The sequence below is a fragment of the Thamnophis elegans genome, chromosome 6 (assembly GCF_009769535.1).
Source record: "Thamnophis elegans isolate rThaEle1 chromosome 6, rThaEle1.pri, whole genome shotgun sequence".
In the NCBI taxonomy this organism is placed as follows: domain Eukaryota; kingdom Metazoa; phylum Chordata; class Lepidosauria; order Squamata; family Colubridae; genus Thamnophis; species Thamnophis elegans.
This window is the reverse complement of record NC_045546.1, coordinates 51,952,073-52,024,161: the sequence shown is the minus strand read 5'-3', so window position 1 is coordinate 52,024,161 and position 72,089 is coordinate 51,952,073. Positions and strand designations below refer to the sequence as shown.

The following is a 72,089-nucleotide window of genomic DNA, read 5'->3' as shown; positions in this document are numbered from 1 at the left end:
AAATGTTTCATATATGATTTATAACTTTGTGCAGAATGGCAAAAATAAAAAAACCTCATATAATAATAAATGTTGGAAATGTTGCAACATAGAAGGAATATTTTATCACATCTAGTGGTCATATAAAAATATTCAAAGCACCAAAATTATATATCATTATTCAAAAATATTAAAAACAAACCTTAAACTGAAATCTCAGGAATTTTTACTAGAAATCTTTCCAGAAAAAATATATACAATCTATTAACATATATATGCTGGCAGTCACAAAACCACATTTGTCTGTCATTGGAAAAGAGATACTTTGCCAACAATATCAGACTGGGAAGCCAAACTTGGGAAATGCGTAGAGATGGCAAAACTAAGAAAATACATCCAAAATAAAAGTTTGATGGAGTTTAAGTTTTTTAAAAAATAGCTTTATACACAACAAGGCAAACTTATTACAATTTTAAAGGGAAAATATTTTATGAAAGAACAATAACCAGAAGCAATTTAAATTTCTATAAATAATTTGACATAATCACCAGTTGGTTACTAATGGAATTCTGATGGCTGTGGGTGGGGCAAATGTCAAAGATTGTGTTTCATCCTGTCATGTTTCTCACTGAACCAAGATTATCTGAGCCACCGTACTTCAACCTTCTGCCCTAGGACAGCATTATTATGGGACTCCTTTAATAGTTGGGTTTGCCTCCAAGTGAACCTACAGTCAGAATATTCACTATCCTTCCCTGTACCCAGAAAAAGTTATTTACACATTAGTTGCCCTCACTGGTAAGGGGGCTAGGATTCTTTATTTTAAAGGAGGAATGACTATACAATGGATGTACGATTTTATTCTTGAAAATTTCATTGTAATCCTGTTCTTAATATGAAATTTCTAAAGAAAGTTTTCCTTCATTAGATTTTATATTTTTAATGTTATTCAGAACAAAGTTAAAATTCAAAATAAAAGATTTCAAAAAAAAAAAGAAAAAAACACACAAAGCAGTCAGAAAGTTAAAAAAAAAACCTAGTGGTCTAGTGATTCTAGCATCAGGTTAGAATCCAGGGAGCTGTGAGATCTAATCCTGCCTTAGCCTTAAAAGCCAGCAGGATGACTTTGGGCCAATCACTGTCTCTCAGCCCAACTCACCACACGTGGTTTTTTTTGTGGGTAAAATAGGAGGTGAAAGGAATGTTAGGTATGTTCAGGGCCTCGAGTTATTTATAAAAACAATAAAGGCAGGATAAAAAACCTAAAACAAAATTTAAAAAACTAAATTATAAACTCCAGTATACAAGAAGCCTACCACTTCTGTATCTGCTTTGAGTTTTATATTTTGAATTTTGTTGAATTTTAGTCTATTCTGGCTACTTCCAATGAAGAACTAAAGAGCAAGGGCAAAGAACGATCGTGCCAAAGGCAGGGAATATATTTTGCCTTTTGCAGGAGTAAAATATTATGTGTGTTACTAATTCATTTAAAAAGTAGCTTGTTTTTCAAACATGCACTTTAAAATAGTTTTTAAAAGAATCCCACAGTAGATATATTTAGCACATCAAAACAAATAAAACTGGAATTTGCAGCTATGAAATTCAGATCTGCATGGGAGGAACAGGAATGGATGGATGGATTTAAAATCAAGAATGTGGTTGATGTATATTCATATTTAGAAAAGGAATTTGCCAAATATTTAGGCATCAATATGTATAATCGCTTCATTTAAGATTTGTTAAGCTTCTTGATACCACCATGCTCTTCTCTAGTGTCTCTTATATTAAGTCCTAGCATCTTAGTTTACAAGTACTTTTAACTGATATCAAAAATTGTTGCTTATGTTAATAGATTTAAATTAGTATTCTGGCTCAGCTCCAACTAAATGTAATTAAAGAGAAAATGGTCATGTTCCTTTTCTCTCATCCAATTGTTTTCCAAAATTTGTAATCAAATATGAAGGGATTTGTGAACTATTTATTTTACTGTTTGGGTCTTCTGTTTCTTTAGCTGGTAGGTAGGTAGAAATCTTTTCTGAGATTCAGGGACATTCCAAAATTAGGACTATGGTCCTTTATTACAGAAATTAGAAATCTTTTTCTTTCAGATGGATAAGGTTGCTTTATGATGAACCTAAAAATTAAGATCTGGGATTTCCCCCATCCCCGCCTTCTTTTCTCTCACCTGGACATTAAAACTCTTCTCCACAGAAGAAATGTTCTGGCAGATGGGTGGAAGGACATAACTATGAAAGGAAAGGAAAATTCAAAGATGCTAGATAATTTTCATTCTGTACTCTGTTTCCCAAATATTCATTTTCTTTTCATGATGACATTCACATTTCCTTTAGCCAATTCTTTAGAGGATAACAGTATTCCATATGCATTCAATCTGTTTATCCAAATTTCAAATATTTTTGTTGTGCTGATTGGGATTTGTTATCATAATCCATGCTTCTAATCCATACAAAACACCTAGGAAAAGATAACCACATATAATCTATGAACAAAACTCCAGTCTGAAGTTCCAATAGTAAAGAACTTTGTTTATATTTTGAAATGCTGTTCTCACCCATTTAATCCTCTTTTTATTTCCATCCCGTCTGACATTCAAAATGCAGGTGCTTATGTTTCACCCTCTGTACTTCTTTTTCCACCAGTATATTATCTGGTTGAATGATTTTATTTCTACTGATAACCATTTTCCCCTTCTGATCTATAATTAGTTCATATTTTATAATGACTCTCCTTGATTAATGGTAATAAAAGGGCAAAAGGAACAAGTCAGATTATTAAAGTATTTTAATAGATATGGGACATTATGGAGTATGCCTTTTATTCAGTGGTGGAATTCAAAAAATGTTACTACCAGTTCTCTGGGTGTGGCTTTGTGGGCACCAATGTTCCCTCTAAGCTGCGCGCCTGCACGGCCGCGCACATAACAAGAAAACACCATGCAGAAGTTTCAAACTGTGGGCTGTGTTTTTAATGTCTTAAAATATGACTGAAAATCTCCCCCCCCCCTCCCTTCTCTCTCTGCACCGAACTCTCTCCTCCATCTGCTGATTGGTGAAATCAAGAAAGACTCTGCCCGGAGACTGATGACGCTGAAGAAGGGAGAATTCCCATTGGTCCTCTGCGGCTTCATCGGTTCCTGGGAAAACGTGATTCGCTGGTTGTAGCCTGCGTTTCTCTGCACATCTGGGGTTCCTCAAGCATTGCATCGTCTGAAGCCCTGTTCTGGGCTAAGCAACCTTTCTGCGATCCCTTCGCTTTGCAGAGAGAGAGAAGCAGCATGGAATTGGACTGCCTGAGCCAAAGGGGTCCACAGGATCTTGAGACTTGGTTTTTGAGCAGAACCAATCCATTCCACTCTTTCCTTTTCCCTTTCTGTCCTTCTTCTATCTTTCTTTCCTTTCTCTTTTCCTTTCCTTTCTCTTTTCCTTTCCTTTCTCTTTTCCTTTCCTTTCTCTTTTCCTTTCTCTTTTCTTTTCCTTTCTCTTTTCCTTTCCTTTCCCTTTTGCTTTCCTTTCCTTTTTCCTTTCTTTCTTTTACATTTCCTTTCCTTTCTCCATATCCAAGTATTATGTATGTTCACTTTCTTGAGTTACCTATGAAGTAATAAAGGTGGAATAAAAATGTAATAAATAAACTCAAGTCCCATACCTTTCATCCTGTGATTTCTACTTCTCATAAATATGGGGCAAAAGTTTAAGGATGGATTGGTGCAGAGGCCAAATAAATGGTATCTTATTTTTGGCAAATTGACAGCTCTCTTTAATGATGGAAGCAGAATCCTCATCTCTCTGGATTTTTTTTTCCAGAACCCTTTTGATGTTGCTAGCCTAAGTCAGCTAATGTTAGGGCTTTCTGCTAGCTTTTTTTTAATGCAGGATAACTGAGGAAGTGCTCATGAATCACTACTGAGTGACTTGCACAGCAGATTGCTGTCAAAAAAACAGAACTTTTTTGTGTTTTTCTATAATGTCATGTTTTTCCTGTAGTTTTTGGAAGTGAACTAATCGGGTTAGTCTTCTCACTACATAATGATTATTCTTTCTTCTGATTTCCTGAAGTAAAGCTCAAGAACACGTCCTCATATTGCTCAGATAAGACACTCACTTCTGAAAGCTGTTCTGCAATCTATCACGCTGCTTGATTTTTTGTGTGTGTGTCTTAAAGATAAATACAACTAGACAGAGATGCTATTGTTGGCGTTAATTTCACTATGTAATTAACTAATTCACTAATTTCACTTTTTCCTTTCCTTTCTCTTTTCCTTTCCTTTCTCCTTTCCTTTCTCTTTTCCTTTCCTTTTTTTCTTCCCATTTCCTTTCCCTTTTTCTTTCCTTCCCATTTCCTTTCCTTTTTCCTTTCCTTTTTCCTTTCTTCTGTTTTCCTTTCCTTTTCTTCTTTCCCATTTTTTTCCTTTCCCTCACCCTCCCTTCCCTTCCTTCCTTCCTGGGGGTCTGAGGAAGAGGGGGGACCCTTTTCCTCCTTACCCCCCTCCCCAACATCTGCTCTGATGGCAACACACTGAAAAAAAATTAGAGGGAACATTGGTGGGCACGCATGGCTTTGTGGGCATGGCTTTATGAGCATGGCAGGGGAAGGTTACTGCAAAATCCCCATTCCCTCCCCACCCCACTAACTTGCTTTCCATCTCCATTCTCCTCTTCAGGGCAACAAAAGAAGATCATCTGGGGGGCTGGGAGGCAGTGGGGGCGGGGCCATCCTATTTGCCGGTTCTCTAAACTACTCAAACTTTCAGCTATCCATTCTCCAGAACCTGTCAGAACTGGCTGAATACCACCTCTGCTTTTACTGCGTTTACGTCTGTGGAAAGGAAAAAATAGTCTAAAATATGAAAGTACCATTTACAACAATTAAAAGAATTCTGCTAATGAATGTAAAAAAAAATGCTGCAACTGGTTTTTTGTTGAAAAAGTTTTAATTTTTGGACAAAGACAAACAGGACATAAAACATAAAACCTTCTTCAATTACATATAGCATGTCGTTTGGTTACATGGCTTTTGTGCATCCTTTCCATAGTCCCCATTTTCAATTGTATATAAAATCACAGATTATCCATCAAATATATATGTATACATCATTATCATTGTACATCATTTGTTTTGCTACAACTATTATTCCTTAATTTTGAACAAGATATTCTAGGTATTGGATTCATATATATAATAACATTCCATTGCATCATTCTTAATCTATTTAATAATAATGTACCTTTGTGTTATCATCTGTATCATTCTATTATTCTTATATTGTAAAAATTCTCCAACATTTTTCATTTCTATGTTTTTTTATCTAACCACATACCTTATAAAATTGTTAATCTTCTAGTTCTCTAATTTCAAATGTCAATTTACTCATTTCAGCACATTCCATTATTTTCTGAATAACTTCCTACTGTGTTGGTATTTTCTCATTTTTCCAGTTTTTTGCAAATACAATTCTAGCTGTCATTAACACGTTTACAATCAAATATTTCAGATCTCTATTGTATATTTCTGGTATTATTCCCAATAAAAAAATCTCAGGTTTAAAGTCTATATGTTTCTGTGTCATTTTTTCCAACCAAGTGTGGATTTTAGTCCAATATCTTTTAGCTTCTGTGCATGTCCACCACTTATGATAATATGAACCCGGTATCTGATGACATTTCCAACACTTTTCCAATTTGTTCTTGAACATTCTTGCTATTCTCGCCAGGTGCCACCTGTAAAACATCTTCTTTAAGTTTTCTTTATATGCTGTTGACATTGTCATTTTATAATTTTGTGATCATAATTTTTGCCATTTCTCTAAATCAATCCCATGACCAAAATTTTTCCCCCAAGCAATCATAGATTCTTTAACTTGTTCTTTTTCTAGTTTAACTTCTAATAAGTATCCATATAATTTTTAATCACCTTTTCATCAGTACGTTTCAGAATTTTATCCAGGTCAGTCATTTTGTCATAAAAATCTTCTATTTTAAGATCTTTATCAAATCTAGAGTGTATTTGAGTATATGAAAACCAGTTCATTCTTATACCTTGTTCCTCTAGTTCTTGAATAGATTTAAGTTCACCCTTAGCGTTCAAAGATGTTGCGACTGTTGATGATTGGATAGGATGATGGCATTTCTAGAAGCATAGGTGAAGATAAAATAAATTCTTAATTTCAGTATGTGAAAATGGAAGAATCTTCTCAGAAGAAAGTAATTTTGTAGTTGATCAGTATCTACAGCTATCATTATATTTTGTATCGATATTGCCAAATTTCATTTCAACATTTTGGAAAGTCAATATTGATAACAGTCACTGCTCACACAATTTTAACTGTTACAGGGCCATCTAACTTCAGTAATTGAAATTGTATGGAAGAGGGTACTGGGAAATGGCAATGATTGCTAAAACAGCAAGTTGAAATATATCTTTTTCCCCCAAATCTCAATCATTATAAATTAGTATTTGTCTATATGAAAAATCTCTGAGAATCCTGTTGGCTTTCAAGTGGCTTATTAAATACTAAAAGATATTTTGAAAGTCATTTATTTTCATCTAAGATTATTCTAAAGGAATCCTATTCCTACACAATTGCCTTCTTTCTGTAATGCAATTTTGTCTGGCTTCTTGGACTCCAGGGTGCTGTTCACCATATATGTTAAATATATCTTTAAAACTAATGCTTAGGTTATTCCACTCCTTGTAACTCATAGGTCTAGATAACAAAGGATTTTTATGAATATTCTTCCTGAATCTCTATAAAATAATTGGGAATCAATTTTTATGGTAGATTCTTTGCCATACGAACCAAATTTGCATCAAAACATAGACATTATGGGAGTATATCCTTCCTATATCTCTTATGGGTTAATTTGCATGGCTATATCTCAATCTATTCTTGTTCTTACTCACATATGACATTTTATCTGTACATCTAAAAATATAATGTGTGAAAAGACTCTTTCAAGCACTTTTAGTACAGAGTCCTGTGACCTTCAGATGAAAATCTCTGGGGATGAATTCCTAATTCCTAAAGGCTTCTTTATTCATTCAGTCTCTTCCCTACAAACAAACAGACATATGTGATTCTAACCTTTGCTCCAAAGTATTTTGGGGACTAACCCTTTCCCATCTTGAGTCTAAGTAGTAGCATTTCCATGGCAGAAGGCCTATCTTCTTCCAAACACGTGTAATATAGGTCCAACCAAAGATCAAAATGGGCAAAATTGTTTTAAATTACCTTCTACCCACATGCACATTATTTAATTTTACATGATCAAGCAATTCTCTACTGTTCATAAACTTAAGGAAAAAGGAATTTTACAGAGCTACAGGTCACAAAATAGTTTGTTATTTTCCATGTACAGTATTGTCAATTTGAAATACATCATGTTGTTTAATAATTAATAAAATGAGTGATCAAATACCTTTTTGTTTAACATATTAAAAATGCTGACTTATAGTCCTTAGAGCAGCACTCTCCAACTTTTCCAGCTTTGTGGACCAGTGAGGGGAAGAAGGGATGGTTCCATGTGAATAGCGGGCTTCCATATCCTGGTTCTGAATGGGCCACACACCGGTAGTGGGCTGTGTTCCAGGGGTTGGGGACCCCTGCCTTAGAACACTAGAGCAGTTGGTGAGAAGGAAACTCATTGTAGTACTTAAAACCTCAGAAATTGATCAGGTCTTTTACTGATCGCCCAACCAATTTTGTAAATAGGCAAGCTTCCTCCTATGTTATTGGTAACAAAACCAATGAAAGACTCTTAGAATTCCATTCTTCCAAAACATAGTATTAATCATCACACATTCATTCAGGTGTTCAGTCTGGGTTGTGTCTAGAGTCCTTAACAAGGACCTGGGATAGGCAAATCTGGATTATACATTATTATATACTTTATTCATTAAACATGAAACTCAATCAACTGAATATTAAAAAATGTATCACAAATATTATTGACTGGTGCTGATAGTTGATACAGATTGCTGCCAACATGCTAGGTATCAACAAAGTATCTTCTTAAGATGTACAATGTTCCAAGTAGCGCAGTCTTTTGCAGTTCTGCTGGTGTTGTTGCAGGAAGCTGCAATTTCTTGATGTATTTTGTAAAATTCTTGGACATGGTACCAAGTGCCCCAATGACAATGGGTATCACTGATACATGCTTCATCCATAATCACATAGTTTTGATGGCCAGGTCGTGATATTTTGTGATTTTTTTCCAGTTCTTTTTCTCCGACTCTGGCATCTCCTGGTAAAGCAATATCAATAAATTGTATGTTTTGGGTTTTGACAACTGTGATATCTGGCGTGTTGTGTTCCAAATGACAATCTGTCTGTATTTGAAAGTCCCACAAGTTCTTCACTTTCTCATTTTTGACACCTTTTTCTACTTTATGTTCACATGACTTTTTGGATACAGGTACCGTGTTTTTTGGAGTACAAGATGCACTCTTTTCCCTCAAAAAAGAGGGTGAAAATCTGGGTGCGTCTTATACACTGAATGCAGCATTTTTGGCCACCTGAAACCCTTCGCTCTTTGCAGAAATGGCTGTGCAGAGCCTTTAGGAGGCTTCCAGGGTGCTCCTGGGGGCTGGGGAGGGCAAAAATGAGCAAAAAATTGTTGGTTTTTGCTCATTCCCCCCCCCCCCCGCAACCCCCAGGAGCACCCTATAAGCCTCCTAAAGGCTACGCAAGCCCTTTTTTTGATTAAAAAATGGGCCCATTTTTGTGAAAAATGGGCCATTTTGGGGAGGTATTTGCAGAGTGCAAATACTTTTTTTTAAAAAAATTGCTTCTTCAAAATCTTGGTGCGTCTTATACTCCGAAAAATACAGTATTTTTAAGGCAGCAAGCTGTAAGTATTGATGGTCCTTCATAAATTAATGGAATTCTATTTCAGCTTCAATAAATGTAGCTGATTGTCGGGAAAGATAACAATTGCAATCCAAAATGATTGGTGGGCCACCATTTCCTTAAGGTGATAGAAGTTCATTGTAGATCAGTTAAGGTTGCTTCCATGGTGGGATTCAGCCAGTTCGCACCTATTCAGTTGTTAACTTTCTAAGCAGTTTGGAGAACCGGTTGTTGGATGAAATCTCATTTTGTTTTTCCCCACTTTACAGGGGTAATCTTGTAAGAAAGGCAGCAAGGAAACATTCTGGTGTTGTTTCTAGCCTAATCTTTATTGCCCTGCTTACGGAAACTGCCTCTCTGGTTAACCTTTATTACATTGTAACAGCTAAGGTGAAGTGCCCATCGATGTGAGTGATTTTGAGATAGTTATGCCCACACGGTCACTTGACCACCGAGCCACGCCTACCAGCTGGTCACTAGTGCAGAGAATCAGTTGTTAAATTATTTGAATCCCACCACTTGTTGCTTCCTTCTAAAACCCTCAGGCTCTGTGTCAGTTGAAAGTCAAATTGTTCACACTGAGCTGCTGTGGCACAGTGGTTAGAATGCAGTATTGCAGGCTACTTCTGCTGACTGCAATTTAGCAGATTGAATCTCACTAGGCTCAAGGTTGACTCAGCCTTCCATTTTTCCAAAGTTAGGAAAATGAGCACCCAGATTGTTGGGGACAATATGCTGACTCTGTAAACTGCTTAGAGAGGGCTGTAAAGCACTGTGAAGCGGTAAACAAGTCTAAGTGCTATTGCTATTGCTATCTCACACCTTTTAAAGTAAAACAAGTTTTGTTTGTGTGTGTTGGGACTGGTGCTTAGGTCTTTGCTGTTGCATGCATGTTTCGCAGTACATTTGATGCTTTAGAGAGAATTTTACTTTAATTTTTTTTAAAGGTGGTTATATAAATATTAGAAATTATATATTTCTAAAATTTCTGTGAAGCAAATCTGAGTCTGGAAAGTGGTACTTGAAATAAAAACAAGCAATCAGTTAAGAAGATTCATGTCCTTTAATTCACAGAATATTGAACAATATTAAAAGGAAAAAGGAGTAGAGAGCTTGATGAGCTCCAAAGGGGGTGACCATGGAAATTTTGATGGACATAGAAATTATGTTAGAAATTCCAACTATTCTTGGAGATTCTGATTTTTAGCTTGTAAAATGTAAAGAATGTACTCTACCAGTTAGTTATGACTCTTATCCAACAGAAAAATTGGTTTCTTTAAATCCATTTTAAGGAGACAATAATCAACTTTTAGACATCAATGGAGACAGAACATATTTGACTCAATTGTCATTGTGGTGTTTGCAAAAACCTTGAAAGCAGTTTGGATGGCAGGTAGTAGTAAACTGCAGCTTAGCACACTACTGCATTAATTGGACTAAAAGTATGATACACATTGGAATTGGGTCAAAGTGCAAGATCCTTTTGATTCAACTTTTTTTTTAAAAAAAGGAATAATTTTCTCACTGAGATTAGTGGTCAGTAGATCTACTGAGTTACCTAGTATTGATGACACTGGCTCCAAATGAGTTTAGAAAAAGTATAATGCCCATTAATTACAACTATGGATGCTGTATAACTTTTATTTAAAGGCCAGACTCAATATGGAACCCCTCCCTCCTTTTTTCTCTTTTTTAGTAATTTATTCATGGAGAACCAGGGCAAATATCATTATCCTTTGGACTAAACTGTTGATACCTTTGCCAATTCTGATGTTGAAATTACCAGCCATAGGATATTTGCATTTGGTAATGTTTATTCAACACTCTTCAAGGATTTGCAGGAAGAACCAAACCTTGAACCACAGATGTGGGTTCCATCTTGATGGAAGATGTTAATGTTAAGAATTAACCCAAAATATGTGCTATCTATCTGAACTGCCTGGATGTGATCACTGTCTTGACAGGTAGGGATGTTATATGAGTGATATTCTGGCAAAAATGAGAAATAACCAGGCACCATATGTCCTATATAAAATGCTAAATTTTTGCTCAAAATAGATATTCACCAATTTACTGTGCCACCTAGCACTATTCCAAGTAATGGTTTATATGGTTTAACCTAGAGTCCATTGGTGGGATTCAGAACATTTCTTATCTTGGTGCAAGAAGACATGCTGATGATGTTGTGTTGATGTTCTTACCAGTTTTGGATTATGAATTAGTTTGCTATACTTGTGCATGGCTAGACTGTGAGACGGAGATCTTGTTTACAATTCTTTATATTGTTTCATAAATTCTATCAAAAACAAAATAATATTCTATGTCAAATTGATCAATACTTGCAGTAAAACTCTCACATTTTCTCATTTCTCAGTTTGCAGGGAGTTTTTTATTGACAGGATTCAAACTGTCAGCAGATGAAATAATACTAATTGTTCTTGAGCAATATTAAGACCTATTTTTTATTCACAGCCCTGATGTATCCTTACAGAAAACTCTTACTGGATTTATTGGTATTACTTTCATGTACATGCGAATAAGATGAAATTAAAGATATTTTGAAAATTCTCCCATGGGGAATATATTTGAGATTTTTTGCATTTAGCAGTTTCATAGCTTAATGAATGTTGGCAATTATGAAGTCCAACTTGCTGTAGAGTCTTGGTCAGACTTTGTCATAAAGCCTTTGAAAATGTATGGTAATTGTCAGGATTGCTTCTAATCCACATGTTAACTGAATTTACAAACATGGCTTACTTTCACAGAATCATAACTTTTCTTCTGACCAATTTCTCCTTGTATCAGAGCTAACCCTATTTAAACCACAGATTAAATGTATTTGTGTAATTTCACTCAAAGCAGGACTAAAATACAAAAATAGCCTCTAAAATGTTTAATTAAGTTATTGTTAGGAAAATTTTATTTAATTGAAGCACAACGCTAACAGAAAATTAAAAGTTGAAGAAGTCCCAATCCACGTTATAACTTTTCATTGGCAAAGGAGACTTTAGGAACGCAGGAGACCTGTGGACCATGGATTACCAATCTGTTGTGTAAAGTTAATAATTCAATTTAATAATGCATTTCAACAATAAGCCTCAAATAGACATGGATAAATTAGAAGTAAATTCCTAGTTTGTCTTTAATACATATGTAGCATGGATGGAGTCAGGATACTTGTGTGTCTATCTCAGGGGTTGGCAACCTTAAACACTCAAAGAGCCACAAAGGTCCTAACCCCTGTTCAATTCTGGAGCCACCCAGAAGTCTGGTTCCCCCACCAGAGAGTTTCCTCCTAACACTGCATCCTTTTTCCTCTACCTGTTCTAACCGAAAACACTATCAACTGTGGAGCTGACCGGAAAACCCGCCCCTTGCCAGTGTCTCCTCCTGGCACGCTGTGCTTTCCCCCCTCCCAACCGTAAGCTTCTCTCAAAATTGTGGCGCCGACTGACGACAAGGAGCCACAGCAGAAAGAGGAGCCATATGCAGCTCCAGAGCCATGGATTGCTGACTCCTAGTCTATCTAGTCATTTCTGTTTATTCCATCAGAATTAGCAAAGATGGCATGCTAAAAGTCCCTTCCATTACTTTAGGTTAATGTGTGGGGCCGAGAGGTTATGCTTTCTGTTGTAGCAACTGCCCTATGGAACAGGTTCCTCTAAAGATCTGGATGACACTGACTCCTCTGGCTTTTTTAAAAGCATTAAAGATCTGCATGTACCTTCAGGCACTGAGTTGGGAAGGTTAAATTAGTCCTCTTAGTGATTTTGTTGATTGATCTGTACTGTTCAGGACTGGATTTTAGACTCTAGGCTGTAATATGCATTATTATTTTCTATTCTTGTATGTTTCATTGGTTTTAATCCTCTGTATACCATCCAGAGCCACTGTTTTGAGATAGGCAGCTACATACATTGTCTAAATAAAGAGGCAATCCTACTCCTCCCAATCTCCAGAAAAGCCATTGGCCTTAACTGAAAAATATTGGGATATGAGGTTTAACTTTTATTTTGTCTGGAATATATAAGATACGTTCAACCAAAATAAGACACATGTCAATAATTTAGGATGTCGATGGGTATTTCATCTGACTTCTGATGTTGTTCCTTTAATGAAGCTGAAACAAATACATAAACTAAATGGAAAGCTGGAATCGTATTTATTCATTATAACAATGTCATACTTCCAGCAAAAGTGATGCATTGCTACTATTCTTTTGACTTGGGAATTACGCTACAAATCTGACTTGGAAAAAAGTCCAAGTTAATCTTGAGTAGTACAAAGCCCTTGTCTGGGGAGAGGGCCATAGTAGCATTGGTGGTAATTGACCTCATTGATCAATGAGAATTTTATGACTAGACATGGTAATCGTGGTATTTTATGAAAGACTTAAAAAAAAATATTTCAGAGCTCCAAAAGTTGTTCCTTTTGTTGAAAACAGAAAAGATACCGCTGATTAGTTTTCATTTACAACCCTCTTCATTTTTCCCATTACTTATTTTGCCCTTTCTTACCACCCAAAGGAAAAGACCCCTGAAGAACAGCTGAAAGGTATCTTTTAACTGGTAGCCTAAGAACTCTCTCTCTGAAGGGCAATTAAGATTCTTTCTTTTTCCCAGTCCCCCTTAATTTTCAAAGTTCTGGAAGCTTTTCAAAGCACACTTGGAATTTTCAAAAAATAATTTGCACGTCTAACTATATTTGGTTTCAAGTATTTTACGAGTACCTGACATAATCCTTGCCCAACAAGGCTGGTTTGGATCCAAGAGGACTGTATTGTTTGTTTCTTACTGGCAAATACATTTTATGGAAATCTATTTCTAGTTATTTAAAGGACAGTGCCAAATGCTGGTATTTTGAAAATGCTAACCTAATTATCTATAGCGCTGATTGATTCCAGATCTTGAAATATCATAAGGTAAAGGTTCCACTCGCACATATGTGCTAGTTGTTCCCAACTCTAGGGGGTGGTGCTCATTTTCATTTCAAAGCTGAAGAGCCAGCACTGTCCGAAGACGTCTCTGTGGTCATGTGGCCAGCACGACTAAACGCCAAAGGAGCACAGAATGCTGTTACCTTCCCATCAAAGGTAGTTCCTATTCTTCTACTTGCATTTTTACATGTTTTCGAACTGCTAGGTTGACAGAAGCCAGGACAAGTAACGAGAGCTCACTGTTATATGGTGCTAGGGATTCGAACTGCCAACCTTTCTGATTGACAAGCCCAGCATCTTAGCCACTGCGTCCCTGAAATATCATATAAATATGTAAGTAGGAAAATATGACCTACTACTTTATATACAACTGTTCTTCTCACCTGATTAAAAACAACATTTTCTCAGAAACACTTTTATCCTTGGAATTAAATCAATGTATACTCCAAAGAAAACTTCAGTTATTTGGGCTTTGAAAAACTAATGCATACTGCAAACGTTAAATAACTAATTACAGATCTGGGCAGCAGAGAGACTCAATTATATTTATATTTGGATTAAAAAGGAAACTGAATACAAGGGCAAGTGGAGGAATTTGAAAGAAGTGAATGTATTTCATTGTAAGACAGCCACAAATAGATCATAAAGATATTTCTGATGAAAATATTTGCTCATGAATACAACCATATTACAATATCATGCTTTGCTATAATTGAGAATGGACAAATTTCCATTTTTTGTTTTAACATATTTGTGTCTCTCATCTTGATGTACGTCACTGAAAAATGTGCATTATGCCTTATTTCCTCAGCTTTTTCTTTAGCACTTTTTTTTATTTTAAATTATTTAGACAAATTTGTATAACATTCCTTAACATTAGCAGAATTTGCCCACATTGATTTCTACCAGTACAGAACCAGCAATTTTTCTGAACTCAAGTTTTTTAGTCTGGGACATAATTCTTCAAGAGTTTTGATTCCTTGAGTGCAATCTGCTCAATTTGAAGATCTATTGGATTCCTATAACAATGAATCAGAAAAGGAATTCCAGGCTAGGGAAGATGGCTCAAGCAGATATGGAGCAGATCTGTTTTTTGGGGGTAGACTAACACCTGTTTAATAGCTGATGTCTAATGTTGGTTTTTAAGAATTTAAAATCAAAACTACTATTAAATACTTAATTATATTAAATGTAGCCTTGTTTTTTTTTTTTAAGAAATAACCATGTGAATCTACTCTTTTTGTTTAATGTCTAGTTAGTTTTAAGGAAAGGATTTAAGGATTTCCCAGTTTGGTAGATAACATATTGATATATTAAGGAATGAAAAAAAGCAAAATATAGAAAAAATGAATAATATGAGGCAGTTGTCACAACTTTATTTAATCAATTCATTTACAGAGAATGCATTTAAAGCTGGTATAATGATGAAACTGATTCAACTATCAATGTTATGTACTTATTGTAGCAAGAAAATAAGATGTCCATAGAGATTACATTTAAGAATATAATAAAATAACAAGATAGTATCATCCCTTGTTTTGAAAATAAAAATTACATTTTAAACTGTTGGAATTTTAAAAAGCTATAGTTTTTTTTTAACTTCCATTAACTCAAACTCATTAGATTTTAGCTGTGCTGAATGGAGGAAACAATATGCCAGAGAACAGACTATGTAGATTGGTCTATAAAACTGATTTTTAAACATTTTATTGTAATTCTCAACAATTTCATTTAACATTTTACAGTTTTTATTAATGCTATATCTAAATGATACAAATGCTCTTAAAATTGTTTACTTGGAAAAAAGTTCTAAAAAATATCAGGATTAGCTTTTTGGGGCACAGCAGATTTAAATAAGAGAAGCAAGGGAGAAAAAGCTTTCTGATTTTCAAAAATAACAAAAATAAGAGTAGAGGATATGGGCTTTATAGTAGTCAAATTAAACTAGGTTGAAACATCATACCACATCTCACGCATGCTTATGGTTAAGTTTGAATTAATGATAATAATATTACTATCACTTTGGGTTATTTCTTCTTCTGTAGTTCTTCTACATAATTGACTGGAATCATGCCTATACATTCTTCAGTCGGCTCTATACGATGTCTTAAAACACTAGATCTGATTATATCAATGTCCCGTTTTAAATGGTCCAATAGTTTTGTAATAATTATTGGAGAAGAATCAAAGTCTACCAAAAAATACCTGGAAATAAGAAAAAAAACAGTTAAAAGGTTTTATATTAAAAGACATAATATATACTATATCTTGTGGGCACGATGAGACTCTAAACCAATGATGTGCTTGACCCCATCCTCGGGTTCAGCCTGAAATTTCTACAAAAAGTTTAACTAAATTTAAGCACGAATAGCATCCATATATATTACACAGCAAGTTAAGTACAAAAACTAGAGTACAGTTTCTAAAATGTCCTCCGATAGTACTGCCAAATGGTATGAGAACCCACAAAGAAGAAAGTCAGAATTTAAATATTTATCTATATTATTTCCCCTTTTACATTATATTATTATATATACTTTATTCATTAAACATGAATCTCAGCCAACTGAACATTCAAAAATGCATCACAGCATCCTAGGTATCAACCAAGTACCTTCTTAAAATATAAGATGTTCCGAGTAGCACAGTTTTTTGCAGTTCCGCTGATGTTATTGCAGGAAGCTGCAATTTGTTGATGTACCTTGTAAAATTCTTGGACATGGTGCCAAGTGCCCCAATGACAATGGGTATCACTGTTACATGCTTCATCCATAGCCATGTAGTTTCGATGGCCAGATCGCAATATTTCATTATTTTTTCTACTTCTTTTTCTTCGATTCTATTGTTGTTGTTGTTGTTATTAATTATTATTATTAATTATAATTATTCCCCTCAAAAAAACAGTACTTTATCATGTTTAAGAGGCTTGTGTGTTTTAACATATCCAATGTACATTAAATAATTTACATTTTTCTTAGACATTTTTCTCTATTCATCTTACACATCTCATGCTTTCTCTTGGATAAGAACTTCCAGGGAATTCATGAGTATAGACTAGACTGGAAAGTAAAAAAAATTCTAAAAAAGCAACAGCAAAACCAATGTCATATTATTGCAAATGGCATTTCTGCATCCAGGAAGTTACCAGGAGTTGAGCTTGATGTTACTCCCATTTAAAGGCTGGGAGTAGAAAATCCTTGCCAGTTGTTTACAAGTTTTTCAGAAATGTATCAACAAATCTATCTCAATGTGCATATTACAAGACAGTAATTCTTTAGAATGAGCTCACTGTTTTATTTATTCTTTTGAACAATAAAAACTACCTTAGAAACATCAATTTTCTTTTGTAAATTATAACATGTAGACTTAAACAAGCAAAAAATATTGCAGTTTAGAAGCTTGGCTAATGTTCTGCCTGTCAACAGAAAATAGATTATCAAGCCAGCAACAATTGCAGCTTTATGCATCCCAACAATTTTGCAATGTGCAAAGAAGCATCACAGTTGCCTTCACTTAAAGCAATGAACTGTGAATTAACATGTAATATTCTTTTGGAATTGAGAAGGGAAAGGAACTAAGATCAAAAGTTATTCACAGAAATCCAAGACAATGAATGAAATACAACTCAAATTCTCCATAGCAGTCCATGCCAGCTATAGTTTTCCAGAAATGTTAGACTACAACTCTGTAGTGGTTTATCTCAGTTGCACTAATAGAAACTGTAGCATAATATGTTTGGATGGCATTAGGTCTAGGGGAGAATGTTCTAGAAGAACTCAGTGGTATTATCATGTAGGAGAAAAAATCAATTAAATCCCACTAATTCATTGCAAACCCACCATAATTCTGTGCTTTGCATATAGATGGGCAATGAAAATATGAAATAATATTTGTACTCTTATTTCCCATCAAAATATCAGCTACAAAGAAGAAAAAAAATGTCACAGAATTATTTCTTTCAAATTAAAAGAGACGCAGATATCTAATTTTACAGATACCAAATTAAAATGTATAGATTATAAAGATTATAAATTTGATATTTATATTATTAATTTATATCAATATTACATTTTATGAAATTCAAATATATACCAACAAGCTACCTTCCCACAAGAGACTTTTAAAAAATTAATCAGCAAAAGACAAGCACCTGGACCAAACCTTTCTCACAACCCTAATGGGAAAACGATGATTCAGATAATTCTACTGTGACAGAATGCCCATGGGACAATCTGTTTAGAACAGGGCCAGAAAAGCTGTGTTTTATGCTGAGCTTCACCTTTTTAAGAATATATCATCATTATTTTTAGGCTCTGCCATTGAACACTTATAAATATAGCTGATTATGAGATTTGGAAGGGGAGTAGAAAAGTGCCTTGTCTACTATCTCTCAGGCCTCAAACTGGTTTTCTCAGAGGTACTCAGAATGTTTGGTAAACAAACATGGAAAAGATCAAATTACCAATTTTAACATCTGAAACATGGTTGACCTAATATAGGTTAACAGTATTCCCTAGGAATATTATAGAAGGACAAATGGAATGCAGCTTTCCATTTCAGTCCCATCTTCCCATTCAATAAGACAGCAGGTACAAAGTAGAGGACAGGTACAAATTAGAACAAGGGGCTCCTCGGCTAGTACAACAAAGGAAAAACATACACATGAGGGGTGAAATGCTACCGATTCAGACCGCTTCACTCGAACCGGTAGTAAAAAAAGCTATCGGTTTGCCCCAACTGGTAGTAAAAAATGCTACCGATTTGGCCAAACTGGTATTTTCGACAATCAGCTGTGACATGCAATTTATATTAGCTAGAAAGCAGGATTTCCTGCTTTCTAGCTATCTAAATTGTGTGGCACAGTGGGTTCTCCCGGCCCACGTTGTTCTACTTATCTTTGCAGGCACGCTCAGTAGGAGACTCCACCCATCTGCCCAGACATCATCACGTCCATTTTTGACACTCTGTGCATACATATTAGGTCCTGTGCACGCACGGAGATGGCGTGTGTGAGTGGAGCGAGCGCTCACATTTATGAACTGGTAGCGAAGGTAAGTAGATTTCACCTGTCTATTCACATGTCTATTCAATTCCACTGAATGAGGAGGAATTTATTCTCATGCAAATACAGCCTTTGTGGCCTTTTTATATATCCACTGCAGTTTAAATATTCACATGCTTCGTAAAATATTGTAAACCCCTATTCTACTTTTAGTATCCAGTTCTAGCATCCAGCTGAGCAAAAACACATTTATATAAAATGACACCCAGAAGAAAAATATGTAGTACAGTACTAAATAACTGAATGTTAATGGTTTAATGTGCTGGAAAACTAGCATATCCTACACAATAATGAGCCACAATTGAAATTCATATGAATTTTAAAAAGATTGGATCAGATCTAAAAGTCCAAATCTATTACAATTTTCTTATCCATTGCAAATAAAAAACTTTTATGAAACCTATCAACAGAATATAAAACAACAATCCTGAACTATTCTGGCCCCTGAGCTCTAAGGCAGGAACCATTTCTTTTCAAAGCTGCTATGTAAACATGCAAGAATCACTGGATTTCAAGGCCATTAAATTTATCTATTTATCCAGGAGGGCAAGTAGGTGAGACTATATAATGTTAGTTAATTTGTTGAAAGTATACCTGCCTGTTAAGCAACTTGTTTAATTTATAGCAATAGATACGAGTGACGGAATTAAATAGGTTTAATAGGACGGATATATTTTAGTGTTTTTTATAGATTTATATCTATATATGGAAAAACACAACACATATACATGCCTTTTCATGCACTGGTTATTTATTAATCACTTCCTGTCCTATCCTGTTTCATGATACATAGGCAGTTTCCGGTGACAAAACATAAAAGCAGGTGGCTCAAGCCTGACAAGACACAATTTAGATAGAGCCCATTGTGAAGAATATGTTATGCAGACAGAAAAAGCACAGCTGCAAAGTGCCCCCCTCTCTAATGGAGTCAGTGAAGAATGGAGGTCCCAGGCAATACCATAGTATCACATGAGTTCAGTTAAGTACAATTTATATGGTTCTTTAGAAATAAAAAACATTTAGATTCTAACAGAGCTCACAGCAGATTTGGTTAGTACCATCCCAGTGTCCAGCACACTGTCTAACAATATTTGTTTGAACCAAATATTTTACTGCTTGCCTCTCAAGGAAACAAATATGGTCACTGGATTATTGGAACCCTGGTGGCGCAAAGTTAAATGCAGTATTGTAGGCAAACTCTGCCTACCACTTGGAGTTCAAGCCTGACAGCATTCAAGATTGACTCAGTTTTCCAAGGTTGGTAAAATAAGGACCCAGATTGTTGGAGGCAATATGCAAATAATGCTTACATTGTAAACCGCCCAGAGAGTGCTGTAATGCATATGGGGCGGTATATAAGTCCAAATACTATTGCTATTCTGTTCCATTATTTCTCTGGTTGATTCTACCCTGGCTAAAAACAGCCTCTAAAAATTCAATTCTCCCCATTTCTCAGAATAGTAACATTTCTCTACAACAGCAGTTTTTCCCAACAGTAAAAGATGCAATTCGTTTCATTGAGGGTCGCATCAAGATTGTGTTTCACTTTGGGGGGGAGGGGTGTAGCCAGGGGGGCATGGCCAGCTCAACATCACTTGTGTTGGGGGCACCTGTGGTGGCCACTTTCGCTGCCTGAGTTACCATGGGGCAGTCCTTCATTGTTTCCAGAGTGGCCCCGCAGGCCAGATCTAAGCACCCTGTGGGCCGGATCCGGGCTGCGGGCCTTGAGTTTAACACCCCTGACCTAGGTGATATGTTGCAGTTTGTTATTTTGATTATTTTCAGTATTGAATGTTGTCTTTATATGATACTAGTTGTTTAACAATGTTTCTCTCTCTTTATTGACAAGTTGTCTTTCATAAGGTATTCTTATAGTTTTAAAAGTCATTACAACAAAATATCACCTAAATAATTAATCCTGTAAATAATTCTCACTATGCCATAGATTATCATAAAATGGCATTTGGTTTTGCTCATAACATTTGCTTTAAAATAAGCAAACATAGGAATAATTAAATCGATTTGCTCCTTTACTTATTCATAACAGAACTTGAAAAAAATCATTTTTAACACTTTAAAATCTTAATTCAGTGTTGTATCGGCCAATGATATTATACCAGATGAGCTTATCAATTTTATTTTGTTTATTTATTTATTATAAATATAGAAATAGAAATAAATAAATAACAAGCATAATCAAATTTAGCCTTTATCATTATAGTTATCGGATAACTATATCAGATAAACCAAAGAGAATGAATCAGTTCTGATCCATTTAGCAATAGCACTTAAACTTATATACCGTTTCACAGTGCTTTACAAACCTATCTAAGTGGTTTACAGAGTCAGCATGTAGCCTCCAAAAATCTGGCTCCTCATTTGGAAGGCTGAGTCAACCTTGAGCTGGTGAGACTGGAACTGCTGGCAATTGTCAGTCAGCCTGCAATACTGCATTCTAACCCATTGTATCACCATGGCTCTTCAGAAATACATACATATCATATTGAAACAAAACTGCTAATCTGGATTTTAAAAAATCTATATAACAAATATATTTCTTACTGAAGGGAATATAGCATTTTGTTTCTATGTCTGCAATCCTATACACACTACATTTACTGGAAAAACAGGAATTGGAAGAACTATTAAGTAGAAACAAGTAATGAAGTCAATGTGACCAAAAAGAACTATTCCATTTATTTATTTGGGGGAATACTCTTGCATCTCATTTTGCAGTTATTAAATATTGATTAATATAAATTAGGAATATGCATATCATTTTTTAAGTTATTTGCCTAGAACTGCAATTGGAAAATGAGTAACTATATGAATTGATCTAATTAACAAACTAACAAAGAAATGTCAGTGATTTTCATTCATTGAAATGACAGTAATGACAGTATATTTCAAACGTTGGATGCAACTGAAAGAAGTGATATGTATCCATAGGGAAGAAACAGATGCACATAATAGCTTTGACAAAGAATCATCTTCTCCCCTTAAGCAATTCCTCAATTTGGGTATTCTTCAGATTTGTTGTACCACAATTCCTATTACCATCACTAATTTAATGTATTGGTAAAAGACAGCAGTGTAGTTTAATTAATCTGTTAGGCATCAAGTTTTGGGACACTGTAGGAACAGCTAAGGAAATACCAAAGCTCTAGTTCCAGTATTGTTCTTCTGTAGATTTCTGTGATTATCATAACTTCTTTGAATTATATTCAGTCTAGCAAAATTACATGCAAGAATTAAGTAGCTCATACCCTCCTCTGACGTGATGCTGATCATGTGTTACAATCTTATATGGCAGCATTCTTTCTCCCAGGTTTTCCAAATTCCTCACCACTGCTCCTCTTTCTAGCAAAGTTTCTACTGTGCGTCTCAGTGTTGCAGCTGTCTCTGGCTTTAAACAGAAAGAAAAAAATAGTGTAGTCAATTATCATTTATTTTACTTTATTTACTAAAAACAATTGGGGGAGAATGAAACATATGAAAACAGAGAAAATGCTGTGTGTGTGGTGGGTGTGTACATGACATTTTTGATAAAATGCTTTCAACAAAACTTACCCATATTATATCGTAATAGTTCATGTATAATTGACATTCAATTGATTCATTCAAAAGGCACAAGTAACAAATCTTCAATTAGTGGATAATTGGTGCCAAATGACCACTGGATTCCTGAAGGGTCCCTTTTCTGTGCACTGCGGGAGAATCCAAGCATGGGTTTAAATTAGTCTGGTTGCCCTAGGACTGAGGATTGTTTTTCCTTGCCATGCTTCCTGGTCCTCCTTAATGCCAGATTTTGACCAGTTCTGGTACCAGTGAAGGGTGATGATGTGATAAGAAAAAAACTGTCCAAGTCCATGTGATGGCCCTGAATCCCTGCAGCCGGAGACCCTGGGCAGGGTTGAACTCTCCCACAGTGCACAGAAAAGGACCCTTCAAGTAAGCCAATGCTCATTTTCCTGTGCACTGCTTGGAGAGTCCAAGCATGGGACATACCCAAGTTAATTGTCACTAATACGGGAAGAAATTCTCCTGGGATTTGGTCGTGGAAACAACCCCCTGCAGAACCCGCCTGCCGAACGATGCCTCGGCTGAAGCAAACATGTCCAATTTATAGTTTCTGACAAAGGGCGATGGGGATGACCACATAGCCGCTCTGCAGATTTCGTCTATTGTGGCCTGGGTTGCCCAGGCAGCAGTGGTGATGCAGAGAAAAGTTTGGTAGAATCACGTCTTGCACCCTATGGAACCATGTGTTAACTTTTGGGATGACTTTTGGGTTAACTTTTGGGTCCAGGCGAAGTACAACTCTGTCCATATGTATAATACATAGGTCCTCTCAGATAGATATAGCCGCCAGCTCTGATACTCTCCTTGCGGATGTTATAGCAATAAGAAAAACTGTCTTAAGAGTGAGGTGCTGGAGAGAAGTCATCGAAGTGGCTCAAAGGGAGCTGAAGTGAGGGCCTGTAAAACCACCCGATAACTGCCAGGTTGGGTACCGGTGAACCACCGGAGGATGCAGATTGGAGGCACCCTTGGGGAAGCCGCAGGGCTGCAGCCGAATCCCAGATCAAATGGTGGAAAAATGATCACTCGACAGCGATCTGCAGGGAAACGGAAAAGTGGCAAAATGGCCAATAAAAAGGGCACAAAAAACTCCCTTTTTAAAATGGCCGCCACTGTAAGTGAGGGTGAGGAGGGAGAAAATGGCAGCCATAAACTGAAATGGCAGCCACACTTCTCCGCAGTGAGGCAGCTTTTGTATATTGAGGGCGGATGGAAGACGCAGGAGCCAGGATTCAAAAAGACGTTTATTGAATACAAAGAACAGATGACAGCGATTCAAACCCACAGGAACTGCGCCAAGGTTTTATAGGGAATTTGTACTTTTAGAACCAATCAGGAGCCGAGTACTGGCCAGCAACTGCTGACGCAGTACCTTGGCCAATCAGGGGGGTGTTAGCTGGCTGCAACAGGCTATGCTGCGTCCCGCCAATCAGGGCGCAGCATAGGTTGTTGCTGGCCCTTTAGAATATTTTAGAGTATTCTACACCCCTTCCCCCCAGTTCTGCGCATGCCCCCAGGTGGAGCATGCGTAGTCGTCCAAATAGGCGGGGCGGCGCCGGACCCGCCCAGATCTCCTCAGTTCGCCTTCAGTCGTCGGAGGGGTAGGACCTGCTCGTTGAAGCTCCTCCCCAAAGGGAGTGGAGCTCCGAGCGACGCCATCTTTGGACTGCCCAGAAGGCGGGCTCACCGAAACAGGTAGGCCAGGCCGAGGGGGCATGGCCGCTGTAGGATAATTAAGTAGCCGGGGGGAGTAGACAATGGGGATCAGCTAGCTCTCATCGTCTGCCTATGATGTAATATAGCACAGGCTCGAATCCCAGTAAGGGTATGGCTAGCTGATGAGAGCCAAATAGCTTGAAATAGATCTATACTAGTCTCCCTTTATTTATTTATCAGCAAAAATACAACACAAATGTACAAAAGGCAACAGTAAAAATATTGGGTTTCTGTCGTGATGGACTCTTGTGACGAGCCGATTGACAGATATGGAAGCAGTTAGCTTCCTCCCATAATTGGGGCATACCAGGGGTTGTGACACTAAATAAATAAATAAATACATACATACATACATACATACATACATACATACATACGTTGTATTTGTGCTAATCTTAAACACATAATAATATTAAATATTAATATTAAACCTTAATATTAAAGGTTATTATTTTATGAGGCTGCATTAACTATCCAGGGTGGTATATCACTCATGGGTTAGACCTGCTTATTTTATAATCTGATGTGAAAGAGGAAACAGATACTTAACTAAATATATTGAGGATATATTTTATCATACCTGTATATGTTATTGCCTATAGCATCTCCATTCAACTTCATATAGGTTGTGTTACTTTAAGCTTTTAAACTGAAACATTTAACAGAATCTTGCTGGGTCAGACCAAAGATAATCTAATATAAAATTGAGATGTTTCAAGATAGTAACAGAAATCTGCTCCTCGGTATTTCCAGCATATCTTTGAACCAGGTACCTTAATCACTTATCTCTGATTTTACCCAATCTCCCAAAACAATGCAAGCTAGAGACTATCACATCTTCAACTCACCACCTATCAGTCTCCCTAGAGCAATAGTACAAGATTGAAACATTATTAATATCCATTTTATTACAGCATGCATTATTTTCTAATCATTGGTTATCCCTCCCTTCAGCCACATTACATAATCCTCGACTTACGACCACAATTGAGCCCAAAGTTTCTGTTGCTAAGCAAGATAGTTGTTAAATGAGCTTTGCCCCATTTTACAGCTTTTCTTGCCACAGTTGTTAAGTGAATCACTACAAGTTGGTAACATGGTTGTTAAGTCTGGTTTCCCTATTTATTTTGCTTGTCAGAAGGTCACAAAAGGTGATCAGATGGACACTGCAACCGTCAGTAATAGCAACAGCACTTAAGACATATACTGCTTCACAGTGCTTTTACAGCCCTTTCTAAGCAGTTTACAAAGTCAGCATATTGCCCCCAACAATCTGGGTCCTCATTTTATCCTCCGTGGAAAGATGGAGGCTGAGTCAACCTTGAGCCTGGGGAGATTCCATCTGCCAAATTGCAGGCAGCTGGTGTCAGCAGAAGTAGCCTGCAGTACTGGATTCTAACCACTGTGCCATTGCGGCTCATAAATATGAACTAGTTACCACTTGGTTGAATTTTGAGCATATGACCATGGGATGCTGCAACTGTCATAAGTATGAAAAATTGACATTTTTCAGTGCCATTTATCTTTGGTGACTAAACAAATGGCTGAACGTTGATGACTACCTGTATTTAAAATATCTATTTTTTTTTTTTTAACTAAAGGTGCAACTTACTAGTTCACCCATCTTTCCCAGCTCTACAATATTCTTTCTGGATAAACCAATCAGGACTGTAAACAGTATTTAAAATAGAGTACTACTGAGAGATGTTCAGTACTGTCCTTTCAATTCCTTCATGACTCATAATAGGGAATTTGCCCTATTATGAGTTATTTGCCCTCACAACTGGTGTACCTGAGTTGTAATTTTCATTAAATTATTCAACATGATCAAGTTGTTTCATAATTAGTCAAATGTAGTTTAAAACCCACCAGTGTTTATGTACTATTAGAGTAAGCAAGCTATGGGCCCATAGCTCCCATTTCTATGAGTATTAGGAACCATTCTAATTGGGGGGAAAACAATTAAGATCAGCAGATTGGTTGCCCACCATTTAGAAAAATGAGCAGGAATGCTGTGCTATTCTTTACTGTCCTTAATTTCTCAGAAGTTTGTAATAGTATAGATCATAGTATCTCATTGGGATGCTGTACTCTGTGTCTGAGATTCTGCAGGCGGTCTGGAAAGAGAAACACCTCCACCAGACCGATCAGATCCCACAGATTAGGCCTCCTCCGAATTCCATCCGCCGGCCAGTGTCGACTGGCGACTACTCGGAGGAGAGCCTTCTCTGTGGCTGCTCCGACCCTCTGGAACGAACTCCCCATGGAGATTCGAACCCTCACCACCCTCCAGGCCTTCCGCAAGGCCCTTAAAACCTGGCTGTTCTGACAGGCCTGGGGCTCTTGCCCCCGTCTCGAATGGTATGACTGTTGTATGTTTTAAAATTATGTATTGTTATGCTTTGTTTTTTAAATTTCTTTTGTCTGTATTCCCCTTCCCTAGTTGAGTTGTGAGCCGCCCTGAGTCCCCTTCGGGGGAAAAGGGCAGCATATAAATGAAATAAACTGAAACTGAACTGAACAGGTGAGGAAGTCTATGACCACGCCTAGATGTTGGATGTGTTGTGCTCGGCTCCAGCTGGCATTTTGTACAAGATTCACCGAGAGAAGCTGCAATGTGCAGAGTGAATGATGATACGTCCAGTAGCACTCCAGACAAATCGGGTGATCCCTGAGATGCGCCACTACCACCGCCAGGATCTTGTGAAGGTCCTGGATGCAGACGAGAGGCCGAACGGCAGTGCCCGGTACTGGTAGTGCCTCCCGTCATAGAAGAACCTCAGGAAACCGTCTGGGAGCCGCAATGAACTGGAACGTGCAGGTAGGCCTCCTTTAGATCTATTGACGTGAGACGATCTCCCCACCGACTCAGTCCAGAATGGAGTGGAGCGACTGCATCTTGAACCTTTTGTTACACCAGATGCTGATTAGACGTTTCAGATCCAAGGATTGCTCTCCACCCCCCTCTTAGCTTTTGGGGACTAAGAACAGTAGGAATAGAACCCCTGCCTCTCCTGTTCTTTTGGGGGACGTGTTGCTATGGCTCTGATCGGAGAAGATGAGCACTTTCCTCCTGCATAAGGGACTTCTTCAGGGGACTCTTTGCAGTTGGGCACCGGTGATCGTCCGTTGCGGAAAAGAGAGGAATTCTAAACCAGGCCCTTCTTATTGTGTTGAGGACCCAGGAGTCCGTGTGTATCTCCTCCAACACGTCGGCGTATAACTGTAGCCGACCCCTATGGGAGGACCCCCAGTGATGGTCACTTGCCCTTATGGAAGTGGCAGGAGTTGTTCCCACCAGGGTATGTCTTCCGAAAGGAATGCTGCTGCTGCTGCCTGCCGCGTGACCCAAAGGAACCCCTGTCCTGATTCCTATCTCCACCCTGGGAATAGGGTCTCTGATAGGCGGAAGAAGTGGACAGCTGGTTGGTGTCTGGGGACCGAAAGGACTGCTTCCGAAAGGAACCAGCAAGCTTCCACTTGGCCTTCATGTCGGCTTGCCAGTGACAAAGCCACAGCAGCCGACGTGAAGTGATGCCAATGCCCTAGAGGCAAATTTTGCAGCGTTCAACGAGGCATCCGCCGAGTATTCCACAGCCATAATGATCTTACTGAGGTCATGCTTCCACCAGAATCCCCCGGCGGGAGGCCTAACCCTCAGCTGCCTGAGCCAAAGAAGGGATGCCGTGATGAAGAAAGAGGCCAAGGTGGATGCCCTGATAGCCCAGGCAGCCACCTGGTGCGTCTTATGACAGGCCTTCTCAGAACGCTTATCCTCCGCCTTTAGACCTTCCAGGAGGTCAGCCGGCAGGTTCGAGGTCGATCTTAAGGAAACCACCAGCGCATCCACCTCGGGCAGTTTCGGCACATCCTCTATCTTACTCTCCACGGAATAAAGGGATTTATCCCCTCCGCTAGGATTGGTCAAGGTTCCAGGTTGAAGCCGCTGACTCTGGACCATGTCCAAAAACAGATCTGGAACTGCAATTAGCTCCTGAGTGGGAACAGTCTCCTTGAACAAACCCTTCTTGGGATCCTTGGTAGAGGAGGATGCAGCAGCCGTAACCTTAGGGGTAGAACCTAACTCGGTAGCCGCCTTGGCCTTGTGCAATATAGACTTAAATAATGTTGGTTTGAACAATCCAGTAAAGGCTGGCTTGTGGGGAGGCAAATCTTCATCCTTCGACAATTCAAAACTTCCAGCCTCCTCCTCATCCTCCCAGACTAACTCCTCCATGGCAACCAAAGTGCCCAGAGAAGCCAGAGCCTGAGCCTGAGCAGAACTCGAGGCCTGCTTAGACCTGGGGGTCCCAGATGCCCCCACCTTTGTGCTTAATGCCTTCAGCAATCCCTTGGGATATGGCAATGGAGATGACCTCCCTCATCTTCGCAGACAAGGCCGAGCCTTTGTCCTCCCTAGGTCGAGGCCTAGCTGGACCAGGCCCGCCCCTATGACTCTCTGAGCTGGATCTCTCCTCAGCAGGAAGGATATCTTGGAAGGGCCCCAGCTCCTCCCTGATAGAGGAGCTGGGGGAATCGGGGTAACCCCAGGATGCCTCTGGGGAATCACCCTCAGATCCTTCACCCATCAGGGAAGGGGACCTGCTGCCCTGGAAGGAGTGGGAGTCCTGCATTTCCCCATGCCACGTGGGCGAGCCCACCTCGTGGCCTACAGACACCAGACCCTTGCAGTTGTGGGGCATTAACTTCAACAGGCCCTGCTGGTCAGGAACCCTCCCTGGCCTTGTCACCAGTCCCAGAGGTCCCCGGGGAGGCCTTCCTACAGGCGCCCTTCCCTCCTTTACTTCCCTTGGTTTGAGGCCCTAGCTTGCTGCGTTTAGCGGAGGGCCCTGCCTGCGCCTCCTTTGCCTCCTTGCCGTCATCTGCCATGATGTTCTATGCAGACCGGAACTATCCCTGCAGCAGCTGGGTGCCGGGCAACCAGCCAGTTGGCAAAGGTGTGTCCGCAGACCAAACAGGGAGGAGAGGGCCGCCCAAGGGCCAGATTCCCTCCTCCTGCCTCCCTCGGAGACTTCAAGCGGTGGGGAAAAAGGAAGGCAGGCCTGGCTGGCGCCCCGGACAAGGCCCGCGTTCCTGGCAGTGGTCTGCAGCTGAGTGGCTTAACAAGATCCTCTTCCTCGCTCCGACAGTGCACAACTGCTCTCTCTGTCGACAAGGCTCAACCAAAATGGTGGCCCATGTGTGCGCAGCCGCAAGCGAAAATGCACTAACTACAAAAATGGCCGCCGCCTCTCCCGGGCGAGAGGAACACCGCTGCCCTCACCAGAGCGCCCAAGCTCACCGCGCAAGCTCACGACGGCCTGGTGGAGATCAGCAACAGTCGGGAAGCCTCCCACCATCCCCTCACTCGCTGGCCCACGCCAGACAAGCGACCTCTTGTTCCCGCCCACGTGCGACCAGTGCGTGAAGAAACGGCCCGGAGACCACTCAGCAAATAAACTACCTGTTAGTCGATCTTCCGATCCTCATAGAACACCTGAAAGAAAAAACTGAAGCAAAACTTAATCTCAACTAAAATTCAACCAATTTAGACTATATAGTTGGGGAGTGGGGAGTCCAGTTATCTGCTCTAGGACTGGAGCACTCCCCAGAACAGTCCAAACCGGCGGACTGAGTTTTTTAAACTGAATAATGGAGGCAAAGGGAGGCATGGCCAAGAGAAAAAACTCACTCAGTCCTAGGGCAGATAGACTGTGTTAACCCACACTTGGACTCTCCAAGCAGCGCACTGGAGAACACGCTCCGCTGCTTCTGTCCTACAGTTGAGCGACGAACCGCGGCAGCTCCGTGACTATATTACAATCAAAATACACGCTGCCACGGAGCGACCCAGAGGGAAAGTTAAAGGGAAGGTCACAAAAATTCCGATTGGAGCGCTGCTAAAGTGACTGTGTGAACAGCATTGATATTGATCTTATTGTTTTTAGCGTGGGCTCCGTGGCGATTTAAAAAGAGTGCAAATCACCATTTTGAGGCTCCTGTCAGTCTCTGTCAGTGGTGAGCATGGCGGCTGCTCTTAATGCTGAAACTTACGCAATGGCGCCAGAGTTGTCTGGTGAGGAACAAGTAATTCAGTCACCTGAAGGGGCCTCAGTGCCTCATTCCTCCCCCCAGCCCTTCACAGCTGAAGGCAGGGAATCGAGCAAGGCTAGCAAAACTGCAAACCGCAGTTAAAGCAAAAAAAAATCAAAGAAGTCATCTAAGCCCAGTTCGCGCTATGAAAAGCAAAAGGACAAAGCGCTAGAACGTATTTATAAGAGAGCAGCCAGTAAAAAGGCTTCTTCCACCCAGCCATCTGATCAGCCACCTCCAGCTCAAGGCCAATTATCATTGCTGCTTTCCCCCGGAGGCAGGCAGAATAGGGAGGCTGCTCTTAATCCCATCTTCCCAATTGATGTCTCAAATATCTAGGGGCCTGCTCAAGAGCCTCAGGCCCCTCTGCCTGTTAGGGATGACCTGCTTCCCCCAGCTGTCCAGAGAATGGATACGCTCCCATCCACCTCCACCGCAGCAATTCTGGGCCAGGCACATCCTATGTATTTGCCTAACTTCCAAGGTATTATTACCAGTGTCATATCCCAGGGCATCACAGCACGGTTGCAACAATGGGATGCCCTGGCACAAAGACAGGCTACTGCCCCTGTACCAACACCGCCGGCTTCTACCCCAGTGGCGCCCCCTGCAGGGCAGGCGATATCTGATCAGGAGGACCAGGATGATTCCTCTGAATCAGAGGAGGGCAAGCTCAAGAAGGCTGAGCTATCCGAGGATGAGGGCAGGGAGATGGAGCAAAAAGCCTTCTCAGGCCTCTTCCCAATCCTTGCTATACAAAGCCATAGTGTGCTCAAAAACTGGGTCCCAGCAAGCGACTTCCACCCCTCGACCAGCAACTGTTTGCGCTGAAGGCTTGCATCCTTGTATTCTCCCATCTGAAACAGTGCCAATGCCAAAGATATTTGTGGATTTAATTCAGCGTCAATGTGCGGCTCCCATCTGGGCCAAGCCCCTCCGCCTCAGATAAAAAGTTTTTCAATATTGCTAATGAATTGGTGCAGTTTCTGTCTATCCCTACTATAGATGCTCCAGTAATCACTCTCTATATGCCAGCCCATATGCCAGGGGCTCCAGAGGACGTCCTGAAGCCAGAAGAAAAGAAGGCAGACCTCACATTGCAAAGAGGACACCAGGCAGCTGCTTGGGCGGTCGGGGCCTCTACCACGGCCCCCTTTTTCACCCGACCCTATCTTCTTTGGCTTCAGGACTTGCAACAGTGTATTCCCATCGTGGATATACATGCACACCAGGACATCACAAAGCTAGTGGCAGCTGTGCAATTTGCTTTGGATGTCACCCTGTCATCTGCCAGATTTGCAGCTAGGGCCATGGCTTCCTCGGTGGCGTCCCGCAGGCTCCTGTGGCTTCGGCAGTGGCAGGTTGATGTGTGCCACAAGTGGCAATTGGCTTCTGCCCTATTCAAAGGCAATTCTCTCTTTGGGGATGTCTTGGATCCCTATCTGGGGGAGAATAAGGAGAAGAGGAAGGTCCTCCTACTGCACCTAAGAAGGGCTTCAATTGTCAGACTCCTTATCCCAGGCCTTCTTCCTTTCGAGGGCAAGACTTTGGTTCATCCTTTTGGAACCAGGACTATGGTTCTTCCTTTTGGGAGACGGACTATGGGAACCAGGGATATAGGCAGCAGGGAGGTTACTCTTCCAGGCAGAGAGCCCAACCTGACCGCTATCAGCGGGGAAAGTCCTCGAGGCGTTCCTTTCGGGGAGGGGGTACATTATTACTGCCAAACCTAGCCCCTCGGGGGCCAGTTATCCAATTGGGGGTAGGTTAGCCCTCTTGGCTGATGTGTGGGACACAACCACCTCCGACATTTGGATTAGATCAACTGTTATAGAAGGGTTCATCTCCAACTCCCCATGGCTCTTCAGGACCTGCCAGTTTCATCCAACCCAGCTCACAGACATCTCATGCAGGAGGCGGTCCAACATCTCCTCGACATACAGGCAATACAACTGGTACTGGCGGACAAATGCGGGCTGGAGTTTTATTCAATTCTCTTTGTCATTCCTAAGGCCTCGGGGGGCTAGCTAGCCATCCTTGATCTTAAAAAATTAAACAAGTTCATTTGTTATAAACGTTTCAAGATGCATTCTTTGCATACCATTTTGGGTTCCATCAGATATGGTGATTTTTTAACTTCAATTGACTTAATGGAGGCCTACCTCCATATTCCGGTTTTGTCCCTCCTTAGACAGTTTCTCTGTTTTTCTTATCTGGGGCAGCATTTCCAATACACTGCCCTTCCCTTTGGACTGTCCTAAACACCTCGGGTATTTATGAAGGTGCTAGCGGCCTTGGTCGTGGCATTACGAGAGGTGCCTATTAGAATACAGGCCTACCTTGATGACATTCTTATTCAATCATCGTCACCTCAGCAGGCACGAAGGGACCTGGCAACCACCATTCAGGCCCTTCAGGATCATGGGTTCTCGATCAACGTACCCAAGAGCCACTTCCATCCATCCACCAGGTTGGTGCATTTGGGGGCATTGATCGACACAGCCAAATGCAGGGTTTTCGTGTCCCACAATCGACGGGACTCTCTCTGGGCCTTTGCAGTTCAGGCGTCCAGGGTATGCAGGTGTTCCTTGGCTTCCCTCTCTAAATTGCTGGGGACCATGGTGTCAGCCATTGGGATTGTTCCATGGGCGCATTTGCATTCAAGAGACCTCCAATGGTTCCTCTTGCCTTTTCAGAGGAGACTCTTAAGCTGTTTCTTGACCAAGGTGCGCATCCCGGCGGGGGTCTCCGGTTCCCTCAGGTGGTGGACATCTTAGGCCATCACCAAGGGCCGACTTTTCAAGGACCAGGACTCTTTGATTGTCACGACAGATGCCAGTCTTTTTGGCTGGGGGGGCCACCTTTAGGCCCAGGTAGCACAAGGCCAATGGGATCACGTGGACCACACCCACAATATCAATTGGCTGGAGTTGAGGGCGGTTCACCTGGCTCTCCACCACTTCCTTCCATCGGTGGCAAGCAAACATGTGCTTGTGTTATCGAACAATGTGTTTGCCAAGGCGCACATAAACCGCCAGGAGAGTACCAAATCATGAACGAAGCCATGAAGTTGGGACTTTGGGCCAAGATGAACTTGCTCTCTCTCACGGCAGAGCATATTTCGGGGGTGGCAAATGTGCAGGCAGATTGGCTCAGCCGCGAGTTTCTGGACAATGCTGAACAGCACCTGCACCCCTTGATTTTCCAGGACATTGTGGACAGATTTGGCATGCCGGTGATCAATCTATTCGCCCCCCCAACAACACCCAGCTCCCGTGGTTTTTCTCTTGGTTCCCAGCACAACAGTCAGAGGAGGTGGACGCCTTGCAATGCAGCTGGCCACCTGGCCTTCTATACGCCTTTCCCCCATTGCCTCTTCTTCCCAGAGTAATCCAGAAAATCATTGCGGAGAAGGCCGAGGTCGTGTTGGTCGCCCCCCCACTGGCCACGCAGGACTTGGTTTGCCGACCTGCGGACACTCTCGGTGGACAGACCCTGGAGGATCCCTCGGGACAGGATCTCCCTCAGCTAGGGGTTACTGGAACACCCAGACCCTCAATGGTTACAGTTGACCGCCTGGCGCTTGAGCAGAGCGTCCTAAGGGGGGACAATTTCTCCTCCAGAGTCATAAAGATGATTCAGGCCGCTAGGCGACCATCCACTGACAGAATATATGATGCCACCTGGAGATCTTTTTGCTCCTGGTGTTCTGGTAAGACATTAGAACCTACTAAGGCCACAATCCCTCACATACTTGAGTTTCTGCAGGTTGGCTTGGATAAAGGGTTAGCCCACAACACCATCCGGAGACAGGTGGCAGCTATCTCATCTGTTTGACATGTGAGGGTTCTCCTTCATTGTCTCAACTGCCTATGGTGCGCCGTTGCCTTAAGAGGGCATCCAATCTCAAGCCTCCTGCAGTGCAGGGAGGCACTGGGATTTACCTAAGGTTCTCAAAGCTTTGACTAGGGCTCCATTTGAACCTCTGAGGGATGTTCCTCTCAGCTTCCTGACCTTAAAGGTCTCTTTCCTGGTGGCCATTATTTCCATTCGGAGGATTTCAGAATTGCAAGCACTTTGAGACCAATTTGATTCTGCACCTGATAACTGCAGCAAGACTGTTGGTGGCGCAATATTGGAAGAAGGAAGACTTGCCTACAATTCAAGAATGGACATTGAAAGTAACAAACTTAGCCGAGATGGCTAAAATATCGGCATATCTCAAAGATCATTCAAATGAGATATATAAACGAGACTGGAAAAAATGGATTGACTATATACAAAATAAATACGGGACTAAGAAATTCCAGTTAGCCTATGCTTAAGATCAGAAATGATTTAAACTGTTAAAAGTCAGTTCAGTAAGAAGAAGCTAAGGTCAATCTAGAATGTCATTAATTTCTTTATTTCTTTTTTCTCAATAGATTTTAGACTGTGTTAGTTAAAAATCCATACCGTGTACGGGTTCTGGGAAGTCGGGGGGGGGGAAGGAGGAGGGGGGGTGGGGGGGTGGAGGGAGGGAGGGGCACACACAACAAAAAAAATGTACTTCAATGTCTTAATGATTGACAAATGATGACATATTTGTGGTTTTTTTAAAATAAAAATAAAAAAGTTCTGTTAAAAAAAAAAAAAAAGAATTGCAAGCACTTTCAGCCAGGGAGGACATGTGTTTTCCATCAAGACCATGTGGTCTTACGACTGAACCCTTCTTCGTTCCCAAGGTGTGTTCCTGTTTCCATCGAGCTCAGGAGCTCATTTTGCCAAATTTCTGTCCCTGTCTGGTTCACCCATTGGAATACAAGTGGCACACTTTGGACGTAAGAAGGGCTCTCAAGATTTATTTGAAATACACATCTGAATTTCAAAAATCTGAGACTCTCTTTGTGTCCTTCCAACCGGCTTCCTTAGGCAATAGTTACCTCTCCTACCATAGGCAGGTGGTTGGTTGAGGGCCTGCATTTCATTGGCGTACCAGTCCCAACCCTCACAGGTGCCAGGTAGGATTACCGCGCATTCTACACGAGTGCGGCCACCTCAGCGGCCTGGGCTGCTCAGGCCTCCTTGCAGGAAATTTGCAGGGTCACGACTTCGGCCACTCTGTTGGCCTTTACCAAGAACTACAAACTGGACTCCTTTGCATCTGCAGATGTGGCCTTTGGCCACAGGGTGCTACAGTCAGTGGTTAGGGCTGAGACTTCACCGAACCGGTCTTAGACCCTCCCTGGGACAGGTACAGCTGTGGTATGTCCCAGCCTGGATGCTGCCTCCACCACTATGGAGAAAGGGTGCTGGTTCTTACCTCTTCTCATAGGGTGGAGCAGCATCCAGCCCCTCCCTGCACAGAACTGGTTCAAAAATGGGCCGTTTTTGTCCTTAATTGATTATGCTGTTTATGTGATTCACTTATGTGACCGACCTCTACCTTAGAAAACTCAGCAGGAATATTCATGTTGATGGCCGGGTTATATGTACATAACGACTGAGACGGATGACGCACTGGGTCTGGAGTTTTTCGTCAAAAAGCTGGGTTGCTCAGCAACAGGGGCGAGGCTTAATAACTTTACCAGACTTGGTCCTCGCAATGAGTGGATGAAGGTTAACCCAGCCTAGATGCTGCCTCCAACCTATGAGAAGAGGCGCCTCAGGTAAGAACCAACACCCTTTTTCTGTTAATTTCCACTGTCTAAATTGGAATATCATAATCTCTTAACAAAATTGAATAAAAATTTCAGACACAGCAGACGCTCAAGAATATTCACCAACTGAGTTTATTTCATAAACTTCTAAGATCATTTCAGAAATACTTGCATTTTTGTACTTTTTATTTAAACTTTGTACAGAAGTTTTAAACATTTCCACACAGTAACTTGGACAAGACTAAATTTTATATAAACAATTTTGTTGTATTTAAGTACAATGACAATAAAGATTATACTTCTATTCAAAAAATATAAACTGCAAGAAATACAGTTTTAATTATACAGATACTCTAATAAGAGTTCCATGTTGAAGACTAATTCAGGAGGCAAAAATACAGATACAGTATACAACAAGCAATATACATACAACTAGCAATAAGAACAAAGTTATCCAAAACAGTTTTCTTCAATATCATATTGACAAAGTTCTATACTTAAGCCATTCATTCCATGACAAATCATAGTAATGTTCCATCAAGAAATATTCATTTCTTTAACATTTCTAGATCTATATTCCTACTGTGATAATTCTACTTCATTGAATAACATGTCCTTTATGGACAAATCATGGGCATTTAAGATTTTTTATTTAAGACATCTAGAAGTACGTTTATACGTATTTATGCTTAGTTGGTTCTTTTTCCCCTAAAGTTTAAACACTTTACATGTTGCACATTACTATTTTTTTTTGCTCTGTGAAATCTTTTTAAAAACTATTGACTTCTAATTTACACACTGCAGTAAATACAACAACAAAAACAAGGTAGCAAACTTTTTTTAAAGTATACTTATATATCCAAAGGTGAAAGAAAAATTAGCATCACACTGACATTGTATTTAAAACTTAAAAGGATGAAGAAAAAGCTATTTACTTAATAAAAGAACTTGCTTTCTTCTTGAAGAAGACTACTAGGTTTTTTTTGCACAGCAACTATTTTTATATCCACCTTATTTAAAAGCATGTGTTCATAAACACTTATACTGTCGTATGCCATCATTGCTCAGTACCTGACTTTGCCCATGAAGAATCTTACAGAAAAGCAGGGTCATTAGAGCACTATGGAACATTTTACACAAGATCAGAACAATTTTGTGTGTGTGTGTGTGTGTGTGTGTGTGTGTGTGCGCGCGCGCGCATACCGATGAGTGTTATTTTGTAAGCAAGATTTTAAAAACTCAATGAAATAAGGACTCTTATTAAATGTACTCACATTTCAACTATTCTAAGGCTAACAAAAATACATTTAAACACCACTGAATTATACACTTTTTTGAAAAGGCTTAAGTACTTTACTCACCTTTAATTCATAACACCATACATACGGTAATGACACTATCTTTATTTTCAAAACATTAAAGGCACAGAATACATAATATACCAAACAATTAAGTTTCTAATTTCAAATACATAATTTAAAGTTTTCCTTAAAAAACTAAATTTCTGAATTCAGTATGCAGGGTTTTTTTGGGAGGGGGGTCTCTCTTGTAGACAACTCCTATAATACATAATAATTTACCTTAGGTTAAGAATTTAAAATAAAGGTGTGCTAATAAATCATTGTTTTCTGACAATTGTTTTCTAATTTTCCTTATAGATATAGAACTTGACAGCCTACAGCCCACACCCTTCTTTTTTCCATTTAGGAAAATATTCATTCGAAAGGATTTCTGATGTGCAAGGACACTAAAATACTAGATTAAAATGATAGAAAGAAAAGTAAGCAGTCAGCTTACCATCTTCTTTTGTATTTGTATAGCAGCGAAATGGGATGGTAGGACGACTTTGGCAAAAAAAAGAGAATAAAATATTTTCCAGAATAGAAGCTATGATTTCCCTGAATATAGCACAAAAATAAATCCCTCATACACCTTTCCATAGATAAAGCTTCTCCAGATGTTCTAGACAACAGTTACCAGAATTCCAGGATTAGACAGCAGCTGTGACTGAGGAAGGCAAATATAAACTATTACACACACTGGACAATTGCTTAGGTGTTAAGAAGTAAGGCTGATCCATGGGAAATTTGCATTTTTGTTTGAATACTACCAGAAATTGTACACTAAACTGTAAAATAGAAGGATCATTAATTAGAGAGTCTACATTGCTAATTAGAAGACCAATAGACACTTATTCATGGAATGTAAAAGAATTTCTAGGACAGTCAAAATGGTCATCCAAGTTGGAATCCTATTCAGTGTTATTTATTAGAATTGATTTTGCAGTGGTATTAAAAGCTTAGGATTGTTCATCTTTATTAAAATTATACATATCCCTAATTTGCAGGTATACTAACAGAGCTTGTTACACTTAAGTTGCAAGAGGCTAGTGTGATTTTATTTGGGGACAATCTCCCTTCATATTATACATATAGTTACATACAAAAGGGCTATATAATCTAGAGGTACATAGAACATAATTTTTGAGAGATTGTTGTATATACTATGCCTTCTGTTAATGTAAAAATAAATACTGAACGACCATTAACAATGAATGTAGGCTATGATTTACTATTAATTAGTTCTTCAAGACTAGACTTACTGTTCTACTTAGAAAAATATATGTGCTCCTTTATGGCATAGATAGAAATGTGAAGTCAGCAAAAAATAAACGTTTTCATCACAATGAGATGTGGCAACCTGACAAGGTTATACTTTGCTACTAAAAGGCACTATAACAAGCTATTACACACTTACTTCCTTAATTTGAAGAATTATATAAAAGAAATGTTCAGTAGTAAGAATAAAGGAATATAGAAAGTTCAGTTAAAATAAGATTCTTATACTTATAAAATAATTAAAATTGAAGTTAACACTTAGATCAGTGTTTCCCAACCTTGGTGACTTTAAGTCCTGTGGACTTCAACTCCCAGAATCCCCCAGCCAGCATAGCTCACCAAAGTCACCAAGGTTGGGAAACACTGACTTAGATCTTCCTCTATTACAAACAAATAACAAAAACAGGGTTGTCACATTCTAGAACATTATGCAGCCCAGTATAGACAACCATCTTAGACCATGGCAACCAATAAAAGTGCTCCAAAATGTCATACTCCTTAGCAAACCCTCATAAACAAGAGGATACCATATTTCTATGTTAAGTAGGAACTTGGAAGGACTGCAGTCTACTTCAATCAACCCTAATTAACAAAAAAAAAGTATTAAATTGTGACCTGACTGCTCACTTAACAATTTAACCAAAGGTAAGCAACCTATAAACAACCTATACTGTAGCTACATATAGCCCCAAAATCCTGTTCTATCACTGCAGCAGCTCAGGAGTTAATCATCAAGTAGTACCAGTGAGCACTGATTTTACAGGTGGAAGGGAGGGTAAAAATCATTGATTGTACCTTTAGAAAGATTATTGCACTGTAACACCACCACCACCACCCAAAAAATGTTTTAAAATGGAGAAACTGGCTTTTACCCATTTGATTATGATATCCATATGTCCCATATAACCATTTTTTAAAAATGTCTGCAAACTGGTTCCCTAATTCAAGTTTAAGAGATTTCAATAAATAAGCACAATAGCATTCACTACATACTGTATTCCAATAATTGTGCATTGTATTCAAATAGCTTTTTGCTCACTGTTAATTCCAAAGTGATTTGGAAACTATTATTACCATAAATGGCATGGTCTATTCTGGACTCATTTTCTGCACCTGACATGTTGACATGATACAGATAGTCCTCAACTTACAATCATGCATGTATGGCTCTTTATGGTCACAACTGCAATTTATGTATTTTGCCAGACACCAAGGTTTACTTGTGTTTTTCAGCAAAAATGCCAGTTGTAGATAATGGGTTCATTTAATGACCACGTCATTTGCTTAAGAGTGGCAGATGTGCTTAATGACCATTGTAATTTGTTTAATAACTACGGCAGGAAATGTTGTAAAATCAGGTCAGTTATATGATAATCTGGTTAATTGATCAGTGTGACTTATGACTGTAACCGTGCCATCAATTATGATTAAGGATTGCCTGTACTACACTGGATCTTAGTCAAAAGGCAGAGAAGCATTATTCAGGATCTCCATTTTGTCAATCAAACAAAAGCCCATAACAAAAAAACTAAACTTATTAATAGTATTTATACAGTCTAAACCAGTGATGGTGAACCTTTTTTGGCTTGCGTGCCAAAAGGGGGGTAGTGCAGGGGGGGGTCAAGCACAGGCGTGCCACACCCATAATGCAATGTGCGACCCCAGTGCGCATGCATGCATGACCAGCGCTCCCATTTTTTGCATGCTTTCTTCGCCCTCCCCATGCTCCAGAGGCTTTATAGGAGCTTGGGGAGGGCAAAAACAGCCCCCCCCCCCAGAGGCTTCAGGAGCTTCCCTGAAGCCTCCAGAGTGCAAAAACAGCTGAAGAGCAAACCCGAACTTCCGATTTGCCCGTAGGGCCAGTTTTTTGTGCTCCTGAGGCTTTAGGGAAGCTCCTGAAGCCTCCGGAGGGCCTCGGGGGGGGGTGGGGGTGGAGGCTATTTTCGCCCTCCCCAGGCTCCCATAAAGCCTCTGGAGCCTGGGGAGGGTGAAAAATGGCCTCAAAAAAAGGCTGAAGTCAGCTGAGCTGGCCAGTGTACACATGCGCGCTGGCCAGCTGATAGGGCGCCTCACGTGCCTTGACAAATATCTCCGCGTGCCACAGATTCACTATCCCGAGTCTAAACTATATAAAGTAGAAAAGGGAATGTTACTGGAATTCCCAAACAGAGTTGATACATTTTTAAAATGTGGCAACGTTTCCCTTGCTGGTTAATTGGTCCAATTTCAAATAGACTCAGAATGAACTCTGTCATATGTATTCAGAATACCACACACACACTAAGTTACTTGAAATTAAGACAGTGAGAGTATTGGACACGGTTATTTTAATGTGTCTGTAAGGCTATTCAAGGCATTTCGAGGGAAAGGAAGGGAAATAGATCCCTGAGCTAGCCAATCTGCATGTCAATGCTAGCAACTCATTCAACATACTGAAAGTACTAGAAAGAGAAATGCTACCTTACCTCAGGAGAAATCCACCTTTCATCACTAGCATCATCTGGTGTCTCTAGTCAAGGAAGGCAAAAGATGTGCACTACTTCAGATCTGAAGCCAAAAAGGAACGTTGGAGCCAGCATGAGCATACATGCCACATCAGTCAATACCTCCTTAAAGAAGCTGTACTTTTTTCTGGGCTTATAAAGCAGCTGTAGCCCAGGAAAATATGCATTTGAGTTTGTGAAGCACCAAAATATCCCACTACCTGCTCTAAAGCACTTTTTTAAAGCATCAATGAAGCATTTATTACACATGCCTTGAAAAGGCTTTTTGGTCCTGTACACAAAGAAGCTCAATTCATGGTAGAAGACAACAAAAACATAACATTGCTACAGTATTTACAAAATACATACACTGCTTTTAAAATTATTTCATGTAATCAAGATTGAAACCACTATTTAATGTCTCTAGATTTTTCATATTAATTCCATCATTCAGTAATAAATGTCACTTAATGCCATAATAATTCATTTATTATTCAGTAATAAATGACATTTTTTCACCAATCTTGTAAGAAAAATTCTAAAGCAAAATGACTCAATATGATATTGCCAATGAGTCAAGTCAATTTTTGGTTATCATACCTGCCTACTATTGCTGTTACAATAGTCATTGCAATCTCAATCTGTTCTAAGGTACAGATAAAAAAGAAAAGACATGTGTTTTTGTATAAGATACTTCAGTTCTGCAGTCCCAATTAGTCAGAACCTATGGTCCTCCAATGTTGGAATATTTCAATTTCCATCATTGCAGATAGCATGACCAAAGACCAGGGAGCAAGAGAAGTACAAAGCATCTGATGGGGCACAACTTTACCACTTTTAAGTGCAAGAATGCATTTTGTTGCAAAACTGCAGAGGTGAGCTCAATTCTAAACAAAGGACAAATTCCCTCTAGCCAGTTAGGAATGATACGATTGTCAAAAGTCGTAAGTTTATGTGTCTGCCAGTCCCTGCTTCCATTGGCCCTGCCATTTCAGTCATCCTCTAGATGCTGTGAAGGCCAGAGCTGTAATGGAGAGTGCATCTATTACTCCTCATGCATTTCAAACTGGGTATTAAAAACTGGCACAACATAGGGAGCAGGTAAGATTCATTTTTCTGCCTTTGCTAAAACTACAGCCTCAGAACAGGAGATTCTTCCATGCATGGAAATGCTGACTTTCCATTATTTGAGCGCAAACTAAAACCCAGGGCTTGTTTGGCTTATGCATGGGGAGACGATTGGAACACTGGAGGGAAGGTTGATATGGTGGCTGAGAAGAAGAACATAAGCCCTCATCTAAACTGCTGGAAAGATTGGGGGGGGGGGGTTGTCACTGAAGTCCAACCCTGGAAAAGGGTGAGTTAAAAAAAAGTCTTTGGTACAAAATTGCTTATTTCACAGTGGCTTTTTTTTTTACACCGTGAAAAAGATTTCACAGAGGATGTTAGAGGTTTTTTTGCTTTTCATTCTGCAAGAGGTTGGAGGAATCACTATAATCTTACAATGTTAATGTGTAAATTTAATTTTATGAAAAAATTCCAACTTACCAAAAAAGTATTTTTAACTGAAAATACTGAGGTGTTTTTTTCCCTCTTACCACCATTTAGACTGCCATTTTGTCTCCAGGTAATTTGAACTATAATACCAAATAGCATAATTTGCAATGGAGACCTAAATCAATGTCAGAGTATCAACTAGGGAGATGTAAACTGGACCATTCTTTCTGTGTAATTTGAATTTTTCTTCAAACTTACTGCTATTATTGATAAATACTTCATCTAGTGAATGGAGAAAGGGAAGTATTGTATTTAGTGGTGCATAATTTTAGATGATAAGAATTATCAAGAGTTGTGTAATTCAGTTTTAATACTTAGATATTTGTTGGGAACCTAGTCAAAAACAATGTTTTGAGTACTGGGTAAAAGGAAAATAATCAGAAATTATTAAGATGACTCATAATTGTATATGTGTAATTTACCAATATTTGAAGTGTTAGTACCAACATTAACACTAGTTTCACCTTGACCATTTGCAAATGATTATTTTAATAAACTAATTTCTTACTTTGATATATTGAAATTCAACTTTTGGTATTGAATAAAATCCCCATTCTGCACTGAAATAAAAACACTAAGCTATAGGTTTTGTAATGATTTTCAAACTGGTTAAGAACAATAATGTAAAGGAAGCCTGAGATATGACACAGAACACACATAATTATATATTTCTCCAAGGACTAGTTGTGTGTTTTGAATATCAGGCCACACTCTTAAAAAACTGTTCACAAAGAAAAATAAACAAACATGAATATTCCAAGAAAACACACGCAAAATAATCCAAAATTAAGTAATAATTTAACTTTTGGAGTCTCTTCCAGCATTTGTAGACAGATAGTCTCTTCTTCCCTCTTATCTTGGGTGGCTCTTTCATTCACATTTTTGCTTTTAAGGCCACAGAACCAATCTATAAACTTCCAATCTTTGTCATTACTCCCAATTTCCTCTTCACTCTTCTTGTTATCCATAAGCGCTGCCTGCCCATTAGAGTAACAATCAACTGGTGTTTCAACTTCAGAGTTCAACGAAATCACTGGATTGCTGTCATCTCTGGAAGTAATTAGAAGATTGACATTTTCAGGCTGTTCATTTTTAACATTATCTTCAGACTTCCCATTTGAAGATACCACTACACCATACTTTAACACATTCTTTTCTTGTGCTTCATATGGACTGCCTGTTAATGTGCTTTCTTTTACAGTTCTGTTTTTTGTAGACCAAAATGTAGTTGTACGAATTTGTTCTGTTGAAGGTGGTGGGGTCAAAAAGCTGACTATTATAGCCACAATTCCAGTGATCCAAAACAGTCCAGTAGCAACATACATATAATGGATATTCTTGATGAAAAATGGTCTAGTGTCTGGCTGGTTACATTCAGGGACACGATAGATAAATGCCAGAATCAACCGTGTAGCTCCTAAAGCAAATCCAATCATCCCACCAAAGAAGGCCCCTTGTTCATTACAGCGCTTCCAGAATACACCTAAAAGAAATATAGCAGCCACTGGAGGAGTCAAATAATCTGCTACCTCTTGTATATATAGATACATTTGTCCTCCTTGCATTTCCACTATTATTGGGACCCAAGCAATGCTTGTTACAACCATGAAAGCGACAAAAATTCTTCCAACAATCATCAGTTCTCTGGATGATGCAGTCTTCCTTATGAGCTTATATATATCAAGTGTAAAGATGGTACTGGCACTGTTAAAGATAGAATCTAAATCACTCATTAGAGCAGCTATCATTACAGCCATCATAAGGCCCCTCAGACCAACAGGAACAAGATTCATTACCAGACGCGGATAGGCAATGTTAGAGCATCCAGCTCTGCTTCCACAAACTTTCATACAATGTTCTGGATTGATGCATGCAATATCATCTGCAAACAATACCCGTGATATCATACCTGGAATAACTATAAGGAACATAGGTAAGAGTTTTAAAAAACCTGCCATCAGAGTGGCTGCTTTAGCATGAGCAATATTTTTTGCTGCTAACACTCTCTGGACAATTACTTGGTCTGCACACCAGTACCATACAGAAGCTGGAGTCTGTCCCAAAATGAAACCAGGCCAAGGAATATCTTCATCAGTTGGCTCACGTAACATTTTCAGTGCGTCCGGTTTTGGGTCAACATGGCAATAATTAGTACTGGAAAGATTATGTGTCAATAAAATTGATGTAACATTTGGTATGGCCAACATGTATTTTCGTTTAAGCTCTTCAAACCCACCCACTTCTCTAATACTTATGATCATAAGTGTGAAGGCACCAATAATCATAAGCAAAGCTTGAACTGCGTCTGTGTAGATAACTGCCACAAGACCTCCAGTCACTGTCAGCAATGCAGTCATTCCAATCAAAAGTGTCACTGATAAATAAATATTCCAGCCCAATGACTCTTGAATGAACAATGCTCCCGAATACAAATCTACTGAGAGTTTGGTGAAGATATAGAGAATTAGAGACAAAACAGCAAAATATACTTGAATTCTGTGCCCTCCAAAGCGTTTGGATAAGTACCCAGGCATGGTGTATATTGCAGAATGTATGTAGACCGGAACAAAAATCCATCCCAAAAGTTGCAAAAGCATTAAGGCATTGAATTCCCATGCCCCCACGGCAAATCCGCTTGCTGCTCCTGATCCTGCAAGCCCTATGAAGTGTTCACTTCCGATGTTGCTTACAAACAAAGAAGCACCAATTGCAACCCATGTCATAGATCGCCCTGCAAGGAAGTACCCACTTACAGTGCTTCGATTGGATTTCCACATGGCAAAAAAGCCTATGCACAAAACAAGCACAAAATAGAGCGCCACAATGGCAATGTCTGCTGGTTGCAAAGCCGCCCTCATTTTTGTAAAACAAGTAACTTCCAAATGTTGGTGTCCAGGTCATAAACCCCGAGCCTTAGTAAGATAAATCAGTTTAGTTTTACACACACTGTGGATCAAAAATCTGTCCTTTGGTTTGCTGTCTTGATAGCAGTGAATGCAGTATAAATCTGAGAAGATAAAATGTGTTTTTTTCCGCTTCTTAAATACTTAGTGTGCTCTTTTATTCTCCAATCCACAAGAGTATCATCATTAACTTTGTTGATGTAGGATAAATTCTTAGTTGCAGCTAAGTTTAGTGAGGCCTACTGTACCAACCCTGCAAGGCAGCAAAAACAAAAGATAAAGATTGAATTAGAGAAGGCTTTACTATGCACCAGAAAAATTTGAATTCTGTCATAACAAGTAGTTGAACATAGCTTTTTCTCCCTTTGAAATGCAATGTTGAATTTTACACAATTTAACATATAACTTTCAAAGACTGTAAACAAGATATATTAGTAAAGAAAAAGAAAGTGCATGCTTTTTCTAAATAAACTACCAAATTTGCATTACTACTAAGCATTAACTTAATTACACAAAAAAAATTGTTATTCAAAATGATGGTAAATCAGTATCACAGAAGAAGTCTATTCTGGATTTATATATATTGCACCATTTAATTCTTTCAGAATCACAATTATCTCCAAACATGATTTATCAAACTTGATGTTTCTGTGTTATATTGTATCAATAATGTTGTAAACTTAATTGCAAAAGTTTAATCATGTGGGAAATTATAATTGTATGTTCCTTTTCCTATTCATTTGCTTCTCCAAACTGATCTTCATTGTACGCAGTTCCCTTTCCCTATGGTAGCTGTGTACATACACATTTTTTTCATATAATTTCTTCAAAGCTTGAAGATGAACATGCTTTATATATTCATGTTCTATATTCAATATGGATTTTTCTTTTTCAAAAAAAGTCTAATGATAATGTCTAAGTGCAGGTGACCTCTAGTTGACCAAAGCTAAATTCTGACAAGATGGAGGACTTCTAGGAAAGTAATGAGTTCAGGAGGTTTTTTTTTACTGAAGTTGTACATTTCCTCCATGAAGAAATGGTTGAGGAAGTGGAAGTTGTGGAAACCTTGGGAAATAATTATCATATCATCCTAGAATTCACCATACTGAAGGCAGGGAGAATTAAAGGTAATCAGATTAGTGTTCTATGTTTCAAGAGGTGACTGCAATAAACTAAGAAAAAATGTGGGAAGGATTTCATGGATGGAAATGCTAAAGGGAAAATAGTTCAGCAGCATTAGGAAATTTTGAAAAATAAGATTAATCAGGGAGCAAATTAAAACAATACTAGAAAAAAAAACAAGAGACAGGTAATATTATTGGTATAGTTGGCAAGAACTCTTTGATAAACTGAGAAACAAAATGGACAATTTTTTTTAAATGAGAAGAGGGGCCATATAACAAAAGCAGAATATTAGAAAATAGTCCAAATCTCTTTAAGAATGGGATTAGAAAGACTAAAGGTCTCGATGAGAGGAGGCTTGCATGGAAAGCAAAAATAACCAAAAATATTTCTTTGGATGAAGTATGAGAAGATTAAGGAAACAGACATTCCATTGGTTGGAAAAGAAGGCAACAGGGAAAAGGCTGAACTCCTTATCTCCTACTTTGCATCTGTAGTTTCACAAAAGGAAAAAGAGGTCCAACTATCAGAAGGTGAGAAGTGAAGGTTAAAACAGGCATATAAGTGGTGAGAGGAACAGTAGTTACTTTGAATGAATTCAAGCCACTGGGTCAGATGGATTACATCCTTGGCTGTTAAGGTACTAGATAATATTATCTCAAAACCATTAACTGTAATCTTTGAGAACTTTCGTGTAGGGAAAGCATCAGACGAACAGAATGGAAAAGAGCTGTTTAACACTGTTCTGATCTTTCAGAAAGGGAAAAAACTAGACAAATCACCTTGACTTTAGTAACTAAACAAATCATAGAAATATCATAAAGCAGTCTGTTTGCAAGCACTTAGAAAGTAACAAAATAATTATCTGAAACCTGCATGAGTTTGTCAAACACAGGCTATGTCAGATTTTATGGCTTTTTAAAAATAATTGACTAGATTAGAAGGCTCCTGGTAGCACATAATGAAGTAAAAATTGCAATTCATAAAAGTGTAAGCCTTTCACTAAAAGTTATTGGTTAGGAAATGTATTACCACATCCCAGATTTTTTTTACAACTACAAACTAAAACAGCTCCTCAATGATTACAATGACTAGATTAGTAGATTAAGGGAATGCTCTGGATGTAATACAGATAGAATTCAATAAATTTAATCAAGTTGACCATCTTATAAAATGGAACAGATAATGTAACAATATCTGATTATTTTTCAAAACCACTGAAAATGAAATAACTTAGAAAAAGCAGGAATTAAGAGAAAAAGATTAAAATGAAGAGCTCCAAAAAACAAATTTCATCATTTTAATGCTACCAGTTATTTTTCATCCACATATCTGCTGATATAAATTTAGATGTTATATACTCTTCAAGTTATATATTAAGAAAACACATTCAAATGATTCAGGGACCTGTTACACCAAGGGTGTCAAACTCGATTTCATTGAGAGCCGCATCAGTGTTGTGTTTGACCTTGGGGGGCCAGGGTAGTTATGGCCAGGATGGGTGTGGCCACCTTGACATCACTCGTGTTGGAGGTACCTTTGGCAGGCTGAGCACTCTGCCAGCGAAAATGAGCTCCTGAGCTCAGTTTTCGGCTGCAATGGCTTCTGCAACCCTCTGCCATCAAAAACGGAGCTCAGGAGGTCCACCCACGGCTCTTGCAAGCTCTATTTTTGCTGGCAGAGGCAATGCCGGCTGGTCTTTTGCTTTTTGTAGGGCAGCCCTGCAGGCCCAATCTAAGCACCTCATGGGCCAGATCCGGGCCATGGGTCTTGAGTTTGACACCCCTGTATTATACATTTTGGCAAGGAAATGAAACTCTAGATTCTACCTCTTTACAGAACTAGTTTTCTGGTAACTAAGGCAACAATATAACAGAGCACATCATAATATCCTTTCTATTAAAAAATGCCACACGAAATCTCATGAAATTGCCAAAATACAATTGTATAGACATTTGTTGCAGCCACAAAACCACCTGCTTCATCTTCTTTTCATTATCTGTCATAACTACAACCAAAATCTCTGGCTTCAGGAATGGCACATCCAATCACCCACACATTTTCTGAATCTACCCGGTGCCTTCCTTTCCTTATCTGCCTTTAGCTACCACTTTGCCCTAATGTTCTTGACATTTTCTTACACCATCTGCCCAAAACACTTCTGTATGGAACATGCCTCCTTGTTTAGATGTGAATTATACAAATCCAGTTTACCTTGCATGGACCATTTTGTACATCTCTAGAGAGAGAGAAAAATAATGAAAAGTTTGGGTAAGGCTTAAATCAGATATCCTAAATATTATTTAATTTGCCTATCACAAAGGGGCAGTAGTCATTCTAAATTAATGAACAGCAAAAACAATTTACAAGATAATCCAATGGGATGCATTGGTAACCTAGTATACAGTATGGAACACCTAGAAAGTATTTAACCACTCCACCCACTACAATTCTGGCAGAACTAAAGCTTATGTACCTGCAAATAAGTTACAATATTCCAATCCCTGAACATCCATACAAAATAAGATAATACATAACCAAATAACACATCACAGGTAGTCCTCAACTTACAACAGTTCATTTCATGACCAAAGTTACAAAGGCACTAAAAAATATTTTAACAGTTTAATAACACTTATAACACACTTATGATCATTGCAGCATCCCCATAATCACATGATCAAAATTTAAATACTTGGCAACTGACTCATATTTATGATGGTTGCAGTGTTCTGGGCTCATGTGATCACCTTACAAGCAAAGCCAATGGGGAAGTCGGATTCACTTAGCTATCGTGTTACTAAACAACTGCAACAATTCACTTAACAACTTGGTAAGATCATAAAATGAGGCAAAACTCACTTAACAACTGTCTCGCTTAGCAACAGAAATTTTGCGTTCAATTGTAATCGCAAGTCAAAGGGCTATTTTTTCTATTTAAGGCACAAGTAATAAATAAAATAAATGTCTGTATAAAACTGGTCTTTAATATTGGTTCCCATAGCCAAAGGGAAGCGAGAACACTTGTGCGCATAATAAAGTGAAAACATATTTTTAGATGCAGTTATGGATGCCTAATACATGAATCAACTCCAGTTCCCTAATCTATTAATATAGAGAAAATTCTCAGCTTTTACTATTTTTGTGTATTACAAATATCAAAGGAAATTAGAAGGTTCATGTACTTATGATCTTTAAAGTTGCTATTTAGTTTACCTGCCTATCCAAAGGGGCTTCTGTAACTATAACTTCTATAACTTGTTTTTCTATAACTTATTTGTTTTTAATATGTAAATTAAGTCACGAAATTCAGGCTCTTACAATTGCTTGCCTGTTATAAGCAAGGTATCCTGTGGTCCACATGTATAAATGATTGCCTTATTTACTTCTGAATAGATTGGGGAGAGGGGGAAAGATTTGCAAATTATCCCCAGGTTTAGCTAGGAAATTTTCTTTTCAAATATTAAAAAGTGACAGAAGCCCCCTAGAACAATGATTCAGTGAATTTCAGAAGATGCCCAACTTATTTCACATTTCTTTATATTTTTGCCCTTTGTCAGCAATGGAGTACAGCTTTGGCAAGCACAAACATAGGTTTAAAGCAGTTCTGAGGTGCTTTTTTTCTATGACCATCCCATCGTTTGGGGGGGGGGGGAGATCAGAAGGAATCTGGTAGCACTTTTTCCAAACTGTGGTAGCATTTTGCTAACCTTTAAAAACATTAATCAGAAAAGGTACTACTAAACTCCTGTTTTTTGCTACCACAAACTAATTTGATCCTCCTCGTAGAATCTCCATCATAAAAATATCTTCCCGAAAAAGATTCTTTGTAAATTGCAGGTTTAAAAAATGATCTGGCTTCCCTGAAGCTGAATTCACTGGTACTTTACCACAGATCAACGGTTCACCTTCTACTTGGGCTAGAGAAGATGTGTTTTCAAGTGAAGATATCTTTTTTTCAGCAAAAATGATCAATTATCAGTACTACAGATTACTTTCATGCACCTTTTAATCAAAGTTCATGCATACCAAGAAATTTCATACAGTCCTACTGTCAGCAGGGAACATTAAACTAAACAGAAGTATCATTCTTAACAGATCAATCACTCTTAATGCAGAAGTATCCTTGTCCACATACCAGTGGGTTCTGGGAGAAGCAGCCACCGTACCGGTACGATGGCTTGTTTGGACCACCTGCGTTCTATGAACGTTTAATATCGCGACCGGCTCATTGTGCCTGCGTGACCTCCACCAGGCAGATGGGTGTCGCAAGGCAGTGATGTGCGCATGTACGCACACGCCCATCTAGGACACCTGGCCCCCTGCACAGTGTACCGGCTGTGCCAGGGTGCTGAACCCACCACTGCGGGTCACATGTCACATGCCATTTACTTTATTTGATCCTGCCAGCAGTTATCCACTCCTTAATGTCAACTAAATAAATTAGCTCCAACTTAAACTGGCATTGGTCTATTGAACGTCTACATCTGCCAGCCTATATAAAAAGTAATTACATCCCAAATAAAAATGATAAAAAAGCTTTATCTTTAAATCCATATTTATACAATAGTATAATTGAACAATTGGAGATACATGTAGAGGTACTGCTGTAATTTACTGCAATTTATTCTCCAATGTTTATTTGTTGCTCTGAACACAATTTAATAAACTTAATTACATATATAACCTGATGCTAGTCCTACATAGTGTGGACCCTAAATTCTTGAAACAGTCTTGCAATGATGAAACTTGCCAATTACATAATAGCCCCATCATTCTGCTGGTACAGATAATCCTTTACTTAACAATCAATCATTTAGTGACTAATCAAAGATATAACAGCACTGAAAAAAGCAATGTATGGTTTTCACATTTATGATCGTTGCAGCAATCCCACGGTCACATGATCAAAAGTTGGGCATCTGGCATGTATTTATGATAGTTGCATTATCCTAGTGCCATGTGATCACCATTTGTAACCTCTCCAGCTTGCTTCCAAAAAGTAAGTTCAATAGGGGATGTAGGATTTGCTTAATGATCACATCATTCACTTAACAATTGTGGCAAAAAGGTCATAAAATGGAGCAAATCTCACTTAGCAACTGCCTTACTTAGCAAAAGACATTATGGGCTTAGTTATGGTCATCAGTCAAGGACTATCTATCTGTAACGATGTCTTACAAAAGCATGTATAACTAACTACATTTCATAAAGTCGGTTTTTAAGGCATACTGTAAAGTCAATGTCCATTTTTCAAGCCAATCAACCAACAAAAGAATTTGAAGAAGCAACCAATAAGTAGTAGCAGTCTCTAAATATGACCATGTTCTAGCCTCCATAAATACATCTAAGAAAAAACTCAATTTTTAAAAAATACAATTTTGGCTATAAACATTAATCAGTTCATAAATGAAAGTTCTTAGTTCTAAGACACGGAACTGGGAAAAATTCCAAATGAAGAAATGATATAAAAACTCATAATGTTGGATGAATTAACTGTTCAGTGCATTACTATGCTTTTCATCATTCTTGTTCTATTCCTTTATATACTGGGGGAAAGCAGTATATTACAATAAACTTTGCTATTTCCCAATAGGTAAGTTATATATCTAAATACTTTCTACCAAAAGCAGAAAAACCAATAGCTTCAAACATGTACTGAGTAAAATTGTATCTGGTATGTAGTAAAATAATATAAAATTCTCTGAGTAATTTGAAATAACATATATTACTTGTAGAGTCAATTTTAAATATGCAGTTTTTATTTACAGAGAAGTGAAATCAGTGAACCACTTTCCCATGAATGGAAAAAAACCTGTATTTTAATCAGAAAAAAGTTTAGCTCTCTTGCCCTCTTCTGGGCAAGTTCATAAAGTACATGTATTTCTGAAAGGAGGTAAAATAGGAATGAGAAATACATCTCAAGCTTAATAAAGCTTTTTTGCAATTGGATTTAAATTATTTTAGATACTTTTTAACCACTTATAAATACCATGATTATTATAGGATACACTAAACTTTTGTCATTAAGACAAACAGTGGTTGTTGTTTAGTTTCTTCCATTATAAGAGTGAATACTGTAAATATTCTAGATTGCTTGCATTCTTGCTTCTATTGTATTTCTATCTGAATTGATTCAGGTATTTTTATCCTCAGAAAATGTATGTTCTTGGCAATATCAATCCATCAGAACAGTGTTTCACCTGACTAGTAATAGTGTTTTTTAGATTGAAAATTCTAAATGTAGACCAAATTAAAGCAATTCTTTATATTCGTTTATTAAAAGGCCACACTAAATTATTTATATTCTTATATCTACATAGTAATGATTTGGAAGTTTTTTATCTAAACGTGGAACTCAAAATGATCGATTATTTCTTAGGCACATGTTTCCTTTAAGAAGGCAATCTTTATTTCTTTAGATCAGCTGACAGTCTGATTTAAATGTCTGATATGACATTATGGCAGGGTTGAGGATTTTTTTTTGCAGATTGTGAACTCTTCAGCTACAAGATCCTAATCCTTTGACATTAATTCAGAAATGTCTACATGCTGCTTCATGAAATGCTTGGTTCCACTTCAACAGAATCTGTCTCTATGCTTTCTAAAATATTTTTAAAATGTACTTTACATCTGAGATGGTCCAAAAACTTGTATATCCTGAAACAACTAATTTATCTTGCATTTTATGGGAGCAACAAAATGTATGACAATACTCAAAAATCTGCAAACCCAGGTCTCAAACATCAGAAACACAAAACTCAAATCTGACTAGGCGTATTCAAAACATAATATGTGTAGAATATATAATACCGCCCATATGTAGAATGAAGTTTTACTAAGCAAAGACTTCCCTGTGCAAAAATATTTTAAGGTTGTAAACATATACACACCTCCTTTGAGTTAACTTCACAAACCTCAGTGGGACTTTGTGCATGCTGCATGTAGAGCTACAGTGCAAGGAAATACTGTGAGCTGCAGTCTTCTATATTGATGAAAAAACTAAACTTTCTAATTAAAGCATCCATTACCAGTTTACCCAAATAAATACATTTAAAAAGAGCATCATTATCTATTTCCTTTTTCAAAACTATGTCATGCTCTTCAGTATTTGCAAATTTCAGAATCTGTTTTAATATGGAGACAGACTCATCAGTACTGGGACACCAGTACGTGCTTTAGGAAACTTCCCCAGAATTTCTGCATGAATCTCAACCCCACAATGTGAAAAATAGGCCCTCTCTACTTGAGTTATGGGCTCTCACTCGATTCTATCTATTTTGATCTGTATTTTGAACATCATGTAAACTTCTTGGTAAGAAATGAAGCAATCTTTCAATGCTACCCTTCAAGTAGCTCCTAGAGTCATTTAAAAAAAACAATCCCAGTAATTTATGTTCTAATATATGTATAAAATCCATGTTTTTGTATATCTTGGAAATCCAAAGCTTCCAATGCGGGGAGAAGCATTTAAAAGGTGATCAACTAACAACTATCAGGAGAGCCGTTATCAAGCATGGAGCTTTCCAGAAGTGCCAAAATGAAACGGTCCAAAAAAGCTGCGATCGGGGTCGATGAAACACCGCTGAGAATGAACACGGGCAGCGGGGCGATTTTTGCGTTTAAAGGGAAGCCCATGCAAAAACCCCAGGGAAGAAGAAAATAGTTTAAACCTGGCACGTTTTCCTAAACAACTAAGAGCGGTTCCTTTAATCGCGTTTTGTAAAAAAAAAAAAAAAGCAACGAGTCTACATGTGCTCTTTCAGCGTTTGGGAAAGGGGGGGGAGAGAAGGCGCTTGAGAATCGGGGGAGTTCAACTGCCGGAATTGCGAAAACGTTCTCGAATTCTCCCGAAGTGATTCGCCGAACGAGAATGAAAGAAAAGTCAGCAATGGCGGGAGAAAAAGGCCGTCCTTTCGGAGCCACACGTTGCGCCAGAGAGGTCGGACGTTCAGGGGTGCCGGGAAGAAACCCAGGGCGCGCCGAAGCCTCAGAGGGCTTTTGGAAGCTGAGCGGCCCGGGGAACCCACAGCGTCTGAAACGGGGAAGGGGGATACCTGGGGGAGAAAAGAGGGCAAGGGCACCGAATAGGGCACACAACCACACAACGTCCACACACCCACTCACCCTCTGCATGGCTTTCAGAATCAAAGCCAACTCATAACGGGGCATCTTTGGAGGAAGAGGAGCAGCTCAGCCCCACCAGACAAGGGGAGTGCGGTGCGGCCACGGATCGAACGCGTCCCCTGGCCCTCAGCTGTAGCGAGCAGGAGGCGGCTGGGTGTTTAAAAGAGCTCGGCTGCTGCGTGCACCCGGCGGGCCCGCCCCTTTGCTCGCGTCAGGCGGTGCTACTCTTCCCCCCTCCCAGGACTGTGGGGAGGAAAGGAGCTTTTCAGGCGGGCTGGTCTCGAATTGTGCCGGCGGTGGGGGGGGGGGGGGAGACCCTTTATTTCCAACTCCTCCAATTCATAGGAAAGACGACCCCGCGTTTGAAAGCAGGCCCGCGGGCGCTGCCTCACTTTCCCCATAGTGATGCCCTTCCCGCCTTTTCTGCCGTTTGCTTTCCCCTCCTCTTATCTGTGACCGCAAATACTACTGCAGAGAGTGGAAATTTCCACTGAATCCCGCCCCCTTCTCCTCCTCTTGAAGCTGCATTGCCCTATTGTAGTCCCTCTAATTGTATTTCCATTTTGATGGTTGAGCCTTTCTAAAAACAGTTTGTATTTGGACTGTTTCCGCAATCATTGACATGCCCAAAAAGGGAAAGAGTCAGACAGGAAATTATGTGAATACAATACAGTATATTATCTTCTACTCTTAAATGGGGGGAAGGAAAAAAAGGAAAAACAAATCTGTCCCAATCTTTATGTCAACATCACAGCCCAGCAGAGGATATGGTGTAAATCAGCTCCAATTTGCTATTCGCTCCAAAGATACAGAGACAGAACGGTGATCCTTACCTGAACGTTTCTTTTCTGTAGATGAGGTGGGAGGGGCTACAGCTGGGTTTAGTCACAGCCTGATTGGTCCGGAGACTGAGGGAATTTTCTTAAAGTAACCTTCCTTCCCTATTGGCTCCCAGTTTCCTCCAGTTCGAATGGAAAAGCTGCGAAAATATAATGCAGGCAACAACAAACAAACACCTGACCGCCCCTCGCCCTGCCTAACTATAATGACTAGGGCGGGATGTAGCCTCTACCGCCTCATCTACAGAAAAGAAACATTCAGGTAAGGACCAACGCTCTTTTTCCTGTAGATACGGCGGGAGGGGCTACAGCTGGGACATACCCAAGCTAAGTCCCAGGGCGGAAAATAGACCCCAGGGGAGGGGAGGTCACCACCTGTTGGAGAACCCAACGACCGAAGGACATGTCTGCCGAAGCAAAACGATCCAGTCAATAGTGTCGGATAAAGGGCGTTGGGGAGGCCCAGGTGGCAGCCCTACAGATGTCCTCTAGAGGAGCCCGAGTGGCCCACACGGTCGTCATAGCGGCACATTGAGCGGAATGGGCCATGATCCTTTGAGGAGGATCTTTACCTGAGGCTACATAAGCTTCCGGGATGGCCTGTCTTAACCACCTGTCTATGGTAGCAGAAGAAACCCTAGCCCCCAGGGTGCTAGGCTGAAAGGATAGAAAGAGAGCCTCTGACCTGCGAAAGGGCAGTGTTCGTCTGAGATAATAGCAATAGCAATAGCAGTTAGACTTATATACCGCTTCATAGGCTTTTAGCCCTCTCTAAGCGGTTTACAGAGTCAACATATTGCCCCCAACAACAATCCGGCTCCTCATTTTACCCACCTCGGAAGGATGAAAGGCTGAGTCAACCCTGAGCCGGTGAGATTTGAACTGCAGAACTGCAGTCAGCTGAAGTAGCCTGCAGTCCTGCATTTAACCACTGCGCCACCTCGATAGATCAGGTAACAGTTTAGGTGCTTCAGATCCAGGATTGCCCTCCATCCCCCCGAGCTCTTCGGGACCACAAAAAGGTTGGAGTATAGGCTCAGCCCATAGTCTTCCTCTGGGACCGATTCCACAATCCGGATATCTAGCAAATGTTGGATGGCTAGACTCATTAGACTGCATCAATCCGGATCCTGAGATGGGGAAAAGATCCTGAAGAGAGTCAGGGGGAGGGAGAGAAATTCCAACTGAAGACCATCCCTGATGGTGGACCTGAAGCATCCGACATTATCTGGTCCCATTGATCCGCGAGGGACGCTAAGCGGCCGCCGATGGGCTGACTCGGATTGGAGTCATTTCCCTTTGTGGAAGGGGCGCCCCCCCCCCGCAAAAGGGCCACTTTTACTGACCTTGGTACTTTCCCCTCTCCTGATAAAAAGGACAATGGCCCTGCCTGTCAGACCTATAAGGGGTGTACCGCTGGTGTCGATACTCCAGTTCAGGAGGACAGTAAGAAGAAGAAGGCCTATGGTAAGGAGCTGGACAGAAGTCCTGCTTCTTGATGTTATAGGGTAGGACCTTTTTCTTGTCCTTGTTCTCCACGAGAATCGGGTTAAGTGATTCCCCGAAGAGATTGGGGCTGGAGTAAGGGGCCGCTGCCAAATTCCATTTGGACTTCTCCATTTGCCAGTTGCGGAGCCATAAGAAGTGCCGCAATGTTACTGGACAAAGCCTGGGAAGCAAATTTGATAGCGTCTAAGGTGGCTTCAGCTGAAAACTGTGTAGCTGAAATAATTTTGGTGAGGTCTTGGTGAAGATGCTCATCCTGAATTGGGATGCGGCCCTGTAATTGACGCAGCCACATAACCGTGGTGCGATTAAAATAGGACACTGCACACTTATCCTGGGGCCTTAATTTGTCAGCTACATCACCTGAGACCACGGTAGAAGCATTAGCGATAAGGGCAATGAGGCGTCCACTATTGGCAATTGGAGAGCCTGGGAGAAAGCCTGCTCCATATTATAGAAGCGGCAGTCATTACTCCCAGGATTGGGCAAAGAGGAAGGTCGAGCCCACTGGTTCTTAACCACTTCCAGAAAGAGAGGAGGGGCTGGAAACTCCTCCTTATCTGTATTAGGATTGATAAACATAGCCAGGTTGGGATCCCTATGTTGGGAAACAGGTGGAGCCCCAGTATCAATCTTAGCAGTCGTCTTCGCCTTATGCAGAAGAGGCTTAAATGCCGGGGGTGCAAAGAAACCAGGAAAGGCTGGGGGATCAGGAGGGAGGTTGTCCTCATCCTCAGAAAACCCCAAGTCAGGATGTGCCCCCTCCCCTAATACTGAGCCCTCGCGGACCACTGATGGAGAAGGGGCCCTAGGTGGACCCTGACCATGGGCAGAGGAAAGAGACCTAGGATGCCTGGAATCAGAATGAGGTCTAGCCACACCTTGTGAAGAACGCTCTCTCTGGGAAGGGCCTGAGGCAATGCATCCCCTGATACTTTCAGGTAGGAGCTCTAGATCTTCCAGCTCCTCCTCCAAGGGCCCAAGAGCAGCAAGACCTTGGGGTGCCAGGTGTGAGGTCAGGAGATAATCTCTAGACAGCCCCCTTCCAATGGATCCCTACCCCCTTCCCTATACGCTCTCGGCAGTAACGTGCGGTGAGGTTTATGGCTGGTGAGGCAGTCCTCTCCCCCGACATCCCACTGTCTAAAGCGCTTTCTTTCGCTCGCCTGAGCTCTGACAGGCGGGCGAAAGAAAGCGCTTTAGACAGTGGGTGTCGGGGAGAGGAGAGAATGCCTGAGCATTTTCCAGCTGTTTCACAATCACAGAGGATTTCAACTCTGCTCTTGCCTGCCATCATGAAAATGTAAAAATGTAAAAGGAAAAAGGTAAGAGCTCCTGAGGTCAGGCTGGGCTAGTTGCTGCCAGAGTCCCCATGGATGACTCTGCTTAACTGTTTAAAAAAGCCTCTAAAAAAACGACCTCTATAGGAAGAGGCAAGAGAACCACGTGCCTCATCTACATAAGGAATTTTTCGGCTTTTAACCCTTACTTAACTCTGCTCGAATGATCATAAAGTCAGACTAGACGAGGCACGTGGTTCTCCTGCCTCCTTCTGTAGAGGGCACTTTTTAGAGGCTTTTTTTAAACAGTTAAACACTAAGCAGAGTCATCCACTGTGATTCTGGCAGCAACTAGCTCAGCCTTTTTCCTTTTACATTTTTTTTCTTTTCATGATGACAGTGTTGAGGCTCTGCCTCACCTGACTGCACGTCACTGGCTCTCGGAGAGATGGGGGGAAGGCGAGGCCACCTGTCTGCAAGGCCTAGCAGGGGAGACAGAAGGAGGGGAAGGGCTGAGATGTGAGGCAGAGTGGAGAGAACTGGGCCTTACTGGGGATCTGGATCTGCCAGGAGAATCGGGCCTGGTATCCTGAGCTTGCCTCTCAGCCCTGGCCACTTGTTTTTCCAAGGCTCTCTGTCTTCTTAGTTTATCCCTCACAGCAGCTCTAGAGGGGCGCTAGTCAGCAGATGGTCTGATAGCCACTGCCCTGTTTCTCATTCTGCCCTAGCCTTCCTCTGCCACTTCATTGTGGGTCCCCACAAGGGCCTGCACTGATTCAGGAATTGTGGAGGCCATGCCTCACTCACGTGCCTCAAGCCTGGTGGTAGACTGTTCGGGGGACCGCCGGCCTTGATTAATGGCTGCTTTGCGGACTTAGGGCACTAAATAGCTGCCTGCCGGCCTCGATTAATGACCACAATGCAGGCCTCTGCTGCATAAAATGACTGCTTCCATGAGGTCATTCCAAAATGGCCACCGTGCCTTGTGGCAAGAAGAAGAGGCCGCCTGGAAAGTTGGCTCTGAGGCAATGGCCTCCCAGAGAGCCGAGTTCCCTGTTCTCTGTTTTTATGTCCTTTTAAAGCTGCAGCTGTCCTCTCAAGCCATGGCGTGTTATCGCTGAGCTGCAGCAGCTGCTTCAATTAATTACGTGGCTCTCATCACTGCGGTGAAGTTCTGAAGCAGCGGCAGAGCTTTGAAGCGGCGGCAAGGATTTTGAGGCCACGGCGAGACTCTTGAGGCCACGGCAGGACTTTGAAGCCATGGCAAGCTTGTTAGAAGCCACGGCGAGCTGTGAAGCCGTGGTAGGTTTTTGGGGTCACGGCAAGGCTGTTAAAGCCGTGGCGCATTTTTAGTTTCTCCGCATTTTATGAATGAGGTGTGTATGGTGTGATTGTAGATGGGTGTGCCCACTTTTAATTCCTATTATTACTGTAACTTTTTGTGTTTTTTTTAAACTGTTAGTGGGGAGTGATTGGTGATGTGACTGTGTTTGTTTGAGTAGGCTGGGATCGCAACCGAGTACCCCCTGCACTGAGTGCTCTGCAGAAGTGTCAGGGGGGCCTGGGCTTAATCCCAGCCTCAGGATGATTGATTCGAAGGGCCTGTCGGGAAACGCGGGGGCTATGGGGGTGGGTGGAGGGACTACGGACACGGGAGTGGGCCGGAGCATTACGGTCTTAACAGGGAGGGGCAGATATGGCGGGGACTTTAGGGCTGGCCATTACCGGGGAAGGAGGGCTCGCTACATTACAGAGATCCCTCCTTCCGGCCCTATGAGTCCCACTCCAAGGCCAGATGGTGCGAGTAATCAGGACCCTGGTCTCAGGCTGCTGTTGCTAAATGCCAGGTCTGTAGTTCACAAGGCTCCCCTCGTCCGGGACCTAATTTTAGATGAGAGGGCAGACCTGGCATGTATTACTGAAACCTGGCAGGGCCCGGAGGGAGGAGTCCCCCTCATAAAGATGTGCCCAGAGGGTTTTCAGGTGCTTCATCAGCCGAGAGCCCAGGGAAGGGGTGGGGATGTGGCTATTGTTATCCGAGAGTCTCTAGTACCTTGTAGGATCCCTGCTCCGGAGCTTGTCGGGTGCGAGTCCTTGCTGGTGAAGTTGGACCTCAAGGGTCAAGTGGGCTTGCTGTTAACGTACCTGCCTCCCAATAGCGTTGCAGCAGCCCTCCCCTCGCTCCTCGAGTCAGTAGCTGAGCTGGCAATTGAGTTCCCCAGGCTTATGGTTCTGGGGGATTTCAATTTGCCTTCGCTCGGTGAACACTCTGATGGAGTGCAGGAGTTCATGGCTTCCATGACAGCCATGGGCTTGACCCAAGTAATTCGGGGCCCGACTCACTCAGTGGGTCACATGCTCGACCTCGTATTCCTCTCAGAGCTGTGGAGTTGTGATCTTGGTTTGAGGGATAGCGAGATCTTACCCCTGTCATGGTCGGACCACTACCTACTGAGGCTTGACTTTCGGAGACCAAACCCCCACTGTAGGGAGGAGGAACCGATTAGGTGGTTCCACCCCAGACGCCTTATGGACCCTTTGGGCTTTCAGACGGAGCTTGGTGTTGTTCCTGATACCAGCCAGTCGAGGCACCAGGGGAGAATCTGGATGGACATCACTGGATTGATTTTCAAGCTGTTACCCCTGAGGACGTGGACAAGGCCATGGGAGCCGTAAGTGCCTCCACATGTGTGCTGGACCCGTGCCCCTCCTGGCTGGTTGCTAACAGCAGGGAGGTGACACGGGGCTGGATCCAGGCGGTTGTTACCGCCTCCCTTCGGGAGGGGTTCTTTTCCCCCGCTTTAAAGGCGGCGGTGGTGAGACCCCTTCTGAAGAAGCCATCTTTGGATCCAGCCGTTTTAAACAACTATCGTCCAGTCTCTAACCTCCCCTTCGTGGGGAAGGTTGTTGAGAAAGTGGTGGCCTTTCAGCTCCGGCGGTCCTTGGAGGAAACCGATTATCTAGATCCCTTCCAGTCGGGATTTAGGCCTGGCTACAGCACGGAGACCGCTTTGGTCGCGCTGACCGATGATCTCTGGAGAGCCAGGGATGGAGGTCATGCCTCCGTCCTAGTGCTCCTTGACCTCTCAGCGGCCTTCGATACCATCGACCATGGTATCCTTCTGCGACAACTGCGGGAGGTGGGGGTGGGAGGCACTGTTCTACAGTGGTTCTCCTCTTACTTCTTGGACAGGTCGCAGTCAGTGTTGGTTGGAGGGCAGAGATCGACCCCTAGGCCCCTGAATTATGGGGTGCTGCAGGGTTCGGTCCTGTCCCCCCTCCTGTTTAATATCTACATGAAGCCGCTGGGTGAGGTCATTCGACGGCACGGGATAAAATACCATCAGTATGCGGATGATACACACTTGTATCTGTCCGCCCCGTGCCAACTCAGTGAAGCGGTTGATGTGATGTGCCAGTGCCTCGAGGCTGTTAGGGCCTGGATGGGGGTTAACAAGCTTGTACTCAATCCGGATAAGACCAAGTGGCTGGTGTGTTTCCCTCCTACTAATTGGCCAAGTTTTCCATCTCTCAGGCTGGGGGGTCAAACAGTACGCCCCTCAGACAGGGTTCGCAATTTGGGAGTCCTCCTGGATCCACAGCTGACTTTCGAACACCACTTGTCGGCTGTGACCAGGGGGGCATTTGCCCAGGTTCACCTGGTGCACCAGTTGCGTCTTTACCTGAACCGGGAGGCCCTCACAACAGTCACTCGTGCCCTTGTGACCTCTAGACTGGACTACTGCAATGTGCTCTACATGGGGCAGCCCTTGAAGAGCATTCGGAGACTTCAGCTTGTCCAGAATGCAGCCGCGCGAGCTATTGTGGGTGCACCCCGGTTCACCCACATAACACCTATCCTCCGCGAGCTGCACTGGCTGCCTATTGTCTTCGGATACGCTTCAAGGCGCTAGTCGTCACTTATAAAGCCCTTCATGGTATTGGACCTGGGTACTTGAGAGACCGCCTGCTGCCAATTACCTCCAATAGACCGATTAGATCCCACAGATTAGGCCTCCTCCGAATTCCATCCGCCGGCCAATGCCGACTGGCGACTACCTGGAGGAGAGCCTTCTCTGTGGCTGCTCCGACCCTCTGGAACGACCTCCCCATGGAGATTCGAACCCTCACCACCCTCCAGGCCTTCCGCAAAGCCCTTAAAACCTGGCTGTTCTGACAGGCCTGGGGCTAAAGAGCTTTTGCCCTCCTCCTCGAATGGTATGGCTGTTGTGTGCTTTTAAATTGTGTATTGTTATGTTCGTCTTTTTTATCCCCTGTCTGTATCCCCTTCCCTGACTTGAATTGTGAGCTGCCCTGAGTCCCCTTCGGGGAAAAGGGCGGCATATAAATGTAATAAATCCAATCCAATCCACTCTGTAGGTAGTTATTGGAACAAGACAAATACCTACCTGAAGCCTCCAATTCTCTCTCTCTTTCGGCTGCAAACGGGAGCCTGTCACCCCTGTGCCCCCAGGCATTGGGCAGAGCACCCACAGGCCCAGAGGTAGGAGGCCAGGTCCCTCCTACCCCCTTATGAGATCTGACAAGGCAGACTCTATGGCCAACAGTCCGAATTGTAAAGAATTTAGAATATCCAATTAACCAAATCCAATAAGATAATTCCAATAATTGAACAAATTCAATACCTCAAGGAGCCAAACTAGTACTTGGACCAAGAGATTGAGAGGAAACTGGGAGCCAATAGAGAAGGAAGGTTACTTTAAGAAAATTCCCTCAGTCTCTGGACTAATCAGTCTGTGACTAAATCCAGCTGTAGCCCCTCCTGCCGTATGTACAGGAAAAACTAGATACTACACATCCCAGGGTCAATGTTCCCTTTAAGCTGCGCACCTGCGCAGCTGTGCACATAACAAGAAAACACCATGTAGAAGTTTCAAACTGCGCGTAGTGTTTTTTAATGTCTTAAAATCTGACTGAAAATGTCCCCCCTCCCTCCCTTCTCTCTCTGCACCGAACTCTCTCCTCCATCTGGTGATTGGTGAAATCAAGGAAGACTCTGCCCGGAAACTGATAACGCTGCAGAAGGGAGAATTCCCACTGGTTCTCTGCGGCTTTGTCGGTTCCTGGGAAAACGCGATTTGCTGGTTGTAGCCTGCGTTTCTCTGCACAGTTTCTCAAGCATTGCGTCGTTCTGGGCTCGGCAGCCTTTCTGCGATCCCTTCGCTTTGCAGAGAGAGAGAAGCAGCATGGAATTGGACTGCCTGAGCCAAAGGGGTCCACGGGATCTTGAGACTTGGTTTTTGAGCAGAACCAATCCATTCCACTCTTTCCTTTTCCCTTTCTGTCCTTCTTCTATCTTCCTTTCCTTTCTCTTTTCCTTTCCTTTTTCTTTTCCTTTCCTTTCTCTTTTCCTTTCCTTTCTCTTTTCCTTTCCTTTCCTTTTTCCTTTCTTTCTTTTCCATTTCCTTCCTTTCTCCATACCCAAGTATTATGTATGTTCACTTTCTTGAGTTACCTATGAAGTAATAAAGGTGGAATAAAAATCTAATAAATAAACTCAAGTCCCATACTTTTCAACCTGTGATTTCTACTTCTCATAAATATGGGGCAAAAGTTTGAGGATGGATTGGTGCAGAGGCCAAATAAATGGTATCTTGTTTTTGATAATTGCAAATTGACAGCTCTCTTTAATGATGGAAGCAGAATCCTCATCTCTCTGGATTTTATTTTTCAGAACCCTTTTGATGTTGCTAGCCTAAGTCAGATAATGTTAGGGCTTTCTGCTAGCTTTTTTTTAATGCAGGATAACTGAGGAAGTGCTCATGAATCACTACTGAGTGACTTGCACAGCAGATTGCTGCCAAAAAACCAGAACTTTTTGTCTTTTTCTATAATGTCATGTTTTTCCTGTAGTGTTTGGAAGTGAACTAATTGGGTTAGTCTTCTCACTACATAGTGATTATTCTTTCTTCTGATTTCCTGAAGTAAAGCTCAAGAACACGTCTTCATATTGCTCAGATAAGACACTCACTTCTGAAAGCTGTTCTGCAATTTATCACCCTGCTTGATTTTTTTTGTGTGTCTTAAAGATAAATACAACTAGACAGAGATGCTACTGTCATGCCGACACCCAGTTTGGCGAAGGGGAAAAAAGTCCCGATACATTACGGGACACAGCTATGACTACATGGTTTGACACTCCTAAACTAGCTTATCATCTGAGCCTGATGTCATGGATTGAGAGAAAGTGATTGGCCCAAAATTATCCAGCCAGCTTTCATGTCTAAGGCATGTCTAGAACTCATAATCTCCTAATTTCTAGCCCGATAAATTTGCTAGTTCTCTTAATTATTGAATTAATATATTAGGGTGAGGGAATTGTCCAGATGTCCCTGGATTAATTAGTGATTGTATGTATCATTTAGGTTTGAAAATTCACCTAAAAGTCCATTTAAATCCTATCATTGAGTGTCAGCAATGGCTGATTCCAGGACAGTTAAAAACTATTTATACTAGAGCACAAACAATAATTAGCTATCACAGATTGTGCATGTATTAGACATGTCATTATCTCCTGTAAATAATTATTCTAAGGAACAAACATAGTTTGGGTCAAGTACATTTTGGGGTCACAAGATATTTTGTTTGATCATCTATTAAATATTTGAGACTCACTTTTGAGTCACAATGTAATATATTCAGGTCTTCCTCTGCATTTATAGATAATTAAACATTTTCCTCTCATAATGGTGCAACTATAGTCTTAGAATTTTTGAGGGGTGAGGGGAGGGAGGTTTTTTCGTGCAACACAGAGCATTTTATGTTTTTTTCCCCTCTGTCAAATGTGCAGCAGAAAGCAAGAGAGACTTTAGGAATCATTTTTGCAAATAATATTTTTGCTCATTGAATAGTATGCTGTCTGGAGGGTTTTTTTCCTTGTCTCCCCTCCCTTTCTATAATAAGTTTATGCAGGAGACAGGAGCAAAGGAGCTCAGTGATATTCTGGGTAGAGGGCAGAATATAACTGCCTGCAGCTCAGCAGCAGGTCTGCCTTTAGAAAAAATAGGGTTCATGTGGCAGAAAGCAGAGGGGGAGATTATTTTTTTCTGTATTCTGTGCCCTATGTGGCTAAGTCCCCAATGGAAATTTTGAGCTGTGATGGGTGAAGGTGAGCTGCAAGTAAGATTTATTTATATGCCATGACTAAAAGAGTGGAAGAATGAGAACAACATGGTAATACCTTAGCTATAAGAAGAAAGAAGAAAATAAAAGGTTGTTACTAAGATAAAAGGTGTAAAGGTAAAGATATTGGTTGCAATCCCCAAAAAATGAGAAGGTAAAATGTAAGATGAAAACTAGTAGAAAGGGAAATAGGATGGGAAGAAAGGGGAAGAAGAAGGAACAAAGTTGAGAGTTTATCTGATGAACCAGATGAAGAAAAAAGCCAAACAGATATGGAGAGCAGGAGGCGTCACTTGTGAATTTAATGCAACAACAGAGATATCATATGGAGGAGGGATGACTGTTGACTGAGGGATGTAGGGACAGCTTACTGCTCAAGAATTTTCAAAGTTGAGAACACTGTTGTTGTTGTTGTTGTTGTTATTTAGACTTATATACCGCTTCATAGGGCTATCAGCCCTCTCTAAGCGGTTTATAGATTTTTTTTTAGCAAATTGAGTCAGCAACTTGCCCCCACAGTCTGGGTCCTCATTTCACCCACCTCGGAAGGATGGAAGGCTGAGTCGACCTTGAGCCGGTGAGATTTGAGCCGCTGAACTGCAGATCACAGTCAGCTGAAGTGGCCTGCAGTACTGCACCCTAACCACTGCACCACCTCGGCTCTAACTCTCAATGGTTTGCAAATGTTGTGTGGGAACAGGGCAAATATAAGGAATGAATTTGATTATCGACTGGATTATGCTGGCAGTGAGGCAAGCAGGGCGAGGTTGCATTGACTTATTCCCCAAAAGGAAGGCCCTGAAAAATAGTAAGTAAAACCGTGGTTCAGTTAGGTATGGTATTTGCTGCCAAGGCAACAATTTTAGGAATCTAAAAATCAGAACAAAGTCAATGAAAAGTGATTCAAATTCCGTTAAAAGTTATTTTCTTAGATTCTTAAGGATGTAAACAATCAGGCAGCATTGGTATATTATTAAGAAAAACAGAGTTTTTGTTGAAATTTCTTTGGTGAACAATGGGAATCTGGACTTTTTTGGTGTGTCCCCCAGTTTTCTGTGCATTGGATACAGAGAAATGATGATTTTTCCAGTTGTAGTGAAGTAGTGCTTCAAAAAAATTTCTCTATAGTGCGTGCGTGTGTGTGAATGTTGTATTATTTATTTGGATGTGTTTATTTATCTTCGTTATGCCAGGAAACCTTTATAATTCTGGCTTTATTACACCAAGAGTTTCTAGTTTCTCTTTGTACCTTTTCCTTGGCTTAATTTGGCTTAATATAAATTCTTCCATTTCTCTATCATTCTTTGAAATCCATGTTTTCATTTTCCTTTGAAAATAGTGTGCTCTGGTCTCTGAACCACTCTCCTATTTATTTGAACAATGTATTATTATTTTGTATCTTTTTAATTGGTAAGTATTTTTTGTAAAACTCTGTCACCTGTGTATGTCATGCAAACCTAAATGATCCATGCAGAATCAAAGGATGAAATGAAGTGAGAAGAAATTGTTCAGAAGACATTATACTAGTTAGTGATTGATATGTATTATTTAGGAATAAAAATTCACCTAAAAGTCAGTTTAAAACCCACCACTGAGAGGGTGATTACAGGATAATTGGAAGCAAATTATCTACCTTTCTACCACAAACAAATGATTAGGCATAACAAAATTTGCATGTGTTGAACAGATTATTTTGTCCTATGAATGCTGACTCCAAGCAAGAAACAGGACTGATTCAACTGATTTTGTGATCTGAAAGTGTTTATTTAATATTGTGAAATGGGTACTATGGTTCCTGTTTTCAATTTGTAATGTCTCTTTTGGGATTTATCTCTGGAATTGTCCCCAAAATAACACCACATTGTGTTGACATAAGTCAAGTTATGCCTCCTTGGAAACAACACAAATCAAATATGAATAGTTTCCAAAATCCTCCATAATTTGACCATCAAACTGTTTTGGAAATTGATTTTTTTGCTATTACTTCTCTTTCCTCTTGCTTCTTTTGGCCAGTTTCCCTGGTGTACCAAGATATAGTGGCATATCAGTTAAACTAAATCTCAAGAGAAAGAGAGAGAGAGGATTTTGTTTTCATAATCAACTTAAACAATTTTATTTGTTTAGAAATGAACTATTTACTGCAACATCATAATCCCATCAAACATTAGTATGACAGGAGTCATAATCATGTATCTGGAAAACCCATAGTTCTCCAAGTTTTTTTAATCTATGTATATCCACATTTTTAAAACAAATATTGTTATATTTGTTCTACAAAATAGAACATAGAATAACACCATTGGAAGGTTCCTCGGAGGTTTTCTAATCCAGTCCTCTGCTCCACCAGGAGACCTGGCCTATACCATTCCAGATAAATGGTTGTTCGATCTCTTCTTGAAAACTCCAGTGATGGAAGACTCACAACTTCTGGAGATAAGCTGATTAATTGATCTCACTGTCAGGCAATTTCTCAGTTCTAGGTTGGAATTATCTTCAATAACCTTCCACCCATTATTTCTTGTCCTGCCTTCAGATGCCTTGGAAAATTAAGTTGACCCCCTCTTCTCTGTGACAGTTTCTCAAATATTGGATGACTGCTGTCATGCTGCCACTAATCCATCTCTTCATTAGACTAGACTATCCAGTTTCTGAAATTGTTCGTTGTATGTTTTAGCCTCCAATCCCCTAATCAAATGAAAATGATGAATTAAGCAGTTATGATTTCTCCCTACTACCGGTGATCTCCCTACCATGTTTTCCTATTAATGAGCCAACTGTTTCCTTGACTTTTTTCTTGTTTTTCACAGGTTGAAAGAAGCATTATTATTATGGTTAATCTTCAGTTCAATTCACAGTCTAAAACTGGTAAAAACTTAACAGTTCAAGTCCTAACCAAGGACCTAAGCACTGTTAAGGTAACCTGATTATATAGGCAGTTCCGAATAAGGTGGTTTTTGCAAAGTCAGAATATTCAGATCTAATAAGTTCAAATTTTCTATATATCTAAGCAACCCTTTGGGTGTTGGTCCAAGGGCTTCTTTTATTATTGATACAACCATTGATTTCTTCCTCCACAATCACTCAACTTCAATTTGCAGATCACAATATTTCATTATTTTGTCTAGCCGTTTCTCTTCAATTCGTGCATCACCTGATGTTGCAATATCAATGAACCATACTTTTTTCTGTTCCACAATAGTGATGTCAGGTGTGTTGTGGACCATGTGTCTGTTTGGATTTTAAAGTTCCACAAGATCCTGTTCATTTTCAAGAACCTTGTCAATTTGGTTTTTCCAATCATTTTTGCTGCATTTGAACCCAAACTTCTGGCAAAGCTTCCAATCTATGATTTTGGCAACCTGATCATGATTTTATAGATCAGTGATGGCGAACCTTTTTTGGCTTCTGTGCCAAAAGCAAGGGGAGTGCAGGGGGGTCATGTGCCAGCGTGCCACACCCATGATGCTATGTGCGTGACCCTCCGTGCTTTTGCTGCGGTTTTTTTTTGCCCTCTCCAGGCTCCAGAGGCTTTCTAAGAGCCTGGGGAGGGTGAAAACAGCCTCCTCCACCCTCCAGAGGTCTCAGAAGCTTCCCTGAAGCCTCTGGAGGGTGAAAACTGGACCTATGGGGAAACCGGAAGTTCAGGAATGGTGACTTTTGGTTTGTCCATAGGCCAATTTTCAACCTCTGGAGCCTTCAGGAGGCTTCCCTGAGGGCGAAAAATGGACCTATGGATGAACCGGATGTCACTTCCAGTTTGCTCATAGGACTGTTTTTTGCCCTCCGGCACCTTCAGGGAAGCCTCCTGAAGGCCCCTGAAGACTTTGGAGGTCAAAAATTGGTTCTACGAGCAAAGTGTTCCTGAACTTCTGGTTTGCCCATAGGGCTGGCTTTTCGTTCTCTGGAGGGAGGGCGAAAAACAGCCTCAAAAGAAGGCCGAAGTCAGCTGGCCAGTGTGGCCATGCATGCTTGCCAGTTGACAGGGCAATGCCTCGCGTGCCCTGACAAATGGCTCCACGTGTCACCTGTGGCACGTGTGTCATAGGTTCGCCATCATGGTTATAGATAATCAGTCCATGAAATTTTGCTTCAGCCACTGGAATTCATTGCAAGTTAGTTCATTCTTAGTTTTTCTGACTTCATTCTTGCAGATTTGGGCTATTTGCTGTTATTTCGGCTATTTGGTGGTAATTCTATTACAAATTAATCAATTTGATATACAAACGGCCTACATTAAATGGAATAAAGAATTACAAATTCATATTTTACCTAGACAGTGGAAAGGATTAATATTAATGCCAAAAACTTTAGTAGAATCTAGATTACATCTTATTAAACAACACCAAATATTTTGATTGAAATCGATGATACTGATATAGAAAAGGCTTGAATAAATTGTCATGTTATTGGACAGTTAATAAAATTAATGATTCATTTAAACATGTTTATACAGCATCTATAATTTTCCCATTAGTGGAAGAATGTATTAAATGTGTTATCTTTGAGACAGGATTTAATATTTCTTAAATATTTTAATATATTCCTATCACATGGATGTTAACATATGAACAAAGAAAGTAGAATTTCCATGCTCCACTTTTAAGTAAATGAATTATTTTTCACTACTGGAAAGATAAATACATGGGCACAGCTACTCAGTGGTTTCCTCAGTTATTAGCAACTTTTGAATGAATCACTTATCAGTATAGCTTAATAATAAAATATGATAGCATAATTGAAATGGATATGTAGAGTTTTATATGCATATTCTGACTATACATCCTGTATAATTTAATTTTAGTGTTTAGTTTTCTTTTTTGTTTCTTTATCATTTTGATTAATAAAATAAATATTTCATTTATTTGATAAAATATACTGTATTTCTACATAAATTATACAAATAATTTTGTGTATTATTTTCTTTGAGTTTTTCAATGGTTTTGTGTGTGTTCCTGGGCTAGGTGATAACATTAATAAAGATGAAAAATAAATAAATAGCAGTAGTTCATATGGAAAAATGTAGCTGAGGTTTTTTTTGACAAAGGTGCTCAAAACAGGAAAGCATAAAGTTCCAATGATCAGTGGAATTTTCCTACATATGCATGGTTTACTTGACACGCCAGTTCCCAGCACCAGGAGCAGAAAATGTTAGAACTTTGCCAGTGTAAAATTAGGATACAAAAATATTCCTGTACTATATCCAATTTACAAAATGAAAATTGAATCCTATCTTTCAGCTTTCTTTGGTATGTCTCATTTCATGTATTTTGCTTATATGTACTATATGGGAATATAAATGTACTGTTCCCATTTGCAATGGACTTTCTCAACTTGTCATCCATACATAATCTGCATTATAGCAGAGAAGCAATCTAAACAGTATGTGCTTGTGAACAGATTACCTTCATTTTTAAAGCATTTGAAACAGAACCAGGGCTTATTTAATAATATGTTTTAAGTAAAAATAAGATCTGATTGAGAAAGTCCATTGCAAATGAGAGTTATGTTTGTTTTGTCTTTTTACTCAAAGCAAACATCATTCAGCATCAGTCGCTTGTTTGGAGAAATAGTTCACAGATATTTGATCTTTCCATTCTATACAATTTCACGATCTAAACCTCTACCACAAATAAAGTTGTGAGCTACAAAAAGAAGAATATAGTGTTATAGTAGTGTGTTTATACTGTATTTTTAAACTTGCAAAGCTATGTGCTTTGTCAGGGGTTAATTTCAAGGTGGGCTGAGGTAATCCATCACTTTTCCAAGGTATATTTCCTACTGGAACTGGAAACATTCAATTAAGCCACTTTCCTGGACAACATCCAGAATATCCAGGAGTGCAGCAGTAAGATGTAACCCAAAGATGAGCTGCTGCAGGAATGGCTGAGGCAGTAGCAGATACAGAAGAAGGATCCAACAGAGGAAGTGCCATGGCAAGACAAGACTCTTCATGGGTCAACATGATAGATAGCTGAGATGGCAGACATTGGGAAATCCTATCAGTGACTAGAAAGGGTTGGACTTAAAGACACCACTGAGGCACTGATCATAACAGCACAGGAAACAGGCACCAAGCAGCATATCCATAGCAGCAGGGGTGTACTACGCTAAACTGGCCCCAGGTGGAAACTATGCTGAAATGTCTCAGAGGCAGTCCAACATATAGAGGCAGAGTGTATGTTGCACTTTAGAAACTTTCTGCAATCAACAGTCCTCTTACAATGCTCCTTAAGATTCAAGGAGTTATTTTCCATCCTAGTCCAAAATAATTGAAATCATTTCTGGGTTGTAGGAAAGTGGTACAGTAAAGTAAGAAAAATTTAAAAGGAAAAAAATTACTGAATTTCTTTTCTATTTCATGGTGCATCTCCTGGGATTTTAAAAGTCAGATGTGGATTGCCAAAACAGGTATTTAAAATGGGTATGAGAAAAACAAACAAACCAAGAAACCTCCAGATACACATTCATAAGTGACTGGTGACAAGCTTGGTAACTAGAGAGAGAAAATAAATCTGACTTGTTTACTTGTTGCTCTCCTGGTTGATGATGATGGGGTGCAAAATAATGCCTGAATGCAAAGAGATGGTGAAGGAGATACTATATTTCAATGAACAGCCATGTTGTCCTTTTTACATATG

At 40.3% G+C, this 72,089-nt stretch overlaps 2 protein-coding genes across 2 annotated transcripts; both read right to left on the bottom strand.

Moving 5' to 3' along the window:
* Window positions 1-15,132: 15,132 nt before the first annotated feature.
* On the bottom strand, window positions 15,133-54,817 carry MRPS6 (mitochondrial ribosomal protein S6). The gene is made up of 3 exons (XM_032219230.1): window positions 54,684-54,817; window positions 22,110-22,249; window positions 15,133-15,986 (listed from the first exon to the last, which is right to left on the bottom strand). Exons 1-3 carry the CDS (start codon window positions 54,726-54,728, stop codon window positions 15,809-15,811), a joined length of 363 nt encoding a protein of 120 aa, XP_032075121.1. The 5' UTR covers window positions 54,729-54,817; the 3' UTR covers window positions 15,133-15,808.
* On the bottom strand, window positions 42,161-54,771 carry SLC5A3 (solute carrier family 5 member 3). The gene is made up of 2 exons (XM_032219229.1): window positions 54,684-54,771; window positions 42,161-45,687 (listed from the first exon to the last, which is right to left on the bottom strand). The coding sequence occupies exon 2, from the start codon at window positions 45,387-45,389 to the stop codon at window positions 43,257-43,259; it is 2,133 nt and encodes a 710-aa protein (XP_032075120.1). The 5' UTR covers window positions 45,390-45,687; window positions 54,684-54,771; the 3' UTR covers window positions 42,161-43,256.
* Window positions 54,818-72,089: the final 17,272 nt, after the last annotated feature.

What these genes read in the sequence shown, in the direction of transcription:
- SLC5A3 (XM_032219229.1), bottom strand. Translation starts at nt 45,389, where the DNA reads ATGAGGGCGGCTTTGCAACCAGCAGACATTGCCATTGTGGCGCTCTAT.
- MRPS6 (XM_032219230.1), bottom strand. Translation starts at nt 54,728, where the DNA reads ATGCCCCGTTATGAGTTGGCTTTGATTCTGAAAGCCATGCAGAGG. An exon ending in TTCTGAAAGCCATGCAGAGG is followed by an intron (nt 22,250 to 54,683) that starts GTGAGTGGGTGT and finishes TTCTGTTTAAAG; the next exon opens with CCAGAGACAGCTGCAACACT. An exon ending in CAGCATCACGTCAGAGGAGG is followed by an intron (nt 15,987 to 22,109) that starts GTATGAGCTACT and finishes TCTTATTTCCAG; the next exon opens with GTATTTTTTGGTAGACTTTG.